Consider the following 72089-nt stretch of genomic DNA (forward strand, 5'->3'; position numbering starts at 1 on the left):
TTTATATGATATTCATCCTTCCCTTCTCTTCTATTTTTGAGCATATGATAATGTGTTTGTTCATTAACATGCAAGGGATCTGGTCAAGGCATAAGTTTTGTGAGTTCATGTGGCATGTCCACAGAAGTTAGTAGCATATGAAAGCCCTGTCATCAATGTCAAAACAAGCTCTACTTTTTCATCTGAAAAAAGGAATATATAGAGTTATGACAAACAATATATTGCACCATCATAATTAATTCATACTTCTTTTTATTGGCAGTAGTTTATTTCTTCTTTTCCCTTACTGCAAACTCTTTAATTATAAATATATGTTTCAAGATATATATCCCATTTTACTGATGCTACTGCCATGATATAGCAAGATGCTTATGAGGTTGTATGAAAAAGGTATTTTAAATTGAAATGAATTTTAAAGTCCAATTCTGAGAAAACCAATATTCATCTCTTGACACATGCTGATAGCCTACATCTTCTCTCTGAAATGTTATGTCTCCAAACAAGATCGCACATGTATAAAAATGAAAAACATCTAATGCTGATTTTTTTAATGAGAGAAGCTATGTAAAAGCAGACAGTACCTTTTAGGGAGAGTCAATAAAAGCTACATCTATTTCCTTTGGCCTCTAAAGGCAAAGGCAGCCCCCCCACACACACACACACACAAAAAGAACTCAAGATCTCTGCTGGATCACAATCCAATGGTCAACTTTCTAACTAATTAACTTGCTCATTGGTTGAAAGAGTGTGAGACTGTGTTAACTCATTTCACTAGTACTTACAGAGTAATTGGTATGTTCTATGTGCTTATCAACTCTAAATCTTCACTTTTATAGTTGAGCTATGAGGTGTTCCCTAAAAGCTTGTGTGTGAGACAATGCAACAAAGTTTAAAGATGAAATGATTGCGTTATGAGAGCTTTTACCTAATCAGTGCATTAACTTGGATATATAGAGATTAACTGAGTGGTAAGTGTAGGCAGGTGAGGTGTGACTGGAAGAGGTGGGTCATTATGGGTGTGCCTTTGGGGTATATATTTTGTCCCAGCTGAGTTGAGCTTAATCTCTCTCTGCTTCCTCATGTCATGTCCTAATCTGTTTTCATCCACCATCTACCATGTTGTTCTGCCTCACTTGGACACTAAGGCATGAGGCTGTCCATCTTATGGACTGAGACTTCTGAAACTATGAATGGCAAATAAACTTTTCCTCCTCTAAAATCTTTGTCAGTTTTTTTGGTCACAGTGGGAAAAATCTGATTAAAACATTCACAAAACCCATTACCCCCACTGTGTGTATATGGAAGCTAAGATACAAAAGTGTCCAAAAGCATGCAAGATGTCATGGAGCTGGTTACAGTGGGGTGGGAAGTAGTTCAAACACCAGGTGTTAACAATGTCACCTGCCATCACTGCCTTTAACAAGTTCCAGTGTTTTTGTGTTGCTTTGGGGTTACCATGTTTATTGTACTGTGCCAGCATTGTGATCATTTCATACACAAGAGTGACCTAGATCTTTTCCAGGATTATAGGTACTCACTGAGGCTTAATTTTGTGGATGAAGATAACTAGTGGTGTTCGTTAGCTTTCTGCCACTGTAACAAATACCTGAGATAAATCTACTTCAAAGCAGTAAAATTTTATTTGCATCATAGTTTCAAAGATTTCAGTCCATGGTTGGTTAGTTCAATTGTTTGGGAGCCTTTGATGATACATTACATCATGGCAGAAAGAACATAGTGGAGCAGATCTATTTTACCTCATGGCAGCTGGGAAGCCAAACAAGAGAGAGAGGAGGAATGGGGCTCCAATATTTCCTTCAAGGTTACATCTAAGTGACTTAACTTCCTTTGACTAGATTCCACCTCTTAATGGTTCCACCACCTACCAAAAAGAAACACAGGCTGAAGACCAAATCTTTAACATATATGCCTTTAAGGGACATTTGAGATCCAAACCATAATACCATCCTTTAGGAAGAAGGAAACCAGGTACCTTGGTCTCATCTGTTACCCATTCAGTTTGGGATTATGAATTTGTATGGGAAGGAGCACCTGGTATTAGAATATTTCCTGTTTCTATAGAAATGTAAAAGGTGGCACAACCAGTTGAAGGACCAGACTTGGAGTCCCTGATTCCCCAGGTAGTGATACAAAATCAGCTCCTTTAGAATCTGAGAGCCAATTCAGCTCCTCTTGGCTGAACTGATGGAAAATGCATTTATATTTGGCAAATGCCAATATAATTGGGCTTTTTAAAATTCCAGAAGACTTTAATTGCAGAAAATCACTTAAGTTTAAATCCTTTATTGTCTTTTTTTGTGCGTGTGTGCTCTTGAAGCTGAGCAATGAAATGAGACCAAACTAGAGTTTAATAAAAACTAATTCCCACTAGAATTTAGAGTACATCTTTAAACTGCCTTAAATCTTCTGTTCATGAAACTTTGCCCAGCTAACTGCAAGAGTCCACAGCCTGTTTCTTATTTACACTTTTTTCTCTCTTCAGGAGAGGGATGGAAAAATAACCAGAAAATAATGCCTCTAGAATTGTCACAGATCCTAGTCATCCTGGACAACTGCCAAACTCCATTCAACTTGTGGGAGAGAAGCAATTTCCCTTAGAAAAGGGGACATTAGAATCCCCAAGGACCTCTGTGAAGAGGGGGAACTGCCCAGTTAGACACCTTCTGCATGCCTAGGCTCATAACATGACCACTTTGAAACTTTATGGTAGCACCAAAAAACACACGTGTGCATCCTCCTGTCACCAAGGAAAACTCTTCCTGAGGTGTGGCCATCACACATGAATAACATGCAAAGGCAATCCCATGTGCAAGTCCAGCCACCTGTGCCTACTTCTCAAAACAAGCCTCCTGCCTTGTAGGATGGCCCGATGGAATAAAGGATGCTGAATTATACTCAAATTTCAGAAAATGAGGAGTATGTTTTTATGTATGTCACAACTCGTGCATGGTTTCTAAATATACTGAAACTTTATTCATTGCTTATCTGACATGTCGAATGAACTGGCCCTCCTATATTTTTGTTTGCTTAATCTGGCACTTTAACACTAGGTAAATTCTCCTAATAAGAACCAAATGTTAACTATCTTGTTCTCTTACTGGTACAGGTCCCAATTCAATTTTTTTTTTTAAATCTAATGCATATTTGGCAGAATGTGTGGAGAGTTGTTGCCTTACATTTCATTGTAGGTCTAAGTGAAAAAAGGGGAAAAGGCTGGGAGGAGGAAGAAGGAAAGTGAACAGGAAAGGAGATTGGGAATGAAGGGAAAAGAAATGACAAACCAAACTAAATGAGGATGAGGAGGAAAAAAATCAAGATTTCTTAAAAATGCTCAATTTTCAAAACTTATCACTGCTACTGTATCATAATTATAAACTGCTACAAGTTATTTTATCCTAGAATTAAAACTATAAACAATCCCTTATAGGAGACATGTATTTAAGAATATAATTTTTGAAATATTACATTGCTACATTTCCTTTTACCTATATATCCCAAGCTATCCGGATATCTATAAGCAATTAAAACTTTAGCAAATCAATTCATAGATAAAATAAGTCACCAATTTAATTTCTAAAAACCTTTATCCAGAGGTTCTATCTCTACATACACACACTCAAGTTTCTTATTAATTTAAGAAGTCTTCTGACCTCCCCTGACCCAGGCTGTTGTCTCCACATAATGAGACCCGGGCCCCAGCATCCAGACAGTTCTGCCCACTCAAAGGTTTAATGATGCCCAGAGCCAGGGTTTAAGTGGGCAAATTCAAGTAGGAGATTTAAACATTACTTTTCTCTGTTGAAAGGTGGTTACACAATACAAATATACACTTACTTTTTTTCTTACTTAAGCTTCCAGGAATATAAGAGGTGGTATTTTATTTCTTGTATACATGACTACCTACCACAAGTAAACATAAGGTGAGAGAATCGAACTGATGTATGGGTGGGGAACATTAAAATTATACCATAATCTTTTCTAGTTGCTTAAAGTTTATTGTGTTTATTTGAAAATACCATGATATATTCCAATGGGAACAGAGACCTGGGAAAATAACATTTCACTCAAGGCTGACCATAATGATTGAGCTGTAAAGTTCTTTGTTATCCTCCTTTAATTCTCAACCTGTGTGGCTCTGCAGTTGGGAGGAATGGCTGTCTGAGGGAGTTCTAGGACTTTCTTACATTCAAAGACATTTGTGTCCTGCAGCCACACATATGAAATGACCTTGTTCCTTCCTTAAATAACTAGGGAAAACACAGCACAATAACTAAACATAACACAATATAATCAACTTTATCATACACATAAAGTGAAAAAAAAAATCTATTGGAAATGAAGAAGTGTGAGTCATAAAATCCAGAAGGAGGTGTGAAGGATGCTCAAAGATGCAGGGAGGGCAGACAGGGTAGCAAAGCTAAGTGATTCTACAGACTGTTGCCTGGGGCCCGTGGGCCTTGCAGCTGTGCTGCTGTGTCCAGAGCAGCAACAGTGTTTAAAACACGGTATATAAATAGAAAGGCTGATGCACAGTGAGGTTTATAGGCAAGGAGACAACTGCAAGTTAAAAGCATTTTTTTTGCAGTTCCCAAGAATAGGGGCTGTGATAGGTCATGAGTCAGGACATACAGGAAGTACCAGGATCCACAGAGGGCAGAGAGAGGAGGAAGTGAGGTTTCTGCAAGAAACGTTTGCTATTCTTTCCAGACTTCTCAATAAAATCTTAGGGCAATGAATGGAAGGTAGAGGGAGGCAGAATGCAAACCTGTTTAAAGTCTGGTCAGAAAACAAGGGACAGAGTATTAATACCTTCCTCAAAAGTTGGTGAATTAACTGCCACATCTTAAAACAAAATCATTTCATGACTCACATTTACCAAAGAAAACCTCCACATCAGTGAAACCAGATTCAGTGATTTCTAGTGTTCCTGACCCAGGAGAACAAATGTTTCTTTCTCAATAATTAGGATATTTTTGCTATCAAACACCAACTTATTCTTTTTATTGCTGAAAATATTACATACGTAGAAGTAACAATATTAGCAAAAATTTTTAATATCCACATGTGTACAATTCTCCAACAAATACTGACTTTAAGAAAGTGAACCTCATTACTGGTAAGATGAAGACACTATTATGGGCTTAATTGTCTCCCTCCCCTGTCAAAAGATTTGTATGTTGAAATCCTAATGCATAGTACCTCATATGTGACTTTAAATAGGGATAGGGTCTTTAAAGAGGTAGTCAAATTAAAATGAGGGTAATCCCTAATCCAATATGGCTGGTATTCTTATAAAAAGGAGAAATTTGTACACAAGAGACATGCATATGAGCATACAGGGAGGAGATGGCCACCTATAAGACAAGGAGCAAGGCCTCAGAAGAACCACCCTGCTGATACCTGGATCTCAGACATGGCCACCAGAACTGTGAAGCTCTAAATCTCAGTTTATGGTTGTTTCTTACAGCAGCCTGAGCATACTAATACAGACACAGATCAAATCTACAGGATTATCTTTTACATTCACATACTCATATATAGGAGATGTCATTCCAAAGTTATAGAATGCGACAAAGGAGCTTTGCAGAGTAAAATTTATAGAAATACTGGCCCATGAGATAAATTTGCCCTCTGAGGAAAAAAAATATTCTAAGTCTATAGTTAGTAAACATGTTAGGTTCCAGAGCCTGTTATTAAAGCATAATAATTGCTAATCAAGTGTGATAGCATTTATACAGTTATATAAAATAAAAATCCAAGTGATTTTTCAGATATTACCAAATACTTAAATATTTGATATTGCACAAATAAGTTTTACCTAACTAGACTAGTTCACATTCTATCACAATTTTAGAGTCATTCACTAAAGAGAAAGAAGTATACAGAAGTGAAGTAACTAAATTCCTGATTGCTTCAAAAAATGTACAGATGGGAAAACTGGTGAACATCCAAGTACACTGACCTATGTGTCTTGGGTTCTTGACAAGGATACGGCTATATTTTAGGTCTTAAATGTCCCCAAAAGGCCCATGTGATAAAGGCTTGGTACCCAGGATGGTGCTTTTGAGAGGTAGTGGAATTTTCAAGAGGCAAAGCCTAGTAGAGGATCTTTAGGGCACTGAGGACATTTGCTGAGGGGGCCGATGTTACACTGGCCCCCTCCTCACTCTTTACTCTCTAGTCCGGGTGTCATGTTCTTGCTCTGATGTGCACTACTACCATGATGCGGTGCCTGTGACAGGCCCAGAGTAACAGGGCCCACCAATCATGGACTGAAAACTCCAAAACTGTGAGCCAAAATACACATTTTCTCCTTAAGATAAGTTGGTTATCTCAGGTATTTTTGCCATTAACAGAAACCTGACTACCACAGAAACAATATTAGAATTACATATTAGTATTTTTTTCATATTACAAAGCTATTTTTTTTAAATATCCCCCTCCCACTGGAAAGGCAAAATACATAAAAACAATGAAGGCCTACATAAAATTGGAACATTGGAATAAAATGCCTGTATCTACTGACTTGTATTCTTAAGTTTTTAGTTTGGAGTGAGAAAAATAACTTTCATAAGTTCTAGGGCAAAAGTTCTCCTGGAGTCTTTTCAGGATGAAGCATTATGAAAGAATCTGCCAACCAAACAGCTGTGAGGTTTGCACAGTAGAGGAATATGGATATTTCTGGAAGGAAACACATGGGAACCATCTCTAAAGTACTTCTGAAGAGTCATTTATTAAAACAATAAAATATGAGCCATGAAGTCCTAAGACAATACAAATCATGGGGAAAAGGATCTCTGTAGTTTGGGCACACACTTAAAGTGAGGATATTACATATATCAAGAGGCACTATAATCCTGCCTAAAATTTAGGACAATGTTTGGGAGAAAAAATATACTGCATATTGGCCAACATAGGTATGTAGCTTTGATCACATAGATGAAAATACTCATAGGATAGCATCTATCATTTCAACTTTATCACAATCCCTGAGTTCTCCGACAGAAAGAGTCTAGAGTTAGGGACTACAAATCAAAATGTTACTTGGCCAAATTATATCAAAGCTCATGGGGCTGGGAATATAGTTCAGTTGGTAGAGTGCCTGCCTCGCATGCACAAGGCCCTGGGTTCAATTCCCAGCACCACAAAAAAAAAAAAAAAAGAAAAAGAAACTCATGAAAATATCTGTTAGAGATTCCACTAGGCATCAGATGCAATGCCATTTGTAACCCAACATGGTGGATAGCTCCTTGGTGAATCAAAGCCAATAAATACAACCAGGAAGAAAAAGAGAGAAGAGAGGGTTATTAATTGTACACAAAATAAAATCATTGGGTATTACTCCTAGATCACTGTGTCTCCCCAAGGAAGCAAGGATCTTTTATTGGGAAAACACACACATTCCTATAGGACAGATTCCTCAACACATGGATAGGTGGACCCATTCCTGAGCATGCTCAGTTAGAAGTCACATCTTCATACCTTACATGTTAAAAGAAAAAAAAAAGCTAATGGGAAAGCCTTCTGGGTGGGGAAATTTCTATTGTAATGATTAAAGTTTGCTCTAGGATATCTAGCGGATATGTTAGGATAACTGGTAATTTGGACTGGATCTTTGTAGGTTTCTCTGGTAGGCCTTATTTGAAACAAAAGAACAACTTGAAGAAGACTTCATAGTAATTTAAAGGATCAGCAACTTCTGATCCCTTCCCCTCCACAAACATAGGTGATTGCCTCCAAAAAGTACCTGCCTAGCTGCTAACACCTTCTTCTCTATCAAAGGATAAATGCCTTTTAAAAAGTAATTTTTATTCTGTGTCTTCATCCAGACTGAAAAGATTCCAAACTGTTGCATTTTTTCTGTTTTCTGTTGGCGAGATTAGGCTCAAACTATAGCATAATGGTTAACAATGAAACCGCCTGTGAAACAATTCACTTATGACTTCGTCTTGACCTTGGGCAACATTTTTAGCCTGGCTGATTAATCCCTTTAATTCTGACCTTGAAAGCCCAGTTCACTTGAAGGAACTGGAAAGTGGGAGAACCTGGGCTGACCTGCTGCTAGTTTTGGATTGTGGAGTTTGTGATGAAAAATCTCAGAAATCAGAGCCAGAAGTCTTAGAAAAGAACTCAATCAAATAAATAAAGGAGTAGGTATGTGAACACATTACTTGAAGCTGTGGAGATAGAGAAGACCTAAAAATAGATAGTTTAAAGAATCTTTCATACTTTCCTCTGCACGGCAGGGCAATGGATTGGAAAATGGAAGCAGGAATTTGGGTTCTGTTGTTAGCCCTTCCTAGCCATTTCTTTAACCATAACGTGTATTACTACTTTTGACAAATTTCCAAAATATGGCACAAAAACCAATCCAAAAATTATTCCCCAAATATTTTAAGAGTAGAATGAAGGGGATAATCTTGGAAAAGAATTTTGTTGTTGCTTTCGTTTTGTTTTTCCAAGACAGATGGAAAATAGAAATATGTTTGAGTAGAGCAGTTAAATTCCTACCATAGCCTTACCTTCTGGTTTTCTTCACAAATAAAAGAAAACTGATGAAAAGCATGCCTTAAAGTTGTAACAATATAACCACTGACCTACACTTCCTAATAGCCAATACTTGTATGAATGCAATTCAACCCTACTTTTAATATAAAAATATTTAATTGGAAGTAGTATCTAAAATAATAACTGAACTTCTTTCACACAAAAGTAGATTTCCCAAGAATCTCTTTGACATAAGTTCTTAAAAGCTTTTATTTGCCCCAAAGACAATTTGGCATATTCAACCAGGATGGAAAATTTTGAGAATAGAAATTTGATAATAAACGTACTGTGTAAAAGTTTTGAAATATCAAGATGTTTATGAGTTTTTCCATAGATGGCAAGTTAGAAAATTCTCTCATTCCTTTTATAGAAGGTGGAGTTTAGAAAATTTCCAAATATGTTCTAAGAACCCTTCTCTCCAAAAATTTTTTATTGATGAGTCTCCTACTAAAGAATGATCATAAGAGAATTGATATCTAAGGGTCTTTGAAAACAAAATTGAGAAACTTTTCCATCTTTAAAAACAAGGCACTATCAAGCAATGAAGTATTCTACTGATGGCATTGAAAGTACTTACTGGTCAGAGTTGCGTCAGATCTCCTCTGACACAGAAATGTTAGGAACTCCCTCTTCTCTGATGTCTACATAGCAATTTAATGAAGTGGGGGAGTTACACATTCATCATAAGAAATGTAAGAAAGTATTTTTTTCTATACTTGACATTTTCCATAGTTTGCTAATTGAAAGAATTATCTGGAAGATATAGAAGACAGAAAGAAATGCAAGATGGAAACTAAATTTAGAAAAGGTGCTGAACTAAATCTCTATAAAAGATCAATCTCCTTGTTTAACATAAAAGAAATCCCATGCAAAGAACAAAGAAAAGTATCTAGATGAAGAGAAATGGCTTCTCCAACAGATTAGGACCTGAAAATCTGTGTGATTCTTCAGTGAGTTCTATATACAACCTTAAATGGTTACCAAAAAAGCTTCAATGGCAGGGAAGTGGTAGATCCCACTTCACAGATTCAGAAACCCAATGATGGGCATTATATCCCAATCCAAAGCTGATGGACCATAAGATCCTTGGTACTTATCCTTGCCTGGGGTTGTTTCATCCTAATCCCTACCACCTACTACCCCAATCCATGCATGAAAACAAGAATAAATATCTTCCTACCTTGTCCTGTGCTACTAGCACATGGACACCTTAGAATAGGTACTGGAGCCTTAGGTCAACCTACAAATTTAGCTCCAGGGTGCACTCAGTGCAAACTCCACCCTGACTTTACCACATTGCTGTATATACTGTGATAGTAGGTTTGAAATATTTTCTGGTTATTTCCAACAAGAATGTCTCCTCGATGTAATGCTTACATTTGCACATTTAGCACCATCTTCCAGCCACAAAATATGGAGCCCCTATGCGTGAGAATCTGAAGTAAGAGAATGGATGGATAGATGGACACATCAAGTCTACATTTAATAAACCACCTCAGTGCTAGGAACTGAGCCAAATTTTCACTTGCATTAACGTATTTAATGTCACAATAGGTTTATTCACTGGATTAGTAGCTTTGCCTGTTTAACAGACAAGAAATGAACACCACAGAGAAACTAAGGGAAATGCCTAGGGTCACAGAGTTGCTTACTTGGAGGATTCAATTTTGACTCCAAATTATTCTAGTCTCAAGTTTCATTCTACCCCATAATGAGGCATCTAAGAAAGAATACCTTGGAAAGCTAATTTCCTCTTCTATATTGCTACAGAAAATCAAATGCTTTTTTTTTTTTTTTTTTTTTTTTTTTTTTTCATTCAAAGAATCGTTTCTCTAGATTCAGAGGTTCCCAATGAGCAATGAGAATTCCCATTTGTATGTATGATTCTATGCCAAAGAAGTGAACTGTCCAAATTCTGAGGCCTGATGATGGGTTTATGCAACACAATGTCTTTATTTTCTGTATGTTTTCCCTCCAAGAAAAAGAAGAAAAGGAACTCCTAAGTTTTCTTTCACTGGCAAAAGCCATGACTTGCAGCAGTTATCTCATTACAATGTTAGACCTTGAAATATAGTCTTGAAAATATGTTTTGTATTCCAATTTATGTTCAAGTCATACAATAGGCCCATTCTCTGGACAAGATAAAATTCAAGACTTCCTATTGGAATATGGTCTATATCCTTGACTTTGTCTCCAGGTCTCAGAGTTAGCAAAAGATTAAGCTGGCATGAGGCATGGAAATGTGTCACTTTCCCTCTCATATCTCCCATGTCTCCATCTTTGTCTTTGATGCCTCTAACTTTGCTACAAGTGGTATTCTGCTCATATCCCAGGAAACACTTCTGCACTGCACCAGGAATATTTTCCCAAGAAACAAACTGGTTCAAGCCATTTCCAAGTCTAAACGAAACCAAGTCCATTCAAAACAAGAAAAACAGAATCTCTTCTATCTCCTGCCTGTTGTTCCTAGCCTGGTACTCAGGACTTTGCCATACAACCCCCATCTTGCCTCTGGGATAAGATGAAACTTGCCAAAGTCTCATAACCCTTAGTTCTAATTTCTTCTTCTTTACCAAACACTGTCTCATCTTTCATGTATCAAGTTTCTAAATACATCTTTTGTCTTTGGATTTTTTCTTCCCTTTCTGTGGTAACAAAGAAAACAACAAATGCATAAAAGAATAATACAGAGTCCAGGGTCTCTACAGTTCTCCCAGGAGGGTTGAATTCAGGCTTCCCACAGATGCTTGTTGGAGGCTGACCACCCATCACTCCGTGGACCACACATTCTTCCCTCCTCCTTCCCCTGGACTTGCTATGTCATCCATCTCTGCTGGGCCACGAAGTACAGAACTTCTGTGATCTTGGATAAAACTCATAAATTAATTTATGACTCTGACTGAGGTAGCTTTGACTTTGATATCGGGCTCTGTCTCTTATCAGCTGGATGAAATTGGGTGACTTGTTAACAATATTGGCTTGCATTTCTCCTCTATAAATTAGGAATAATAGCACACTTCCAAAAGGGATATAGTGAGCATTTATATTTTAAACACTTAGCACTGTATGACATTAAAAAAAAAAAAAAAAAAACTTCCATAGGTAAATGGTAAAGAGTTATGGCTCTAGGGCAAAGGACAGTTGTACAAACTGGAGGCTCTGACGTTTACTGACTCTATGGCCTTAGCAGTTTAAAGTTCCAGTTTTCCCACCTATTAAATGAAGTTGAAATGATTGCACTTCCTTTGGGAAATCAAGCATATTAGATAAGCAACACTAACAAAACACTTGGATTAGAAGCTAACACATGACAATAATTGCAGCTGCAAAATTCACAGTGCTTACAGTACAGATATTCCTCGATGCACAACCTCGCTGCATCTTCACACAATCTGATCTTAGTTACACCAGTTCTCCTCTCATCATCATTGTCATTATCCTCATCTTTTTGGGCACAGCATTGTCACTGTAATCAGCAGTAGCAGTAGCATTACGAAACATCATCAATCACCACCATCATTACCGCGATCATGACCGCCATAGGCCGTCACTGCCCTCATCCTGTCCATCGTCAACCTCATCATCGCCATTGTCCTCACCCTCCTCTTTATCATCCATCACCACTGTTGCTGTCATCATCATTACCATCAGCTTCACATCACTGTCGTCCCACCAACATCATCACCATCCGGCATTCTTCTACTTGGCTCATTTCTATCTCCTCACTTTCCTTCCTCACCTCATTATGATACTTTGGCTGTACCCTTTGATAATGTGCTCCCAGGCTCCGTATTTTCCACCCTTTCCTTCTTCAGGCACAATAAGGATAGTTTGAAGGATCTTTCTCTACTCAACAGCCCAATTCATAACATCGCTCCTTTATATCAGAATATCTAGTTGGGTTTGTCATGTCTAAGTCACTTTCCTCAGTGTCTCTGACAAAATTCTAGTCTTGAGAGATGTTCTGAATACATCTATGCTGTGTTCAAACATTTAAGAAATACCACGTATTATGCCTTTCCCTTCAGGTATAGCAATCATTTTAGCATATTAAAGAACTGGAAAGAATTTAACCAGTTCATCCACCTAACTAAAATCAATATATCAGTCTGTATAATCAACTACTTCCTAAACTGTGACGATGAAACTTTCCCTGTGTCTATGTGTGCACACGTGTACTCTGCAATAGGAAGGGCTGTGTTGTACTCACCCTCCTTTCTGTGTACACACATGCATGTATGCATACATGCAGTGTGCTATAATCCTTTTCCTTTCTATATGTGTATGTATGCATGTATATATGTACTAAACCATAACAAAAGTTTGCCACATGACTTCTTTCTTTATATATATGTGCATGAGAATGTGTGAATATATACTAAGCAATGGAAAGGGTGCATTACCAGATTTTTCTCCATTCTCTGTGTGAATGTGTGGGTGACTCTATGTGTTTGTGTACCTTCTGCTTTAAGAAAAATTTTCCACCTCCACCTTCCCTTCTGAGTTTAGAACCCCTTTCCTTTCCCTAATTTTTAACTACCCTGTCAACATTTCTGTTTTCTCTCTTTCCATCTTTTACTTATGCCCTATAAGAGAAAGAAAAGTACTTCAAAGTGGACAAAAAGAATGAAAACATTGTGTGTCCCATCGTTTTCATTGTTTCTGTTTCTATTCCATGGGCTGATCAGGACACCAGTTGTGTTTTTGCACACACAGATTTACTTGGCCTGCCCGTCTGCCCCTTTTATCTCTTTAATGTTTCATAAAATATTCCCATCCGTGAAAAAGGCACTCGCATGCACACATGTGCATGCGCACGTATGCATGTACATACAAACACACACACACACACACACGCAAGTACACAAGTGTCCTTAGATGTCAGGACCATTAACCACTGGTTAAAATAGGTGTTCCTTAAAGACAGAAGCTGGCATATTGCTCCCTGAATCCTCAATGCTAGCACATGACCTGGCCTATATTAAGTTCCCAATAAATGTTGAAAGAATAAGTGAAATTAATCAGGAGTTCTCAGCAGGGATTAATTTATCTTCAGAACATGCACTATGTTTCTTGGTCAGCAATATATTAGAATGTTTATCAGAAAGAACAAACTTACATCATGGGTCTTGATACCTTAAAGTATATTTTTTCTTAGCTCCTTTAAAAACATATTTATTATTCTCATAAATTTGTCCTGCTTTTATAAATTCAGCACACCACCATATAGGGTCAGTGTATACAATGGTACAGGTTATACACTATTTTTGCATGTGATGTCTGCCAAGGAGAGGATAATAGCTGAAATTTAAGTTTCCATAGTTGGACAGGGATGGTGTGCTTTGATGAAGCTAGTCCCAGGTTGTTTGTTAGAAAGTACACAAAAAAGCAGTGTGAATTAGCTGTAACCCGAATTTGGGGGCTACTCTTCTTCAAAATCTAGGCCAAGATGTGGGGAAAGTGGACATGCACAACCCTTTAGTTATGACTTTTCTCTGTAGCTCACAGTGGGAAAACATTCTGGAAAGAACACAAGCAACAAACATTAGGTTTTTTCTGGACCCACAGAATTTCCTAAAATTCTTTCCAACACTGAGCACAGAGTGGTTGATATGTGGATTTGGATTAAAGACAGAGAGCCTGAGAGAAATGAAGAGGAAATCAGAAGGGGTTGAGGCCAGCCAGAGTTAGCCAGGGCACATCATCATGACAGGCAGCTTTCTGCAAGGCTAGAAGTTGCACTCAGCTGAAGCTGAGGTCTTTACCACCTGTCTACAGCTCTCACCCAGGAACCAGGGGCCCATGAAATCTTATAGTTTTGTTTTGTTTTGTTTTGTTTTGTTTTGTTTCTATAAGTGAAGAATTGTTCTGCCTTCCTGACTGGTAACCTCTTCTTCCCCGGTATGAAAGTTATTTTCCCAAACACTAGATGGGATTCTCCCAACCTCTGCCCTAAGGTGCTGTGGAAAATAGGTATAAACTTGTCCCAAATTCAATGACTCCTACTCGCAAAGAGATGATTTTTTGTGTGTGTGAGAATCCCTGATCAGGATCTGTTGCTGTCCATGCATCTCACACTCTGCAATGGAAAGCTCCCTCTCAGGCATGAAGTATCAGGAATGCTCCCCTTACCTACACCCGTTAACATGTATTGGAACCCTGTGTACGCTGGGTGTCAAAACAGGCGCTTTACCTGCATTATTTTGTTTTCTTCTCACAACTGTCTGGGAAGTTTCCTAACATCTCTCTACTTCATTTCTCTTTTGATAGGGAACAAAACAAAATCCATGTTGTGCTATGAAATTGTTGTGATAGTGAGAAGTACTATACAGAAACACAGTGGGCACCTGGGTTATACTGAGCATACCTGAGCGAGCTCTGGGTTCCCCTAGGTTATTCCAGTGGTCTCCTATAAAGACTACAAACGCAGACTGTATACATCAGGGCCATGTTTAAGCAAGAGGAAAAAATTATTCAACATTGGAAAAGTTGGGTTTAAATTATTTTTTAATATTTGACTCTTATAGCCAAAACATATTTGTCGGGTTAGCTTTAGAAACTTAGAACAAATTGTCATCTAGTAACTTAAAATGATCTCAGCTTAAGTGTGTTTCCTGCTGTCGGTTCACTTGGAATGTTCTGGGCTGTGTGTCAAATGCATTCTCATAGTGTGACGGCCAGAGGGGAAAATGCCCATTGTCTTGGCTATGGCTATTTTTATTTAAATTGAAGTCCAACTTTTAGAACATCTTAAGGGTCATAAATGTAAAATGGTGGGTTAAGGACTTTTGAAAAACTATGTTATTGTTTTTTTAAAGCAATACATGTTTGTAAGAGCAAATTTTGGAGATCAAAACCATAAAAGAGGAAAATCAATTCCACACAGACCTTTTGCTAAACACATACACTATGAACATTTTGGTGAATTTTTTTATCCAGTTGTATATAGAGATACATAGCAATTGACAAACAGATTAGGTTTATATATGTGCATGGATATGCACATATAAATGAATAACTTTATAAAAACTAAAGATACCTTATGTATCTTATATGTTATTAATGTGACATGTGTCTATGTATGCACACTCACAAACACAAAAGACAATGTAACTGAATGCACTGGCTATTTGATGATCAACATATAAATCATCGATACATACTGAATATATGTAAATACAGTTTTAACATCATGAATCTGCTTTTTTAAACCTAAAATGATATCAAAACCTTTATTTCATATCTTATACTCCTTTTTCTGGTTATTGTTTTACTTAGTCTTTTCATTTCTGTGATCCACAAACCCAACAAGAACAATTTTAAGGAGGAAAGTTCATTTTGGATCTCAAGGTGAGGCAGGACATCATGGTGGAAGTGTGTGGTGGAGGAAAGCAGCTCAGAATATGATAATTAGGAAGGAGAGGTGGGGAGGAAGAGGGAGAGAGAGAAGGAGAAACTACACTCACCAGGGATAAAATACGCACCCCAAAGACATGCCTCCAATGACCCACCTTCTCCAGTCACACCCTACCTGCCTCCAGATACCACTAGGTTCACCCCTATTAAGGATTAATTCACCAATTGTGTTAAAACTCTCAGAACCCAATCATTTCAACTCTAAATCTTCTTACATTATCTCATTCATGAGCTTTTGAGGGATGTATCACATCCACACTGTAACAACCATAAATAACTGCAACAACTGAAATTATATTTCATTGGTTGATAAATCACAATTCTAATGACACTTTTCCTTAATTGGAACCTGAGTTCACTTCCCAGTCAATATTTGCATAAAGATTTCAGGAATAACATTCTTTGCTCAAAGTTTTTTAATTGTTTTTCCTCCTTAGGACATATTTCTAAAATGTGAATTTCTAGATCAAAGAGCATGGACACTTTGAGGGTTCCAGATATATCACAATTGTTTAATTGATTTCATTTTTAAATAATATTCTCACAAGTATGTTTATACTTTATTTCCATGTATTCTCCAAGATACAAATAGTATGATTTTCAAAAGGTATTTATGCATAGATACATATTAATAATAGGTATTGGGTAGGGTTTGAAATGCACCAAAAATTTAAAACAAAACATCAAAGATTGATTGTTTGCCTACTTCATGCAAACCATTATTGTTATGTAAGAAAGAATTCTAAGGTATGTCCCAGCCATTTGTTCTTCCCTAGGTGATTGTAGCCCTATAAAATGAAGAAGGATGCTGTGTGGCCACATCCACACAGAAAGGTATTGGGGGCACTTATCAGAGTCAAGGTGTCTTTGAATCTACTAGATCAAATAATATTCCCCAAAAATATCTGGGACTCAAATGGTGGTTTTTCAAAGACTAAAGAGTGTAAATAACCTGCAGAAGAGTTCATGGAAAGCAGGAGCCACCACACAAATGAAGGCACAGGAAGTAGGTATAAAGGGCAGTGGTGGAGGATTGGTGGCTGAGGTACCAGCACATCCAGAGGAGGATATGGACACCTTGTGTGGGTTGCATAGAACACAAAAAGGATGGGTGGTATCCTGCGGAGCTATGGGGGACATGTTGAACCAAGTACGGTGTGGTCAGGAACTATAGAGGGTAGTGACCCAGACTAGGAGTTAACTACAGTGTGCCAGGGGCCAGAGACCACAAATGCCCAGGTAAGAACATGCAGGGAAGAACCTATGAACTTGGTGAGCACACATCTAGGACAGGAGGAATGAGGGGACTGAACATGCAGGGTTTGGAGCCAGGCAGGATTGGTCCCAGCATGTGGAAGAGCCAGCATCAGAAAACAGTGCAGGCTGGTGATTCCAAGGGTTTGCTGAACATATAGGGACATGTGTTTATATCTTAAAGAAACCCTTGCCTTCCTACTGCTTCCCTAAACTCAACCAACATGGTCTACACTCACCAACATGGTCTGAAGGACTTCTTGGTCAGAATCATATCCAGCTCATGAAGAACATTAACTCAGTTCCAGAAAATGAGACCTTAGTTTTGTAGTCACCTCATAGGCACCTGCCCTGTATTGTTGCCAAGCAACAATATCTCAGTGGCTGGTGTGCTCTGAATTCTAAGTTGCTTAGCTCTGGGCTAAGTGACTTCTGTATACCTTCAGGTCCTTCATCTGGGAAAAGGGACTGGGACTTACTCTCCAAGGATGCAGTCAGCATTAGATCAAGAAGGTTTTGGATGACCCAGAGATGACGAATTTCAAAGTCATTCCATTCTTTTCACTTTTTCACAAAAACCTGTGCTATTTTCATCAGAGCAATAAGAAAGTATTTTCCCCCACTACCTCTGGGAAGAAAAAGCATCTGTGCCAGAGAAAAGAGGCCAAACATGGATAACCAAAATCACTATTATGATTTCTTCTTTCCTTTTCTAATATACAAATTTAAATGTAAACCCTGACACCTAAAAATTCTCACTATCTAACATATTTGTAAGAAGGCAGTAAGACTCATGAGTGATGAACAACATGTCTCTACATGTTGAGCACACATTGCAGCCCAGTGACCACCAGTTGGAGTGAATGGAGAGTTCAACTGCCACTCCCTACCAGCAACCAGGGACCTGGAGGGGGGTTATGCTCTGGAGGGCATAGGTACTCTGGTGCAGGAAGTAACAACAGTGTAAAATACTTGCAAATAATCATTTCAACTTATTCCCAGAATAATAGAAGGTTTTTTTGTTTGTTTGTTTGTTTGTTTGTTTGTTTTTTTCCCTATCAAAGTCCTGACAGATTTGCTCTTATTTGTGCTCATGCCCATTAGGACCCAGAGCCCACAGTATCCATGTGACCTATGCACTTCTTTCTGCACTGGGATCCCAAAGGGGAGGATATTGTGTTTGTCCACTGATTTGTCCATCTTCTATGAATCTTTGTGGACAGAATGAAAAAAAACAGATGGCAGGGCAGTCAGTCCTAAGAGCCTTTCCCCAATACATAGAAAAGCTGAGAGGGAATGGTGCACAAGGGCACTTTTAGACTTTGTATAAGAGCAGAGATGGATGCATGGAAGGCAAAAGATCAGCCTCTAGCAAATCAGAGAAGAAACAGCTAAAGAAATAAGAATCAAGACTTTTTGCAGGAAGAAAATTCATCTGTCCATGGAAACCATAGTGTATCTGCCTGGACTGGTTCCTCAGAAGATGTGCAATGATTAAAAAAAAAGAAGATAATAATAATCTAGAGAATTCAGAGATAAACACCAGATATAGCCAATTCTCATAGATGCATGAATACACACATATGCTTATGTTCATTCATATAAACATGCGTGCATACAAATATACATAAAGTGATACATAAAAATACTCATAAAGACAAAAACACAGACGTACACGTACAGACTTACATATATTTGCCCACACACAAACATACATGTCTGCATACACACATACATCAACAGATGTTTGATTCTACAGTTTGCCTTGTTAATTTCAGCTAGTTCTTTTATTGTCTTTTTTAAAAAGCTAAAAATATTTTTTTTTAATTTAATTAACATTTAGAGGTGTAACTAACAAAAGGAACCTGAGTTTGGGACTCCAAGTGACCAGAAGGGAAGTCAGCCATTTCAGAGTGGAGAGCCAGGTGAGTTGACTCACAGCCTGGGTCTGCAATTTTCCTTTGCTATAGAAACAGTCAAGACAATTATTGCTATTTAAAAATAAGCCAGGAAATAAGACTGTAGTGGATCTGCTCTCCCAAGTCTTGTGGGGTACTCTCTGCTTTAATCCCCCTGCAGGGCAGGAGTATCTGTGACTTAACCAGAACATTGAATGCAGAGTATCATGCTGGCCAGTTCCCTTAGTTTTTAGACCACCTACTATGCCATGGTTCTGTGCAGCAAATTTTCACCTGCAAAGTGGGGGCACTTTCCCATTTTTTCACTATTGGCTATTGTGAATACCAAATAAGACATTCAGTAGAATTTCCCAATAAGATGTAATGATTTTGAAAAGTTATTCATTTATTTTATGTATATTCAAAGTGTCAACATATATTGCACATATGTATGAAGGTCTGTATTCACATTATGTTTTTATAAATAATCATAAAAAGAAAACTTCTAGAACAAAACAAGAACAGTCTGAGGTCTGCTTTATCATCAAGCTGCGATTTTCTTGGGAAAATGAGAGAAAGCAAGTCTACAGCCAAGGCAGGATATTTGGTGTATAATTAGTGATAGGGTCTGAGTTCCAAGAGCTTGGCCCCTTGACACAGGGGCCGGGGATCTCTGCAGAAGACTCTGAGAATCCACCCTGGGAGGCAGAGGCAGATACGGAAGGTCACAGAAGAACTTATGAGAAAATAAACACACCATGGTTCCCTGCCAAGACTCTGGCAGCCAGACTTGCAGCCTTCCTGGCTCTGAAAGATTCATTTGAAGGACAGAAAGGAGAAAAGCAGCCTGCCTAAAAAATATCTCTGTCTCTTCTTCTCCCATTTCTAGGAGGAATACATCCAAATCATACTCAATCGGGCATAGTATTAACCAATGATTACAAAGATGCTGTATTTACTAGAGTTTCTGTTTATCCAATTTGTCCCAGGACACACAGCCCTGCTACACAGAAGCCCTTCAAATGCATGTTCATGATTAACAGAGTTGGCAATGGAATCCAGGCAGGACCAGCTCCCAGAATACAACTGTGAATCCAGCTCCACAGTTTGGATCCAGGACTCACCTTTTACTGACCACCAGAGGTTATTTGAACTTCTCAAGTCTGTTTCCCCATTTGCAAGATGAGTATGGTAATCACAGTATTCCAGAGGATTAAATGAGATGATACAGACAAAGGATTTTGAGCCCAATTGTACTCAGGGTAAGAGTTGTCACTTTCATTACCCCATATATTTCACTTGAGAAAGATACACAGTTGATGCAGAAGTATAAGAGATTAAATACACCAAATGGCATCCCTACACATAGAAGGCAGTGAAAGACTGAATTAGTAGAATCAGAGAAAAACACGGAAGCAGAGAATTTTGCATGCATTTGAGAATATGGTGGTATGGTGAATACTTGTTGGATTATGATGGAGCCTAAGGTTTCCAGAGTAGGGTAGAAATGCCCCTACCCTTAACCTATTTTCAGTTACATTTGATCACTGAAATTAATTTCATAATAGAAGAATATTGTTATGATGGTCATAATCATAAAGAAAAATATACACCAAAGCTTGTGGCAGACTGCACTCTGCTCTCTGGTAAAATCTCAGCTAAGTTGGGGAAAGGAAGATACAGTAGCAACTGAATCATCAATGAACTGGAAATGCTTTTGCTGATAAGTCTTCAGTCATTGGATGCAGCACACCAAGTGGGTCAGATGAAGACTTCATCTTTGCTGCATCTACAAATTGCCTACAGGACAATCTTGTCTGACAACTTCTTGCACACTCAAGTGACAAAAGAAATATAAGTCAGAGATGAGTTTGGGGGGTAAGAAGAGGCAAAATAATGAGATATAGATACCTCAAATCCCACACAGAATTCTTTAAAAAATACTAATACACTTCAAAAATATATGTTCAGATTGGTAAGATATTAAGTCCAGATGTGAAAACCAAGTTTGTGCTTGTGAGGGTGGGAAACAACACACTCAAGGAGCCAGGGGCTCAAACCTAGGGAAATCTGCCCCCAGAGTCAGGAATACATAGCTAGCACTCTACCTGAACTTGATGCCTTAGTTTTAAACCTCAATATATTAAATGTTTAATGTTTAACTTTTACAATAATCCTGACAGGGATATGGGTCTCTTGCCCTGGAATAAATGAGGACTCAAGACTCAGAGAGGTCATGTGGCCTTTCTAGAATCTCAGCAAGGGCCAGATCCTCTGAGGACAAGTGAGACAGCCTCCAAAATCCTTGAAAAGCACAAAGAATGAACTTGGTTTAAGAGATTGGGTAGGAAAATGGTCAAGAGTTTGTGGACTTGGCCAAATACTAGGCGATCATGTTAAAGAGACTGAACTGTGGGAGAGCAGCTCTGAGCTCAAGGCCAGCACCAGGAAAGAAGAGCCCACCACAGCTTCCCCCTCTGCTTCATGCCCAGGACAGGAGGTGGCAGCCCAAGAAGAAACACTCAAGTACCCTAACCAAAGTTGTGAGTTGGAGCTAATCTCCCTCAAAGACAATTTGTGAAGGAAACAAGTGTTCTATCATCTTAGCCTGCATGCCTCCCGAAATAGCTGCAGAGTTCTTTGTGTGTGTGTGTGTGGTTGGAGGTGGGTAGCCGGGGATTGAACTCAGGGGCACCCAACCACTGACCTACATGCTCAGCCCTATTTTGTATTGTACTTAGAGACAAGGTCTCACTGAGTTGCCTGACCATTGCTGAAGCTGGTTTTGAACTCACGATCCTCCTGCCTCAGTCTCCTGAGCTGCTGTGATTACAGGCTTGCACCACTGTGTCTGGAAGCCACAGAGTCCTAACTGAGCAAGAACCCAACTTATAGGAGCTCATTGCCAAAATATGAAAAAGACACTTGCACTCATTTCACATGGGACCTCAACGAGGAAGTTTAGGCAGATGATTTATTTGACTTTCTGGACTGAGCCCCAGGAAAGCACATAAAATGCTAATTAGAAGCTAAGAGAACATGAGTTCTTGCCAAATCACAAAAGGTGTCACCCCACTTTGGCAAGACTCAGAGGCAAAAATAACCTTTCTTTCCAAAAGAGATGCAGGGGAAAATAGTGAATCTGCAGAATTCACTTGGTGCCCTGTTACCATGCAAATAGTTTTCTGTCAGGGAAAATTCTTCCTTTCAGATCTACCAGTCTGTGGTATAGATGTAACAGAGTTTAACAGTTTAGCCATTGAAGTATATCCAGGTTGTATCCATTTTGGGGTTAGTAAGAATTAAGGTGCTAAAAAATAAGAATTAAGGTGCTACAAACATTTTATACAAGTTTTTATATGAACATAAGTTTTTCATATAAAAACTTGCTGGGCTGTAAGTAGATAAATATTTGCTCTTTTTAAGAAAGTGTCAAGCTCTTGTCTAGAGTAGGTCGATCATTATTCATTACCACTAGTAATAAATGAGTGATTCAGTCTCCTTAACTTCTCCAGCCTTTGATGCAATTGTTACTTTTTATTTTAATCATTCTCATAGATGCTTAGTGATATCCCAATGTGGTTTTAATTTGCATATTCTTAATAAGGAATTATGTTGAATGCTTCATTTGCTTACATCAAGGGTCATTGTTTTTGCCAGCGAATGTTTATTTGTTCCAGAACCATTTGTTGAAAAGTCTATGCTTCCTCCATTGAATTGGTTTTGCACTTTTTTCAAAAATCTGTTGAGCATAATTGTGCGGGTCTATTTTTGGATCCTGAATTCTGTCCAAGTGATCCTGTTTGTCTGTCCCTCCACCAATGCAAAACCCTCTTCACTACTGTGGTTACACAGCAAGCAGGCTTTCTTATTCCTTCCTTGTTATTCTCTTTGTTAAGATTATTTTAGCTGTTCTGGGGCTTATGTCTTTCCATATGAATTTTAAAATATTGTGTAGGTCTGCAAAAAAACTTGGTTGGAATATTGACAGGAATTGCATTCAGCCTGTAGATCAATTTGGGGAGAAATGACATCTTTACTATGGTGAGTCTTTTGATCCATGAATGTATCTCTCCATTTATTCAGGTTTTTCTCTCATTTCTTTCATCAGCAGTTTGTAATTTTCACCACACATAAACTGTATATTACATGTTTTGTCCAATGTGCAGCTAAGTATTTCATTTTCTTAGGAGAGATTGTAAAAGAGAATGTTTTAATTGTCCTTTCTACTTGTTCATTATTAGTAAATGGAGTTGTCATTGATTTTTTAATGTTTTTATCTTATATCCTATAACTCAGTTAACTCATTTATTACTTCTAGGATTTTTAGTAGACTACTTGGTATTTTCTAGACAACCACGTCATCTAGAAATAAAGACAATTTTATGTTTACTTTTCCACGTGTACTTTTTATCTCTCATCCTTATCTCACTGCTATATTGCCCTGTTGCTTTGTGAGAACAAATATTCTTATCAAGCTCTAGACCTTGAAGAGAAAGCATTGTTTCCACTACTAAATATGATGTTAGCTATTGGTATTATGCAGATATTCTTTATTAAGTTGAGGTAGTTTTTCATGAACAGATGCTGGACTGTTTCAAATGCTTTAACTGAATCAGTTGGTAAGATGCTGATTTTTCATTATCTTGTTGACATGATGGATTATAGTGATTGATTTTTCGAATGTTGAACCTGCCTTGAACACCTAAAATAAATCCAGCACGATCACAGTATATAATTATCTCCACACTTTTAAATCCAGTTTACACATATTTCACTAATGATTTCTGTGCCTAAGTTCAAGAGAAATACTGGTGTAGAGATTCTTGTGCGTGTGTGCACGTGTGTGTATGTGCACGTGTGTGTGTACACACGTGTACATGAGTATGTGTGCTGTGTCTGGTTTTGGTTTCATAAAGTGATTTCAGAGTGTATCTACCTATTCTATTTCTGGAAAAGAATGGGTGAAATTGGTGTTCATTCTTCTTTAAGTGTTAGGCAGAACTCTCAAACTCAACATTCTGGATGAGGAGATTACTTTTTCAAGAGACTTTAAATTGAAAACCTTATTTTTCAGAAGACAATAGGATTATAAGATTGTGTATCTCTTCCTAATTATGTTTTTATGGTTATATTTTTGAGGTATTAGTCAGATTCTTCTAAGTTGTTGATCTGTTGAAGTAGGGTTGTGCCTACTGTTCTGAAGTTACTTTTTGTGGCAAAGATATTATAGCAATAGAAGTTAATTCATTGTAGATGTTGACTATTTTTTCTTCTGTCCATTCTTATATGGTTACTTACCAGTATTAGAGGTTTTCCAATTTTGTTCATTTTTTCCAGAACCAACATTTTGTCATGAAGTCCCTGTTGTCCTATTTTCACATATATTTATTTCTGACTTGATCTTTCTTATTTTCTTTCTTCGGGTTGCTTTCTTTTCATTTTATTCCTCTTTATCCTACATCTTGAACTATAAACTCAGATTACTGTTATTGCTAAAACCTCCAGTACATTTTTCAATAAGAGCTGTGAGAGCTCTTCTTCACTTTTAATATAAGAATTTACTACTGTAGATTTTCCTGCCATTACTGCTTTCACTATATCCCATGCTTTTTAATATGTTGTATTTTCATTGTTAATGCATCTATTTCTTAATTTTTTATTTATTATTTTTTACACACTGCATTTTGATTCATTGTACTCAAATGGGGTACATCATTTCGGCTCTATGATTGTGCACAATGTAGATTAATACCATTCGTGTAATCATACATGTACATGGGGTAATGATGTCTGTCTCATTCCACCATTCTTCATACCCCAACTCCCTCTCATTTCCTTCTACATAATCTGAAGTTCCTCCATTCTTCTCTGACTCCCCCCCCCCCATTATATATCATCATCCTCTTATCAGGGAAAACATTCGGCCTTTGTTTTTTGGGGATTGGCTTATTTCACTTAGCATGATATTCTGCATCCCATATGTTTATTTGCAAATGCCATAATATTATTCTTCTTTATGGCTTAACATTACATCTCAAAGTCTTAGAAAAAGAAGAACAGATCAACACCAAAAATAGTAGAAGACAGGAAATAATTAAATTCAGAGCTGAAATCAATGAAATTGAAACAAGAGAAACAATTCAAAAAAGTGACAAAACAAAAAGTTGGTTCTTTGAAAAAGTAAACAAAATTGATAAACCCTTAGCAACACTAACAAAGAGAAGGAGAGGGAAAACTCAAATTTACTAGAATCCATCTATTTTTTTTAAATTTCCTTTGAAACTTCCTCTTTGATCTATGGATTTTCTATAATTTTGCTATTTCATTTTCACATTTACATATCTTTCTGTTGACTTTTTATTACTGATTTATAATTTTATCTTGGTCAGAAAATACATTTTGTATGATTTTAATTTATCCAAATATGTTGATGTTTACTTTATGGTTCAGGAGATGGTCTAACTTGATCAGTATTCTATGAGCATTTGAAAAAATTATTATTCCTCTATTTTGGTTTGGATTGTACCATACATCCCCTTGGTTGCCAGTAGTTGATTATGAAGTTCTATTAGTTTCTGAGAGAGGGTATTCTCAACTCAACTACAATTGTGGATTTGCCTATTTTGCATTTCAGCTGTTTTTGAAGCTCTGCATTTTGGTACATACACATTTACGGCTAACACATCTTCCTGTTAGATGAATCCCTTTATCATTATATAATGTCCATCTCAATTATTTGTGCATTCTCTTTGTATACAGTCTATTGGCTTCAACATCTTACCATGTCTAAGTGAGATGGGAAAATCTTATTTCTATTTAGGTCTCTTTCCCTTCCCACTTTTAAATGTCACTGTCCTGGGTATCAGCAAGTGTCATGATTTTTTATCTCAATCATCAAATGTGATTTATAAGATGCATAAAGAATGGCACAGTGTGTTACACATGCTTGTCCTTCTGCCCTTTCAGTCCTTCTTAATGAGGAGCATATTTCTTTCTTTATTTTTATTTTCATTTTTTTTCTATCCAAAAATATTATCTTGACCTGTCTTTAAAGGCACACCTACAAGCCACAAGTTACTTTTGGTTTTCTTTATCTGACAATAACTTTCACATTTATTTTTTAAAAATAATATCGCCACATACAACATTCAATGATTTTCTTTCAGCACTTAAAAAAATTCTGTGCTACTTCATTCTAGCCTCCAGGGTTTCAGATGAGAAGTCCACTCTCATTTTAATTGGTGTGCCCAGTGAGGAATGTATTGTTCTTCTCCAAATGCTTTTGAGTTGTTTTCTTTGTATTTATCATGAACAAAATTCTATTTGTAAGATTTCTTGGCAAGGATTATGGAGGTTTATTCTAGCCATGCTTTGCTGGGTCTGTTAATTCTGTAGGATTCTGCATTTCTACAAAATTTGAGGAGTTTTCAGTCATTTTGTCCCTAAATACTCTTTCAGCACAACTGTGCCTCTCCTCTCCTTCTGGGACATACTACCCAAATGTAGGAACTTTTATCATTATCCCAAAGGTCTCTGAAACTCAGTTCATTGTTTCCCTTTTGTTTATATTTTTGCTTAAATTAATGAATCATATTCCTCCATATTCATGTTTTCTTGTTTCATCCTCTGTTGCCTCCATTTTGTGCTTGTGATATTGCATCTTTTTCATTTCTATAATTTCCATTTTGTTCTTTTTCAGAATTCCTATTTTTTTATATATTTCTTATTTTCCACTTTTTAACTTTAATCCAAGGTAGTATTTAATTGATCATTGTAGAATTTTTATGATCACTTCTTTAAAACCTTTGCCAGACACTTTCAACATTTGATTCTTCTAGAACTTGGCTCCAGTTGATTGCCTTTTCTTGTTAAATCATAATTTTCTTGGTTCTTGATGAGATGGGTGATTTTTAATTGAATTGTGAACATGTGTTCATTATGTTTGGGGACTCTGGGCTACTATTAAATATTTTATTTCAGTAGGCAATCTCCCAATTTATGTCTTGTGCACAAGTCCTGGCCAGCTTCCAATGCTGAGATTCCACTGACAATGTAGACATCTAAGATTTTAAGTGCTCTTTTGGTGCTGCTGGGAGTGACTGAGAGGAACAAAAGGTTTCTAGGGTAGTCATTGGAGTCTTTTAAGTGGGGGAAAGGAGGTTTCCTCTGGATGCCAGAACTTCCCCAAAGAGAAACTCCAACTGCCTCCATGTCTTGGGGCAAAGCAGTTTTAGGTGTATGGAAAAAAAAAAAAAAAAAAAAAAAAAAAAAAACTTTCTGCGAAAGTCTCCCTATCCTGGCAGGGCCCTCCTGGATGCTTCTAAGCAAAACTCAGATCCAGAGAACCTCCTTATGAGGAAATACCCTGTGCCTGAACAGAGATAGCATCTTAGGCAGCACATTTTTAAGACTGGGTCCCTCCTATTGGTTCTCACCCCATTGTCCTTTGATGTGAGAAAGGAGTCTTGCTGTCTTGGGGACAGGATGCTCTCACCTCCATCCTTGCCGCAGGCCTGAGTCTCTGAGCAGGGAAGAGGAGTCCCTGACCCACAATATTCACCTGGTGTTGTATCTAGGGCTCCTTCTCAGTAAGGGAGATGAGTAGGCTTCCCTGGGATACCTTATTGCTATGTTTGGGTACAAGGAACATTAGATCTGGGTTTTCTATTAGCTGGAGAGACACAGGACACCTGTCACAATGCCTCTAGTCAGGTCCCCAAATCGGTTTACCTTCTTACCACCTTTCAGAGAATTCTTCTAACTGTCTTTCTCATTATTTCCAGGGCTCATGGTTGTACTTAGAAGGTGGAGGGAGCACCTTGACACAAAGCAGGAGGTTGCCCCGTAGGCCACATGGAAAAGTAAGGTCACAGCAAGGAGAAATTCCAAGGCCAGTGCAGGTTTTGTTACTACAGCTGCACTCCTGGTAAAATGTCTCACCTGTAACACAAGGTGGGAAACAGAAAGACCTAAGCTCAGGTTTGTATCTGCCAGAAGTCAAGAACAGTAGTTTCCCTCACAACACAGCAGAAAAGGAAAAGCAAAACTACCAAGTAACAGTGATTAATATACAGTAAATGCTTAGTACCATAAGAAATGCCATTGTTGACCTTCACATGAGTCTGTGACCCTGGAAATTCACAAAGGTTTACACAATTTGTGATTTTGAAAATGGCTCACTGCAAAGAAATGGCCTTCATCTTAGGTGTGAGATCAGACTCAGATGCCTCTATTTACTTAGGACAAAATTCCCCAAATTCCCCTGCCCTGTACCTGCTACCCAAGTTGGACTCTGCCTACCAATAACCTGATCAGTTTTCTTCAGGACCGCCTTCCTCCAGGTCCCTGAACTTTGAACAGTAGAAGGAGGAGCAAACACTCCGAAACAACTTCTCCCAAGAAATGGCTGATCTCGAGGAAATGTACTCACTGATCAACTGTCCAATCACCCTTTATTCTATACCCTCAAACGAGGTTCTTCATAGCCTATTTTTGCTCCCTGTAAAAGAAGGCCCCTTTCTGTTTGCCTTTGAGACACAGAACTCATGGTTAAAAGCTTCTCTATTGCAATAACCCCCTCCTTCCATTATCCCCCATTGTAATATGTCTCCCCCTTCTTATAACTGCCCCTTCTTCCATTATAAATAGCCCTCTTTCTCTATTGCAATAGCCCCCTCCAAACCTTTTAGGAAAATCCTCACTCCCCTACTGTAATAGTCTTTCATCTGTTTCAATAGTTGCCTCTCTAAGAGCAGAAGTCCCTCCTCTTATTGCAATACCCTCTTCTGCCATTGCAATAGCCCTTTTCCTCTACTGCAATAGTCCCCTCTTTCATTACAATCTTTCCCTCTCCCAATTGCAATAGTACTTTGAATACAGTTTCTCTTTACCTAAAACTACATTTGTTTTCTATTGGAAAAAAAAGTGGGGGGAGAGATAAGATTGCATTTGACCATCGGGGATAGCAAGGTGAAAGGAGACAACAAAATTTGAGTTATAACTGCAGACATTCTACTGAATGAACCAAAGGAAAATGCTTTGGTAGGTCAATGCACCTGGGTGTGGGAATAAGTTTTGAGCTGTTGTAGATGGCTAGTGAGAACTTCCAGGAGGTTTGGTTTTCAGAAGTTCTGACAGGGAGCTGTAAACACTAACATCAGCAGTGACAAGGGAACAGAGCATCTTGGCAGAACCAATTTTAACCTAAAAATTAGAAATGAGTAGTATCATTACCTACTGTGCTGAACTACCCAACAGCACATCTAATGAATACTACATAATAGAAACAAAATGTAATGGAAGCTGCTGGTTCACACACTAGTGAATGTTTTAAGCTACTAATGAACACCTGCAGAGTGAGAGAAGACATCCAAAAAATACAAAATAGCTTCTTTTGAGATAGTGGATAACCAATATATTCTGAGTTGATCATTACACAATGTGTAAATGTACTGAAACATCACCATGGTGATGTGCAATTATTATCAGTTGATTAAAAAATCCACAAATAAGAAGGTCATTTAATACCATAATCACAGCGATGACATTTGTACTTAAATCTAAAATAAATATTTCTATAGTCTAAATGCTTGTATCCCCTGCTACCAAATTCACATGTTAAATCTAAGCCCTCAAGGTGATGGATGAAATTAGGAGGTGGGTCTTTGGGAGGTGATTAGGTTATGAGGGTGGAGCCCTCTTAAAGGGTTAGTGCCCTTTCAAAAGATGCTCCAGCAAGATACCTTACCTCTCCCACTATGTATGTACAGAGAGAAGGCACCATCTATGAAACAGAAAGTGGGACATTGACAGACACCAAAGCTATCTGTGCCTTAACCTGGGACTTCTCTATCACCATCACTATGAAAATATAAATTTTTGTTGTTTCTAAGCCTATAGTATTTCTAAGTCTACAGTATTTTGTTATCTCAACCTAAATAGACTAAAAGAGAAAAGTGGTACCAAGACATAGGGATGCTGCCATAACAAAAGCCTAAAGATGTGAGTAGGTCCCCTGAGATCCTCCTGATCTCTTTCTGTGTCCTGACCAAAAGCCACAGAATGTGTTGACCCCTCTATTCCCATATAGCCACCGGTTTTCCCCAGCAGGTTTGCCCTCAAGCCAAGACCCTGAACATTCTTAGGCACTGATAAAGGTATTCAAGTTGTTGCCCAAAATACTGAAGAAAACTAGCCCTGTCCCTGAGCCAAAATTCTTTAAGCCTTCATGTAAACTGATACCAGACATACCTGGGCATAACATCTCTCTTCTCTCACCATCCATTGCAAGGATACCCTGCTGCACTCTAAGTAAGCTCCCCTAACAAGCACTTCATACTGATAGCCCTGGTGTTTAGTGCCTCTTTCTTTAGAATTCCAACTGGTTCCATCTTGGAACAATTTGGGGCCTTCTTTATGGAATGTTCCCAGTTTGGGGGTGACTCCAGCCACAGTTTTGGCAGGACAAAACAAAGTGGAAGTGGCTTTAGAACTAGTTAATAGTTCCTCCTGGAACTTTGGGCACATAACCTATTATGGTTTGAATATAAGGTGGTCCCCAAAAGTCCATATGTGAAACAATGAAGAAATGTTCAGAGGTGAAATGATTAGATTATGAAATCTGTAACCTGATTAGTGAAGTAATCAATTTGATGTATTGATAATTTGAATGGATTAGTGGGTGGTAATTGTAGGCTGGAGGGGCACAGCTGTAAGAAGTAGGTCTCTGGCGGTATGCCCTTGGGGATTATCATTTTTCCCTGGAGTGTCAGAGTGTCAGTTTCTCTCTCTCTCTCTCTCTCTCTCTCTCTCTCTCTCTCTCTCTCTCTCTCTCTCTCTCTCTCTCTCTCTCTCTCCTTCCTGACTCTGCTATGAGCTGAGCAGATTTCTCCCACCAAGCCCTTCTGCCATGATGTTCTGCCTCATCTCAGGCCCTCAGCAATGGAGTCAGCTGAACATGGACTGAACCCATGCAACTGAATTCAAAATAAACTTTTCCTCCTCTAATTTGTTCTTCTCATGTATTTTTGTCACAGTAACTCAAAGTTGACAAGCACATAATCCAAAGGACAGGATGAGAGTAACACTGTCACTAAGGCAATGTCTAGTGAGCCATGGGGCCAGAATCACCCCCACCATTCCAGACCGGGAGAACCACCAATGTGGGATTATAGTCTGGGAGACTAGAAACTTCTCAGAGCTGTGGCATGGGCTGAATCTAGAGAAGTTGTCAAGGTGAGCCTCTAAGACCATCCCGTACCCTGGTATACCTAGAAGATGGGACATTGAGTAAAAGTAGATTATTCTTGAGCTTTAAAATATTATGTTGTATGCCCTATTGGATTTAGGACTTGGACTCCTCTCTTCTTTCCTGTTTCTCTATCTGGAATGCAAACATCTACCTATTTCTGCCCCTGTATTTCTTTGGAAGCACATAACATGTTTGATCTCACAGGCTTACAGCTGGAAAGCAATTTCATTCAGAGTAAATTGTTCATGAATCTCACTGATAGCTGACTTATATAAGACTTCGTACTTAGACTTTAAAGATGATGCTGAAACAGCTTTTGAAGCTATCTGGATGGAATGAATATATTGCACATGCAGAAAGGACATAAATTTGGGGGAAACTACAGACACAATACTATATTCTTCCAATGACTGTGTCTCCTCCAAAGTTGTATGTTAGAACCTAATCATCAAGGTGATCGTTTTAGAAGATGGAGCATTTGACAGATGATATGGGACAGCATTACTATCCTTATAAAAGAGGTCACAGAGAATTGGCTGGCTTCTTCCACCATGTGAGGACACAGCAAGAAGGCACCATCTATGAGCCAGGAAATTGCCTGTACCTTAATTATGTCTTGATTACTTCCCAGTCTTCAAAAATTGAAAAATAAATTTCCTGTTGTTTGTAAGTCACATAGTTCATGACAGTTTGTTAGAGAAGCCCAAATGGACTTAGGCAGATATATTTGTAAATAAGAGAAGCATTTAAAAACTATACTAAAAGGGAAAAAAAAATCATGATTTTTTGAACAAGAAAATAATAAAATAGCAAGAGCAGAGCAAAGGATGCTCTTTAATGGAAGCAAATTTTATAGGAAAACTAGCTTCTAAAAACAGTTTTATGAAGATGAGGGGAAACTCATTCTGTTTTTCACCCAGACAGTTACTCAGATACTTCTCAGTGTGGACCATCTTTATTTTGTAATAATTTTTTTAAAAGAACTATTTTATCAAAATGTATCTTCTCAATCAATTTTTGTTTCTAAAATCTTCAATGGAATCTGGATATTTTTGTGTTTAACTATTTGTCCTCAGCAAAACAGAGCTTATATTTAAGCCAAAAGTCTTAAAGAAAAATAATAATTATCAAAAAGGCTTAGAGTTTCTCTTAAGTTAGTAGTATCAGTCAAAGATGAATAAATAAGAAAATATATTATTTTTAAAGTGTTTAGAGCTTAAATTTATTGCTCTTAAAAATTTCAGGAGAAAATGAATAGATATACAGATTTGTATGACACTTAAACATTCAAAAAATAATGGGTCCTGAAAATCACACTCAAATGCACTATTTAACTGTCTGTGCTTAAACTCTATTATATGGATATTGTCTTTCCTTCTTTCTTTTTTTCCCCCATTGTGATCCTGGGTATCAAGACAAGAACCTCCCTGCATACTAGGCAAGTGCTCTACAATTGAGCTACATCCCCCAACCACTTGTGGATTTCAGAATTTTATATTTTCACTTTCTTCTAACACTTAAAATAGGTACTAATTAAATGAAATGGAATAAAATATAAGCTAATAGAGGTTGACAAAACAGAATATATTTCATATCTAATATCTTACTGTTCTTTTTATATCTGCCATATCATGTTTGTCTCTGATCATCTTCCTATTTTCAATATGCACATATATATATATATATATTCAGCATTGTGCATCTAAAAATTGCAAAATTTGACATTTCTGTTGGTCTGATTCTGAACTGATGTTTCTTTTGACTCTTGCTCATGGAGTTTCATTTCTTCCTCCAATTCTTCAAAAATAATGTTTTTAACTAAGGGCACTGTTAACACAGACAACTTTAAATTGAATTTTAGTTCAATATCTGGATTCTAAACTCAGACATGATTTGGTGTAGGTAATGGTTGGAATTTCTTGACAGCTTTTTTATGGTTGTTTTTTTTTTTTTTTTTTTTTTTTAACATTTAGGTTGAAATTGAAGACAAAGTTAGGCATGCATCCCCAAGTGTCCCTTTGAAGGGGGCTGTTGCCCATCTGGGGACTGGGCTGCATGATCTATGTGGCTTCTTCTTCTGCTCAAGATAGACTGGATTTCCCTTTCCTCCCCCAGCCCCATGTGAACCCAGAATCAGGATTCTTTCACCAAGTGAACTTCCAGGATGGCTCACCTCTCATCTCTCTAGATTATATTTCTCCTGAAATCTTTAGCCTCTGAGGATTTACTTAACATTCCCACCTATTATGGTATGATTTTAAAATACATAGATATGCTTCACCAGTTATTTAGTTATTCTTCAGTAGGAGCATTTTCACACATTTGGTTTATTATTTGTCACATGATATTCATCCTTTTAACTTTTGTGATCCAGTTTTTGTGTTTACTGTCCTACAGAATGTATCCTTGTTAAGGCTAACAAAGACTTCCATGCTACTAAATGCACCAAAGTTTTCTTGCCCTCTTGGCAGAATTCAACACAGTCATTCACATCTCCTTTCTCTGAGCATCTCTTGAATATCATGGCACAAACATTCCACTGTCTTCATCCTGTATTTTTTGTGGTCCCTCTTTTTTCCTGTGAATCGAGAGCTCCCTCCTTTACCCAAAGGGAAAGATCTTACTCTTCCTCCTCTCCCCCTTATTATTATTACATTTTTATTATTATTATTATCATCATCATCATCATCATCCTTCTTCCTCTCTCACTCTCTCTCTCTCTTTCTCTCTCTCTCTCTCTTTCTCTCGTCCTCTTACTCTTCTTCCCTTGCTTCCTCCCTCTCTCTCTACAAGACTGTATCCTTTCTCGCAGCTTTGGAGACAGACCCTCTAATGAGGTAAATAAGTTTAAATGAGATCCTTAGGATAGGCCTTATCCAATCTGGTATCTTTATAACAAGAGGAAATTTGGACACACAGAAATGCCAGGGATGGGCATGCTCAGAGGGAAGACCATGTGAACACACAGGGAGAAGATGTCATCTTGCATCCAGAAATTAAACCAGCTTACACCTGGGTCTCAGATACCCAGATTCCAGAATTCTGAAAGAATAAATTTAAGTTATTTATGCCATACCACTCTGTGCTGTTTTTCTTTTCTGTCTGTGATATTTGGTTATTACCCTGAGGTGACTAATACAATGGTCTACTGCCTGTTTGATATCGGCCTTGAAGATCTCACCTACTGTGGCCTGAAGTTTAGTTCCCAATGTGATTAAGAAGTGGTGTAACCTTTAAGAAGGGGGTCTAGCGGGAGGTAGCTGGGTCACTAGGGGCACACTGTCCTGAGTTAGTTCTTATGAGACAGCTGTTATAAAAGATCAAGACTAATCCCCAACATTGGCTTCCTGACTCATCATGTGATCTCTCCTTTCACACAGGCTCATATCATGATGTCATTGGCCAAGAGAACAGTTACCAGAGGCTGAATAACTGGGGTCTTCTGATTTGGGGCTTTCATCCTCAAAAGTATGATCTAAATAAGACTATTTTCTTTTTAAAGTGTCCAGTTTCAAGTATTTCATTATAGTAATGGAGAACTGATAGTTGTACCATCCCATAAAAATTTTGAAATAAACTTTCCTGAAACTGAAATTTCTTCAACTCTGTTCTCTCTCAGATTTGGTGGATGAAGGAGAAAAGAAAAAATGAGATGTATATGATGATTAAAGGTATGAGATGAATTATTATTAATTTAAGGCCAAATGTTATTTGGTGTAAAAAAAGATCCTTTCATGTAAAACAGCATGAACAAACCTGAAGGATATTATGCTAGGTGGAATAAGTCAGATAAAGAAAATAAGAACACTGCACAATGTCAGTTATATATGGAATCTAAATAAGTTAAATATATAAAAACAAAACATAATGATGGTTACCAGGGACACCTGGTGGGATGGAAGGAGAATTGTAGGTCCAAGTGTACAAAGTTTCAGATTTAAGATAAAAGTCTAGAATTCTACCACACAGCAAGATGACTATAGTTAATATTATTGTTTTGTATACTGGAAACTTACTCAAGAGAGCAGTTTTCTGGTGCGTTTATCCCACTCATGTGTTATAAAGAGGTGATATATTAATTTGACCATAGTAATCCTTGCACTATGTCTATCTATTTCAAACCACCATATTGTAAACAAAAACATATTCTAGCTGGGTGTGGGGTGCACACCTGTAATCCCAGTAGCTAAGGAGGCTGAGGCAGGAGGATAGCAAATTCAAAGCTAGTCTTAGCAATTTAGTGAGGTCCTAAACAACTAAGCAAGAAACCCCCTCAAAAAAATAAAAAGGGTTGGGAATGTGGCTCAGCAGTTAAGCACTCCTGGATTCAACTCCTGGTACCAAAAAAAAAAAAAAAGTATACAATGAAAAATTTTTCCTCCCTATTAAAAGTCCCCACCATCACTTAACCTTTTGAACAAAATTTAAAGCTAGGAGTAATTTTTTAAAACTCTCTATTCTAATATCAGCAAGTCCTGCCAATTATTCCTCAAATACTTGTTTTTCATTGTTACCATTATGATTTATGTCACTATTATTCCTCACTCAGCCAAAACATAAGCTTACACATTGTCTCCTTTCTTCAATTCCTATTTTGCTCTAGAACATTCTCCACTGTCCAATATTTCATGTAGACTCTCTGTCATCAGAGGGAAGGTTGGTTTATACTTCCTCTCCTGTCACCAGTTCCAAATCCAGAGTAGGATGACATTTTAATCTCTTCTTCCTGTCTTTTACCTGGGGCTATTTTCGTCTTCTCCTTTTCTCTTTTCAATGATACTTTTAAAAATGAAATTCAGTTTCCCTATTAACCCCAAATCCCAGTCTGAGGATGTTTTTCATCAGCACTTTTGAGGACAGGATGGATTCATCTTGGGTCATACATCCGTGGATCTCAAAAGTGAGCATGGGCTCCTGCACTTCCAGATGCACAGTGACTGTCATCCCTGACACATTCTTACCCAGGAATCCGAGTCCTAGGGGACTTTGGAGGCTGACACATGGAGCTCTTTAGGTACTCATTAGGCACACATGTCCCATAAGTAAAGGGAAAGGTAATGGAGGGTTGCTTTTCAACACCTGTGTCCTGCCTCTTTCATTGTCCTATTCATTGCTCTTTCCCACTTTACTCTCTGACTGCTACATCTTTCTAGAACATTTTTACATAAGAGCAAAATTTACCATGTCTGTCTTTCCATTACACTGGAAGGTAAGGGAGGATTAGAAATATAAGAAATGGAGGGTTAGAAAGGTAAGAGAGGGTTATCAGTTGTCCTCAGGCATCAGTGCTTGATGATAAGCACCACAATAGGTGCTTAATAATTCTTTCTTTGTGTGAAAATAATATTCTGACAATATTTAGGAATTCTTTCGAAACAAAACTAAAAATATTGTCAGGCACAAGTCCAAGTTCAGGACAATGTGCTGGACCAGAAGCAAGGTCTTCTGAGTGTACAAACCACAGAGAGCCTGACTCACCTTTCTTTAGTTGAGCAGGCACATGGGAGGGGTTCATTACCTGCCTGTGTGTGGGATGGCTTTAGGAAACAGTGGTTGTGGCATATAACATTCATAGAACACTTATTATTCAAAGATGCCTTAGATAGATTAACTCCTGGAAACTGCACAGCATCCCCATGACCCTCTTGCACAGATGAAGAATTCAAGAAAGAATGAGTAACATGTCCAAACCACACAGCTTGTGAGGGCTGATCACATAGGCTCCAATGGCTCTGCTGTTAGCCACTGTTCCAGAGGGTTATAAACAAGACAATTTGGAGCCCCAAAAGCAGAGGTGAAATTGCGCCTGAACTCACTCCCCTATGCACTGCCAAGTGAAGAAACCGAGACCCTAATCAATTTAGTCGCTTAATTAACTCTTCTGTTGCTTGCATATAAAAACAGATTAACAGATAAAGAAATTCTGTTATTATTGCTAGCTGACATATTCTACCAGGGCAACCTGAAGGCATTTCCCACCTCATAACACTTTCTGTAGAGAAGTTTATCAGAATAGATCAGAGGAGGATCAACAAACAGCAAATTGACAAGTTAATGAAATATTTGTAAAATATCAGGATGCTCACCTAGAAGCAATACTACTTTTGATTCTTGTTATATTTTAACATAAAATAAATTTATATGGAAGAAAGAATTGAGAAAAAGCCTGTCTATAGAAAATTTTATTTATATATATATATTTTTATATATATCACATATATATATACATTTATGTACATGTATAAATATTTGTTTTTTCTAGGTCATCTGTGGAACGAGGAGGTGGAATTACAAATAATTTTTTCAGACATGATTGAAATCAGCTCAAACTCCCTGTAAATGATTGGGAAAAAAGAACCCTTGGGCCCTTCACCACCATTTCAGTATATGAGTTTCTATGTGGAAATAAAGCCCTGACAGCACTCATATCAGTCTCTGGTCAGTCAACAACTAACTGAAGTGTACAATTGAGTTTACACTCCACATGCAAACTGTATCCAGGACGCGAGTAACAAAAGAACAAGAAGCAAACCATAAAGCTCCTGAAATGTTTAAGAATCACAGGAACTTCCTAGGAAAGAAACAGAAACATTATGCTTTGTAAAACATTACTAAAGGTTGCACTTGGACTTATTTAGTTTGGTGAGAAAATGTGGCAAGTTTTTTTTTGTTGTTTTTTTTTTGTTTTGTTTTGTTTTGTTTTTTTAATTCTGAAGACATTGCCTCAAATCCCCAGTGTGATGGATTGCAAATGTTTAAGGATGATGTTCTGATGCACCTCACCTTCCACCTGTCAAAAACCTCTGGGACAATGGGGAAAGAAGTGTTTGTGGCTCTTTTGTGCTGGGGCTTGCTGTGGGAGAGCCACCAAAAGTAGCCCTCACGAGGGAGTCAGAAGAATGTTGTTAAAGAACTCAAAAAGCTCTCTTGGTTTTTTTCTGCCACCTGAGAGCATAGCAAGAAGGCATCCTTCTGCAACCATAAAAGAGCCCTTAGCAGAACCCAGGCACTCTGACTTCCTGGTCTTGAAGTTCCCACCGCTAGAGCGTTCTTTATTACCAGGACATGTCAAGGACGAAAATATCAATTTTAACCAAGTGGTGATATGTTTGAAATCGTTGACTGTGATACTTGGACAAGTTGCAGGAGAGCTGTGAAAGATAGAACCCCCAGGAATTGCTCTTGTTTCAGTACACTGGGGCGCCCTGACATCAGAATTGAATCATGCATGTGCTGAGCGCACACACACACACACACACACACACACACACACGCACATATTTCTCACAGCCTAGATCCATCATAAGCAATAGTGAGATGTGAGAAAACAATACCCATGCCTCCTTAAGTCTTGACCGCAACCAGTTGGAAGTGTTATGAAAAACTGTTTAACCACAAGGGTTCTCTATGGCAATTAACAACTGGAACACTGTGAGAAATGCCAATGAGAAGTAATACAGAAAAATATGTGGTCAGAACTTCAGACTTTGGGGGTGGAGGTAACGCCGAGAAGAGAGTTGCCAACCACATATCTGGGAAATGGGCCACCTGGTTTTGAAGCCTCAGACACAACAACTGCTTGGGAGGATGCAGACCAACCAAAACGAAAATGGACCAGACCGTTCACAGGAAGGAGTCAGTGGCCAGGGCCACCAGGAGCTGCACTCACTTGTGGAAAAATTAGGAAAACATTTGTGGAGACGAGAGACGGCTTGGAAGGAAACTTCACTGCAATCAAGAATGTTCTGTTCTTTGAGCTATTTCCTTATCAGTTTGGAAGGAAAAATAATTAACATAAACAGTAGCCACCAGACTTGGCTGAAGGTAGGAGCAACGAGAGCACAAGAGTCACAGTCAAGAGTTTCAAGTTCGAGCCCTAGTTTTCCTCCACTATTCTCTGTGAATAGGATAAATCAATTAAAACTTTCTGACCCTTAGAGTCCTCACCCATAACACCAGCAGATATCTGCATTGCAGGGCTATCAACAGACCCTAGAGCTCTATGGGTATACAAATAATGCCTGAGTTTCCTTAGTATTCTTAATTGTTTGATATTTGGCAATTAGGTTATTCTCAAAGACTCAGAGGAAATAACAACCAAAACTGACATGGTGTTCCAAGAAGAAATTTCTACGTTCCAACATGATTTTAACCACAAAGAGTTCAAGACATTAAATTCTTCATTCGTACTGCTAAAAAAAAAAAAAAAATACAAAAACCTCCCAGACTTCATGAAAATATGAAAAAATACCACATTTATTTTATCAAGCAAACTTAACTTTGATAGCAAAATATAATCATTGTAGACTAGAAAAGGAAAACTGTAGAAGCAGTCTCACAAAAGAGTGACTGAGATACTAAATGAATGCCTAAATAAACAGAATTCATATGTCAAGACTAGGGGGAAGATGGCTTTGTCTTTGTTTTAAAGGAGTTACTCTTAAGTTATACACATTGAATTATTCTAACTAATACTAAGATTATGTGAGACAGCCAGAAAATCCAATTTCACATAATAATTCAATATAGTTGAGGAAATTGTCATTAATAATGACATTAAATATAAATATTATCCTGGAAATTTTAAAATTAATCTGTATATTTGATTATATAGTGTGAAATTTAATGATACCAAAATTAAATCATTCTTTTCAGACCCAGACAAAATTGGCCAAAAATTTAGGCAGGGGGAGGGCTCATGTCTGTGGGCATGAGATAAGTACTTTCTCAAGGACTTCCTCCAGACCAGGAAGGGATTCCTTTTCATTCTACACGCCTGCATGCCTTGTGAGTCTTGCACGTGTGCAGACTTCTCTAACAAAAGATTATCTTTGACATTCTGTGAGACTGCAACAATGCAGACAAGAGGGCCTGAATGGAACACTTGCCCAGCAGTAGTAGGAACTTGCACCAAAGAGATGACTCTACCAACCCAGGCCTTGAGCATCCAAGAACCAATGAGCTCTGCCTCCAAGTAATTACACAAATTTCTCTATTTGCTGTAAAATTTTTCCCTTGTTTCAACCTTCCTGAATACAGTTACTATAGCACCTGTGTTTCCATTGCAATGCTATTCTATCTAAATGATTATTGTTATTCCTTGGAGAATCTTTCTCTGATTGTTATTTAGATTGACAATAGATAAAAATCCAAAGACAAGAAGTAAAAGCATTTTTGTGAGGCAGATCAGAATCAAAGGAGATAGTGGCAATAGTAGATAGGTAGTTCCTGCATCTCCCACAATCCCCCATAAAACACATCTAGAAAGATTAAGCAAAACTAAAAACCCACAAACTATGTCCCCTTATCTCTTCCACAATGTTCTAACTTCTCATCTTTGGATTTTTATCTGTTAAAATCTAAATTACAATCAGAGAAAGAGTCTCCAAACAACCACATTCCCTGAGCTCTGATGTGGGAGCAGGAAAGGACAAGTCACAGCAGCAGAGGTCTGACCAAGGAAACAGAGGACAGAAAACAGCTTCTGTAGGGCCTGAGGAAGAGAGACCCTATACAACAGAACCCTATCTGTAGAGGCTGGAAACACAAGCCCTTCAAAAGCAAGGGAAAGGATGGGGGTTCCCACACACCATACCAAATCTGGGGTGAGGCAGCTACGGTCCCCACCCATAAGTCTTTCAAAATCACCAGAGACCTTCTTCAGGACAATGGCACGAGCACTAAGGAGGGGACTCAGGGAAGGAACTGAATGGAACTCAGTAAGGAAAATGCAGGACAAGAAAGTCTAGATTAAACAGAAAAAGTCTGTCACTGAAGATAGTGAGAATGGAAATAAGGGTATGACAGTGGTGGTTAAGTTCCAGGCAAGTCTCACTAAATGGGAACTCATGGGAGAGTACAGAGGGCAGAACTGACTCTCTGATGGCCTTGTGGAATTCACTGAGAATAAGAGCAGGAAGATGGGAAGGTATAGTCACTGGCTAGTTTTAATATTACACATAGAAGATGTTAGTGTTCGAATCTGGAATGTTCCCCAAAAGCTTTGTGTTGAACACATGGTCCCAATGCAGCAAGGTTCAAAGTGGGGCTTTTGGCAGTGATTAGATCATGAGGGCTCTGATCTCATCAATGGATTAATTCACAAGTCGATGAATGGACTACTGGGAGATATAACCTAGTTAGAGGAAGTAGGTCACTGGGGATGTGCCCTGGAAGGATTAAGATGGTCCTCAGTCCCTTTCCTCTCTCTCTTTGCTTCCTGGCTACCATGAGCTGAACAGCATTCTTCTGCCAATCGCTTATACCATGATGTTCTGCCTCACCTCAGGCCAGAACAACAGAGATGGCCTACTATGGGCCGAATCCTCTGAAACTGCAAATCAGAATAAATCTTTCCTTGCCACGTATTTTGGTCACAGTGATGAAAAGCTGGCTAACACGATAGAAAGTCAAATTGTCATCCCTAGATAAAATAAGATTGACAGAACTCAGAACTAGAATACAGGGAACACTAGGAAATACCTTCTGGGCGGAAAGAAATGACACCAGAAAAAAGGCAGTCTGAATCCCCAGGAAGAGACAAAGGTACCAGAAAACTCACAGAGCTGCCCAACAGACCATGCCCATGGCACACTGCTTTTCTTTTCATAAGGCGGTTTAAAATAATTACCATTATACAATATTGTTAGGTTTATGTCAAACATAGGCATTTTATGTATTTATGGATTGCAATAGCAGAAAAGCAGAGGGGCAAGAATTGGATGCATGGTGAATTATGACCCCTCAGCCTGGAGCCATCAGATGGGGACACACCCAAGAGGCAGAGGTAAAGCTGGTCCCTGCTGTGGTATCAGCACAATGCTAAGAACAGCAGCAAGAACAGAAGCCATGCCAGAGCCTCTGAGCCCCAGGGACAGCCACACTTCCTGTGATTGGAAAGTTCAGAACAGAAAGGTCCTCTCTTCCCCCAACTTAGCTTTCTTATGGGTTCTTTGGCTGGATCTAGGAACCCAATTAACACAAAAGCAGATTAACAAGAGAAAAACAGAATCTTTATTAAATGTACATGTACAAGGGGATTATCACAAGAGAATGAAATCCAAAGAAATGATCAAAGCATGATACATTTGTACTTTCCAGACAAAGAATGATAAATGGATGGCAGGACGCATGGGTCTCTGGTGTTGTGGGGGTGGGGTGGGGTTAGAAACTCATGAAAGATAAGGGAAACTTCAGAGTTCACTTATTTCAGATGAGTGCAGCTCCAGTTACAAGTCTCTGATGATTAAGGCTATTTTATAGTATTGGTATGTGAAGGGCACCTTCATGGCTTGCTGTGTGTAGGAAAAGACGGGCCGAATGACCCTTTCCGATGTTACAGTTCCTCAAATGATTTCAGCTTGAAATAATCATCGTATCAATTTGGCACGTTTTGCAATAGCATATCCTTAACCCTTTCTAATGCATTCGCTTGCAATCAGAAATATATGGCAGGTATTAAATAAGGCATGGCTTAGAGAGAATACCACACTCAAATTTATTGATAATTATGCTACATTTGAATTTCAATAGGTCTGCATATTTTAATTTTCCAAATTTTAAACTATTCTGGATTTTCTCAAATAGTGGACTTAACTGTTCTTTACAAGAAAGACATTTCCTGGAATACATTTTTAGTTTCTTTATGATGCCACACATCATAAAGTGCATGAAGCATACATATTTTCATTGAAAGACAGATTTGATAATTTTTGGTTTTGTTCTTTTAGTTCTGATTCACATAAAATCCAATAAAAATAATATTCAAATCCTATTTTAATACTTCAATGCTTAACCAATTCTTTTCAATTTTTAAGCCCATGGGATAGGTATTTTTCAGGACAGTACAAGCCATTCCCAGCATTCAGCTATGGGTAGGGGCTGCCATGAATCTATAGCATACACAGATCTATAAGCAGGTGTTGCAACCTTGAGGTGTTTTCTCTCAGCTGAGCACTTACTTATCTTCTCACATTTAAACTGAACATTTGATTTGAGAAGTCGCAAGCTTAAAAATGGGCAAAGACTCATATTTTCTAACTTTTAATTAGAAAATTTAAAATCCCAAATTTTCTTTTCTGTTCTAGGATTGTATGAACATGGAGATAAAGGTCACCTTCCCTGAGACTGATGACTAACTCACTGATAAGGGAACCCTTGCAGTGGGTCAGTATCAAAGAAGGAGTTGGCTCCAATCCCATCATGGTACTACCTACTGGAAGTAAATGCTAGAAACAATGACTTCCAGCCTGACAGGACCTTGAAACCTTGACTCCAGTCTCCTCAGGGCATCTAAGTTCCTGATTCCTCATCTGCCAGGTGGACCTAAGTAGCTTCTGTGAAAATACTAGAGGACTTGTGCTCTGAAGAATTAGAGCACAAACGGTTTGTGTGGTTTGCTCTCTCCTGATTGGAAAAATAAAAAAAGAATCAGATGAGATGGATTCACCCAAAGGTGGCTTATTTACAAGTCTGCTAGAAAAGAGAAATATTTGACTTTGTGAAAACTAGTCTTTAATTAAAAAACAATTGTCTGGTTTGATTCATTTTAATGGTAACATAGATTTGATTATGTGGGCAGAGCAATAATCAGCATAATAGTGCAAGAAAGTAAAGAGGTGTCGTTCAAGTTCATTTCCAAACATGAAAAACTCAGTTAATTTTTCAAGAGCATAATCCTCAGTCACTTGTAAGGAGACCCAGATTGCAGCTCATGCCTTGTGCTCACCTGACTCATTCTGGGTCACTGACTACTGATATAACTGCAGTCTGTCTCATCATCTGCAAATGAGTGTGCCATTAGGAACTAGCTCATAAGATCATTCTAAGAATTAATTTGAAGAACTATTTCAAGAAGGTAAGCACAGGGCTTGCACATTACAGGTAGTCTCCAAATTATAGTCCTTTCCTTATCATTCCACCATTCCTAAGGCTTACAGACACAAAGAAATCAGATGTACCCTCCTTATCCTGGCATGGAGGGTAAGGGGTTTGCTAATAGCTACATGAAGACCACAGTTTTTTCTAAGCTCAAAGATCAGGACTCTTGCAAAACACTACCACTGCAACTTCAGAAAAAGTTGAGAAAAGACCAAGGCAAATTTGTGTGACTAATCATTATTCAACTTAAAAATCCCTGCTAGGACCCATGTGTTAAGATAAACTCTCTGGGAAGTCGTAGGAAGGAAAAGCAAATATTTTGATCATAAAAAGACCCTGTAAATAACACATGTCAAAGGCCTGGTTTGTGTTAGGCAATTTCACTTATCTCAGACTCACAGGCTACTTTTTTTCACTTCTCCTGTTCATTTATAAGTGATTGTATCATAGGAACCTTGATAACAAGATAATGATCTGCAAAGAGAATAGCCATAAGATGCAAAATAGTTTCCCTGAGGTAACAATGACTACTGGTTTAAAATTAATTACAATTCTAATTTTATTTCATTTCTTATTTTTGGTGTTGTGGATTGAACCCAGGGGCACTTATTCACTAAACCACATCCCCAGCCCTTTTTATTTTATTATTTTGAGATAGGATCTCACCAATTTGCTCAGGTCCTTGCTAAGTTGCTGAGGCTGGCTTTGAACCTATGATTCCTCCTGCCTCAGTCTCTCAAATATCTGGAACTACAGGCATGTGCCACCCACCACACCCAGCTAATTGCAAAACTTCCAATGAGTTCTTCCTCATTTGAAGTAGCAGATAGGTTGTACGAGGGTTGGGGACACTTCCATATAGAAGATGCCTATTTTAAGGGCAATATTTTTCAGGTAACTTGAAGTCATCTTGAGCATTCTTTCTCATCTTTCAGGTCTATATTTTCAGAAGTGTTTGGCTAGTTCATGTAACTGGATTTGGGAATTTAAAACATGTTTATAGTGCTTAGTTTAATTATTTGATCAGTCATTCAATAATTATCTTGAGGATTTGATGTGTCAGAAATTGCCCTCATTAATTCATTCAAACTTTCTCTGCACATTTCCTACTGTCTGCTATGTTCCAGGTACTCCTCTGTGAGCTGGAAGATGTCCAATAAAAAAACTAATGTTCCTGAGAATTAAATCTAATTTTAATACAAGAAATATCAGGAGCGAGCATATAGATATGAGGCACTGTACTATTTTATTTCTCGACACACTTTTTTATTTGTTCTAATTAGTTATACATGACAGTAGAATGCATTTATGTACTTTGATATATCATACATAAATGGGGTATAATTTCTCATTTTTCTGATTGTACATGTTGTAGAATCACATCTCTCTTTCAGTCATCTATGTACACAAGGCAATAATGTCTGTTTCATTCTACTATCCTTCCTATATCCATATCCCCTCCCCTCCCTTCACTCTCCTTTACTTAAAGTAACTCTATTCTTCCTGAGTGCCCCTCACCTTATTGTGAATTAGCATCTGCATATCAGAGAAAACATTCAGTCTTTGGTTCTTTGGGATTAGCTTATTTCACTTAGCATGATATTTTCTAGTTCCATCCATTTACAGCAAATGCCATAATATCACTCTTCTTTAAAGCTGAGTAATATTCCATTGGGTATATATATATACCATATTTTCTTCATCCATTCATCTATTGAAAGGCACCTAGGTTGTTTCCATAGTTTAGCTATTGTGCATTGAGCTGCTATAAACACTGAGGTGGTCTTGTCATTGTACTATGCTAATTTTAAGTCCTTCAGGTATAAACAAAGGCGTGGGATCGCCGGGTAAAATGGTGGTTCTATTCTAAGTTTTCTGAGGAATCTCCATACTGCTTTCCAGAATGGGTTGCACCAATTTGCAGTACCACTAGCAATGTACATTCCCACATCCTTGCCAACATTTATTGTTGCCTGTATTCTTGATGATTGCCATTCTGACTGAAGTGAGATGAAATCTTCAGAGTAGTTTTGATTTGCATTTCGCTAATTGCTAGAGATGTTGAACATTTTTTCATATATTTGTTGAACAATCGTATTTCTTCTTCTGTGAAGTGTCTGTTCAGTTCTTTAGCCCATTTATTGATTGGGTTATTTGGTTTTTGGTGTTTTTAGAGTTCTTTATATATCCTAGTGATTAATGCTTTATCTGAGATGCATGTGGTAAAGATTTCCTCCCAATCTCTAGGCTCTCTCTTCACATTATTGATTGTTTCCTTTGCTGAGAAGAAACATTTTAGTTTGAATCCATCCCATTTAAATTCTTGGTTTAACTTCTTGAGCTTCAGGGGTCTTGTTAAGGAAATCAGATCCTAGGTCAATACAGTAAAGATTTGGTCCAACTTTTTCTTCTAGTAGGCACAGGGTCTCTGTTCTAGTGCCTAAGTCTTTGATCCACTTTGAATTAAGTGATAGGGTGAGAGATAGAGGATAAATTTCATTTTGTTACATATGGCTTTCCGTTTTTGCCAGCACCATTTGTTGAATAGGCTATCTTTTCTCCAGTGGATATTTTTGGTACCTTTGTCTAATTAATATGAGATAACTATATTTGCATGAGTTTGTCTGTGTCTTCTATTCTGTACCATTGATCTATGTGTCTGTTTTGGTGCCAATACCATGCTGGTTTGGTTACTATAGCTCTGTGGTATAGTTTAAGGTCTAATATTGTGATGCCTCCTGCTTCCCTTTTCTTGCTAAGGATTGCTTTAGCTATTCTGGGTCTCTTATTTTTTCCAAATGAATTTCATGATTGCTTTTTCTAGTTCTATGAAGAATGTTGTTGAGCTTTAATAGTAACTGTTTTAAATCTGTAAAACACATTTGGTAGTATGGCCATTTTGACAATATTAATTCTGCCTATCCAGAACATGGGAGGCCTTTCCATTCACTAAGGTTTTCTTCAATTTCTTTCTTTAGTGTTCTGTAGTTTTCATTGTAGAGAATTTTCACCTCATTTGTTAGACTGATTCCCAAGTTGTTTTTTTGGTTTTTGTTTTTTGGTTTTTGGTTTTTTTTTGTTTTGTTTTGTTTTGTTTTGTTTTGTTTTGTTTTGTTTTTTGAGGCTATTGTGAATTTCTTTTTCTTTTTCAGTGGATTCATTATTGATGTATGGGAATGTATTCGACTTATGGATATTGATTTTATATCCTGCTTCTCTGCTGAATTTATTTATTAGTTCTAGAAGTTTTCTGTTGGAATTTTTTTAATCTTCTGAATATAGAATCATGTCATCAGCAAATAGGGATAGTTTGTGTTCTACTTTACTTATTTGTATCAATGCAATTTCTTTCTTCTGTCTAAATGCTCTGACTAGAGTTTCAAGGACAATGTTCAATAAAAGTGGTGAAAGAGGGCATCCCTGCCTTATTCCAGTTATTAGAGGGAATGCTTTCAATTTGTCTTCATTTAGAATTATGCTGGTCTTAGGTTTAGCATATATAACCTTTATGATGTTGTGGTATTCTCCTACTATCCCAAGTTTTTCTAGTGTTTTGAACATGATGGAGTGCTGTATTTTACCAAATACCTTTTCTGCATTATTGGGATGATCATATGATTCTTGTTTTTAAGTCTACTGATATGATGAATTACATTTATTGTTTTCCATATGATGAATTTCATTTGATCATGTTGCACTAACTTTATAATACATTTTTGTAGGTGAATTGCCAGAATTTTATTGAGAATTTTTAAATCCATGTTCATTAAGGATATTGGTCTGAAGTTTTCTTTCCTTGAAGTGTCTTTGTCTGGTTTTGGTATCAGGGTGATATTAGTTTCATAGAATGAGTTTGGAAGGGTTCCCTCCTTTTATATTTCAGGGAATACTTTGAGGAGTATGGGTGTTAATTCTTCTTTGTAGGTATTATAGAACTCGATTGAAATTCTGTCTAGTCCTGGGCTTTTCTTGATTTGTAGGTTTTTGATGGTATTGTCTATTTCATTACTTGAAGATAATCTGTTTAAATCATGTATGACCTCTTAATTCAGTTTAGGTAGTTCATATGTCTCTAGAAGTTTATTGATGTTTGATATTTTCTATTATATTGCAGAATAAGTTTTCAAAATAGTTTCTAATTATGTTCTGTATTTGAGAAGTGTCTCTTGTGATATTTCCTTTTTCATCACATATTTTAGTAATTCATGTTTTCTCTCTTTTTCTGTGTGTTAGCATGGCTAGGGGTTTATCAGTTTTATTTATTTTTTCAAAAAAACAACTTTTTGTTTTGTCAATTTTTTCTTTTGTTTCCATTTCATTGATTTCAGCTCTAATTTTAATTATTTCCTGTCTTCTACTGATTTTGGTGCTGATTTGTTCTTCCTTTTCTAGGCCTTCAACAAGTAATGTTATGTCATTTATTTGTTCACTTTTTATTCTTTTAATAAATGAGCTCAATGCAATAAACTTTCTTCTTAGTACTGACTTCATAGTGTCCCAGAGATTTTGATATGCTGTATCAGTATTCTCATTTACCTCTAAGTACTTTTTTTTATTTCATTCTTGATTTCTTCTACTACATATTCATCATTCAGTAGTGTATTATTTAGTCACCAGGTGTTAAAATAGCTTCTATTTTTTATTTTATCATTGATTTCTAATTTTATTCCTTTATGATCTGGTAGAATGAAGGGTATTATCTCCATTTTTTTGTATTTTAAGAGTTGCTTTGTCATATAAAGTATGGTCTATTTTAGAGAAGGATCCATGTGCTGTCAAGCAGAAAGTGTATTCCTTCTGGATGGATGAAATATCCTATATATGTCTGTTAAGTATAAATTATTGATTGTTTTATTTAGTTCTACAGTTTTTTTTTTTTAATTTAGTTTTTGTTTCAAAGATTTGTCCAGTAGTGAGAGAGATGTGTTAAAGTCACCCAGTATTATTGTGTTGTGGTCTATTTGAATCTCGAAATTGAGAAGTGTTTGTCTGATGCACATAGATGCTCCATTGTTTGGAGCATAAATATGTACAATTGTTATGTCTAGCTGATATGCAATTTTCTTAAGCAGTATGAAATGTCCTTCTTTGTCCCTCTTGACTAACTTTGGCTTGAAGTCCACTTTATCTGAAATGAGGATGGTAACCCCTGCTTTTTTATACAATCCATATGAGTGATACGTTTTTTTCCTATTCTTTCACCTTGAGTCTGTGGATATCTTTGTCTATGAGGTGAGTATCTTAGAGACAGCATATTGTTGGGTATTGTTTTTTAATCCAATCTGCCAGTCTATGTCTTTTGATAGATGAGTTTAGGCCATTAACATTCAAGGTTATTATTGAGATATGATTTGTATTCCCTGTCATTTAGATTTATTTCTGGTTTTTAATTTGACTTAGTTTCTCCTTTGATTGACCATTCCTTTAGTGCAGTTCTTCCCTTTGCTGGTTTTCACTTTTATTTTCACTTCATCTTCATGGAATATTTTCTTGAGAATGTTCTGTAGTACAGGCTTCCTAGATGTGAATTATTTTAATTTTCGTTTATCATGGAAGGTTTTTATTTCATCTTCAAATCTGAAACTTAATTTTTATGGACATTAAATTCTTGATTGGAATACACTTTCTTTCAGAGCTTGGAATATATTATTCCAAGCTTTGAGGGTCTGTGTGGAGAAATTCATTGAGATCTGAATTGGTTTCCCCCATACATAATTTTTGTTTTCCTCATGGTCTTTAAGATTTTATTCTTATTCTGTATTCTAGTCATTCTCATTTTTTTTTTTTTTTTGGTATCTCTGTTCCTTTATCTATCCCAATAACTCTTAAATTTGATCTTCTCATGTTATCCCATAATTCTTGGAAGTTCTGTTCATGGATTCTTATCATCTTCTCTGCATGGTCAAATTTATTTCCAAGATTATATATTTTGTCTTCATTGCCTGAGGCTCTGTCTCCAAGTGATGTAGTCTTTGATAATGCTTTCCATTGAATTTATAATTTGGTTTATTGATTCCTTCATTTCAAGGATTCTTTTTAAGAATCACTGATCTTTTTTTAAACTGATCTTTCACTTCCTTTATTTTCTCTTTGATTTCCCTCTATACCATCCTTTAACTCTCAGATCAATTTAACTGTGTACATTCTAAAACCCTTCTCAGACATTTCTTCCACTGTGTTGTCAGTGGATTCTGTTATTGAAACATCTTGGTTTGTTTGGGATACTTTGTTCCCTTGTTTTTTCATGTTGCTTGTGTGTTTTCCCATCTAGCAGTATGGATCTGAGGCAGTATAGATTCTACCCTGTAGACATATATTTTGCCTGAAGGTGTCCAGTACCTCACCTTTAAGGGGGAGACCAAAATCACCAGTACCCAAGGTAAACAAAATATAGCCTTAAACCTAATAGCTCCCACTAAGGCATCTATTGCTTTTTGCAATAAACAGAAAGGATGAGTTCAACCACTGTCTACAAAATAAACAGAAAACTTGTTTAAAAGGTTTATAATTTCAAATGGTGGACAATGAGAGAACAGAAGTAGTGTAGCACATGATGTTCATGAGGGAGGAAGAGAGTGACTAGAAGTAGAAAACCACAGGAAGAGTGGAAGAAGAACAAACAGATATTAGCTGTTGGTTGAAAAAAAAAAAAGGTAGAAAGAGAATCCAGGAAAATAGACAAGTGAGAGGAAGAATACATACAAAGAAAAAAATTAAAAATATAAAAATACAACACAGGTCTGGGGAGATAGTTCAGTTGGTAGAGTGCTTGCCTCGCAAGCACAAGGCCCTGGGTTCAATCCCCAGCACTGCAAATAATAAAGCAATCTCTTCCCCTTCTAAAAAAAAAAAAAAAAAAATATAACACAACAGCAAAACACCATTCATGTATCACCTCCACAATCTGATACATAACAAATACCTTGCTTCAAATGCAGTAGAGATGTTAGAGATTAAAAAATAAAATAAAATCAATCTCAATGGAAAATTGAATTGTCTCTGTCAGGGTTCAAATGTTTCTCAGCCCTGTCTCTGATTTCTTGCAGGATTTCCAGGCCCAGACTGGCCTTCACAGACCCAGTCACTATCCCTTGGGTCTGAGCTTCAGATACTCCAAGCTCAGCCACTTTGCAGTCCCAAGATCTCAATCCTGCTCCAATTTTCAGAGAAACCACCAGGGATACACTCACATAAAGGAGCAACCCTGAGAAACAGCAGCAAGATGGCAGCCACCAGTACTACCAGCAGGAAGATCCCAGGCACAGCCAAACTTGTAAACACCCCAACACTGGACCTCCAGGTCTTAACTGGAGTTCCCAGACAGATGTGGCTGCACCCCAAGATGGCAGTGGTGACAAACCTACTGGCTCCCCAGCACCCAGACCCTGGTCAGTGTCCCAAGATGGATGTGACCATGTGCAACCAAACCTGGAATCTCCCTGGCAATGGACCTCTGGGAGGTGGTGGCAGTGAGGGGCAGGTCAATGGAAGCTGTGGTGGGACAATGACAGTAGCAGTGGTGGGGTCGGCAGCTGTGGGGGTAGCGTCACCCAGAGAGAAGACCTCCAGGCCACCTCAGGGAAGCAGCAGTTGTGTCAGCGGCAGCAGCCTTGGAGGTAGCAGTATAGTCAGGCAGCTGTGTCCTGAGAAAAGACCTCCAGGTGTTGAGAGGCAGGTGTTGTTGCTGCAGCCGCTGCTGTCATCTGGCCACCATCACCCAGTTCAGGACTGGCACATGCTCTCAGACTGCCATGACTGTCAACATGAGAACACACCATGCCACAGGTGAACATTTCCATCCACATTTCTCATGTGTTTCTTACAAAACAGATGCTGATTTACACCACCTCATCTGCCCTGGGAGATTTACATTAAGTCAGGTTGAATTTCCTGCCTTAATAAGAGTTTATCACTTCCTGATTACTTATACTGCTTAGTTTCAATTTCCATTCTTAAACTGGAATTTTATCTTACTTTCAATTCAAAAGATTTTTCTTCTCTTGCCCACCAGGCATGGAGTCTGGATCCATTTTTGTGATCCCGTCTAACCCTCCAGTTATCCCATCTCTACTATCCATCTATCTAGAGTATATGGGCATTCCAGATTCTAATGGAAGTTTACAGTGATGGACAACAAGACAGTATTAATCAGAACAAAAATAAGACAGACATAGAAAAAGAGAGAGAGAGAGAGAGAGAGAGAGAGAGAGAGAGAGAGAGAGAGAGAGAGAGGAGAGAGAGATGTAGCTCTATTCTATAGTCCTGACCCCAGAACTGGGTTTTCCATGGGCAACTATGTTGTGTAGACCTCTCCTATCATGTCATTGCTGCCTATCTCTAAATTTATACTTTTAAAAAAATTTATACTTATTTCTTAATATAGGTAGGTGACTTTGTTTGATTTTCTCCTTTTAAACCACATTCCATGGGCTTTACATTTCATATCCAAAATGGTTCATCAAAGAATTTTGATGAACATGTGAGTATCTATTCCAAAGTAGAAATCTACTAAAGACAGATACACCAACAATAATTGGTATATGACATATAGCTTGATTTTCTCTCACTCTAGTGATGTAGGTACTAGTTACTTGAAGATCCAGTGTCTTCCCCAGGATCCAGAGTCAAGAAGAGGCAAAAGTAGAGACTGAACCACATTTTTCCTCCTCTGCACTAGGATGCCCTTGCCAGAGTATATGATAAACAGAATGAATGGCACAAATGCACTAAATACATAGCAACTGAAATGAAAATGCAATGGTAATAGTTCAGAACAATGAAACAACTAGGTGTAAATTTAACAAACGTATACAAGACTTGTAGACTGAAAACCACAAAATGCTGATCAAATTAATCAAAGAAAACCAGAATGAGTGGATACACATACCTTCTTACAGGATTAGAAGATTGAACATAGTACAAAGGACAATGCTCCCTAAGTCAATCTATAATCTAAATGTAATGTCTATCAAAATCTCTGCAAATTTTTATAGACATAGAAAAAGTTTATTTTAAAATATGTGTGAAAAGGCACCGAATCCATAACTAAAGCAATCTTAACAAAAACTTATAACATAGAGGAATCTTTCTTCCCAAGAAGTTACATAATTATAACAGTATGGTATTTGTTGGAGGGTACACACATCAATCAATAGAAATGTTCAACATCATTAGCATATTGGAATGTGCAAATCAAAATCATAATGATACATAGTCTACAGCCCTTAGGATGGTTATAAGTTATAATTTAAAATATAGTCAATAATTAGTATTGATTAGGATGTAGAGAACCTGGAGCTCACAAACATCACTGGTAGAAATGCAAAATAGTGCAGCCGCTTCAGAAAAGTTTGAAAGTTTCTTAAAATGTTAACTAAGTTACCATACAGCCTAGCAATTCTCAACACTCAAGAGGAATTAAAACATGTATGCACATAAAATGTGTATGCAAAAGAATATAGCAGCATTAGTCATAACAGCTAAAAAGTCCAAGCTATCCAAGTTTCCATTTACTAGCAAGTGGATAAACAAAGTGATGCATTCCAAACAATGAAACATAAAAACAGACCACTGTCAGAATGTGGATGAAGCTCACATAAATTTTACTAGATGTCAGTCATACACTGCATGATTTTGTCATTTCAAAGAAATGACAAAAGGCAAGTGGGGATTTACTACCAATAAGACAGGGTGGAGTATTTTTCAGGTATTGGAAGCATTCTGAAATACAAGTGTTCACATTGTACTCAGGGTTGCACAACTCTATCACAAAAATCATCACGTTGTACACTTAAAATTGATGAATTGTCTAAATAAAGCTTTTTCTTAGAAACCAGTGTACTGCTCAAAAGTAGTAAGGTGACTTGAGGAAGGAGCACCATTTCTAATGCTCAGAAGGGCTAGATGAATCACCAGAGAGTGAGGTTGAAGAGTTGGTTAAGTACCAGATCATAGAAGGCACTGTGGAGCAGGGTGTGCCATGGAGATTTGGGAAGATGATCTATGATTTCTACCCCAGGAATAGGCCTGATCATAGCTCCGAATTTAAAACCTTATTTGTGCATAAACATAAAGGATGGATTCAAAGAGATTTTAAGTGCAAACCCTGTGGAAATGATTTTTCTTATCAATAGGGCATAAAATACACACAGGTGCATGTGTACACACTCAACTACCTTGAGTAGTCAGCTGGACAGGGTTTTCCTGTCCTTTCCCCTGCCCTCACCAGGATACCACTTGTAATTCTTTATTAAAAAAACACATTGTCTGGGCAGCAGGGGGAATCCAATAACAACAACCACCAAAAAAACTTTGGATGCCAGAATAAAATCGAATCATATCATCAAACAGAAGGAAAAATTATATTGCAACTAAAACTAAATACCTTCAGGCCTATTCTCCTTGGTTTGTGAAAATATAGTAGATTGGAAGGCAAAGGACATACAACTGACTCTCCCACTTCTATCATCACTAGCTGTTCTCTAACCTCATTATACAATGAAGACAAGTTATGTATTTATGAAGAGATGATCCTAAAATGTTATGGCCTGCTTCTTCAAAGTCTACAATTTATACAACTAGACTCCCACTATTATTCTCAGAATAAACTTAATTCTCTCTTTGGCATGACAGACAATGGTTAAAAAGTCATTGAAGTCACCTTCAAACACACCCAGTGCTCCTTGAATACCTGGTGCTAGACCTTCCCTACATATGTCCTGTTCTTTCTGTCTTAAGCTCCTGTGCCTTTGAGCAAGTCCTTTCCTCTACTGAACTCACCCCCTCCTCTTCTCCTGCTTATCTAATTCCCGCTCATCAAAATTCAGCCCACCTCTCCTATTTGGGAGCCTCCCAGACACTAGACCACTGGTTATCTTTCTCTGTGGAGTAAATATATCTATCTCTCTAAAGTGTAACTTCAGTCCTGTGCACTGTGATAAGTGCTTGCCAAGGGGAGAGACATGAGTCTCCAGCTTGCAGTCTTGTCCAACACCTAGGAAATGCATAGGAAAGACATGCTGAACAAGTGAACCAATCATTCATATGGAAAAGATTTTTAAAATCTACATCTTGATTGTTTTCACTTAATTCGTCACTATCTGAGGACAGTTTTGACTTATTGGTTCCTCTAGTACAAGTTACATATTTCAACCAGAGGAATGCTATTTCATCAGATGTGTGTCAAGAGTGACCATTGTTACAGAAAGAACAAATTGTGTATTAAACATTATGTGACCAGAAAAAAAAAAATCATGAATGTATGGAAAAGTGACTTTATTTATTTAGGTACCAGGGATTGAACCCAGGGGTGCTAAGCCACATCCTCAGCCCTTTTTTATATTTTATTTAGAGACAGGGTCTCACTGAAATGCTTAGGACCTTGCTAAGTTGCTGAGACTGACTTTGAACTCCCAATCCTCCTGCCTCAGACTCCTGAGAAGCTGGGATTACAGGCATGTGCCAGGGCACCTGGTAGAAAAGTGACTTTATGATGAGTTTATGTTGTTCACATAATTAAGAAGTTTTAAGAATGTATTTAATTTTAGTTGCAATATAATTTTTCCTTCTGTTTGATGATATGATTCGATTTTATTCTGGCATCCAAAGTTTTTTTGGTGGTTGTTGTTATTGGATTCCCCCTGCTGCCCAGAAAATGTGTTTTTTTAATAAAGAATTACAAGTGGTATCCTGGTGAGGGCAGGGGAAAGGACAGGAAAACCCTGTCCAGCTGACGCCTCTCTTGGTCCCTCATTGAGCACCGCCAATGTTGTAAAACTAAATAAACACTGCAGGAGTCGGACATTTGTCTGAGGAGGTTTGACCCATCCTGACCTCAGTGGAGCACCCTGCCATCTTGCTTATGTTTGTGATAATCTGTTTGGTCTGGGGCTCAAACTGGATGGCTCCTGACTCCAGAGGATTGTGAGATTCATGAGCTGAGGCACTTCCAGGGTAGATGAGATGGCTCCCGTGTGGCTAGGCTTGGAGCCATCTTCATTGTGATCCTACTTGACTCTGGAAACCCAAACTCAAATTAGTCACTGGTAAAGCTCCTGAAAAGGAAAACATTCCCATACAAAGTTCAGCACTTATGTGTTGGTCCATTACAATGTAAGACCAAGTACCCAACTATGTCTCTGTCTGGAGCAGCATTCCCCAGTGGACAAATGTCCTATCTGTGGGCAAGAACACCTCAGATGATATCCCCCAGGAAAACGGTATGTTGCTACACAGTCCAGGTGGCCAGGTGCTTTGCTATTCTGCTGCCTGGTGAACCAATGGGGGCAATTCTTTAAATTCTATATAAGCAGAGTGCCAGACCCTGAGTTTTCGCCTGCCTAATTCATTTGATACCCATGGATTATAGCCACTATTTCATTCAGGAAGAATAATAGAAGTCTCAGGATATGGAAATGACTCACAATCACTGACTAAGGGGGGCAGAGCACCCTGTCACTGGGATCTTCCCTTCCATCACTGTTTCATGTACCACTACAAACAAAACTGACCCTAGGTTGGCAAACAGCAGAAGTCTTGCTTGAATTCTCAGAAAAATGAAACTACTCCTCACCCTAACCCTTTCCTATCCACACACGGTTCAGGCTGAGATTAGAGGGAATGAGCAGAGTGGAGAGGGGAGATACTGAGAGGGAGAACAGTCTAAAACATGACAGGAGGGCTCAGGAGTCCTCACTCCTGAGCATAGTCAAGGAGTGAGGAAGGTATAGGAAAGAGCAAGAGACTTTGCAGACCTTAAACAACCCTGTTATGTGCTGTGCATTTCCTTCCTTTCAAGGAAGGCAGAAAGAATAAAAGTTTAAAATGTTATGCAATGTAAATGCCTTAAGTTAAAAAAAAAAGTGAAGTTGAGGGATGGGGATATAACTTCGTGGCAGAATGCATGCCTAGTATGTGCAAGGCCCTGGGTTCAATCCCCAGTACCATACAAATTTTTTTCAATGAAACTGAGTTTTAGTTGACCCCATTTGTCTTTAAAAAGCTTGCACTGATCTTGCTGTTCTCAACCCCTACTCTTCCCTGTGTCTCAGCCTCTCTCCTCTACACAGGCTTACCATTGAAATAAATGTTTCAGAAATTGAGTTCCTGCAATCATACCAGATGTAGCTCTCAGCCCAGATTAATATTTCCTACCTCATCATAAGTATTGTGTTCTACAGCTCACCTCAGTTAATATCAACTAGCCACAAGCTCAGAGTTGGGTCCTCTAAATCCTGAAGACAGGAAAGGCAATTCAATCTCTTCATTTTAAAAAATCTGCATTAAAGAGGGGGAAAAAATTCCAGCCTCTTTTTCAAATTCACTAACTCATAGAGGGAGAAAGAAGTTCTCAACTGATATTCAAACTTGGACTTTGGGACAGGTAGAAAAATGGATGCCAATTTGAGGAAACAGGGAATGTGAAAGTTGCAAAGATAAGAGAACAGAGAGGGAAGAAATGAAGAGCAAAACTTCCTGGGGGCCACCAGGCTGAGTTGCTTGCCTTAGAAGGCCATCTTCCCTCAATCAGGGGTAGCTGTAATCTCATAAATCTATTGTCCATCTCCATCCAGCAGAACTGGATCATCAGTGAGTTGTGAATTCAAGAAAATGAGTCGAAGCCAACATTTTGTAATCAGGTGGAATAAACCAAAGAGAAGAAATGAGGAGAGAGAAGAGAAAAGAACATGGAGGGCAGCATGAGGAGAGGAAGTGAAGGGGAAACTTCAGAGTGCATTTCACGTAACAGTCCTCTTTCAGGATGCTTTTATTTCCATTGCATGTGTGGCAACAGGAGTATAAGTTTGTGGATTAAAATCTATTCCTCATAAAAACATATGTAGTATTTTAAGGTTAAAAAATGTTTCTGGTTTATCCTACATTACAAACAATAATCTCATGAAATGCAATATGTCTTTTTTTTGTGGTGTGATACTGGGGACAAAACTCAGGGACACCCTACTACTGAGTGAGCCCTTTTTCAGTTTTATTTGGAGACGGGTTCACTAAATTCAATCTCAAGAAGATTGATCCTATGGCATTCTGAAAATGTGTAGCCACTACTATGGTTTGAATGCCTGTGCCCTCCAAAACTCCTATTGAAACTGGACCTCCAATGCAGCAGTGTTGGAAGGTGGTGCTCAGGGGAGTGATTAGGCAAGATCCAATGACTGGACTAATACTGTCACAGGAAAGGCTCGCCAGAATTGGCTAGCTCTCTTCTGCAGTGTGAGGACAAGTATTGGTCCTCTCTGGCTGTTCTCTCTGGCCAAGGCACCTTCTTAGCAGCAGAAACTGGGTCATCTCCAGACATCACACCTGCCAGCATCCTGATCTTGTACAACTAGCCTGTGGAATTGCAATAAATTATCTTCCAAATAAATTGACTGGTCTGAAGTACACTCTTTTAAAAACAGAAAACAAACTAAGACAACCATTTTGTTCCCCACCTAAAATATCATTATGACAGAAAAGTATTTTTTAAACTTTTTACTCGTACTAGGAAAATTAAAAATACTCTTTGCCAAAGCAGAACATTTATACACTCCTGGAAGTCAGTCAACACACAGATCTAAGAGAAACAAACATAGGACAAACACAGACCAAGAGTCAATCAGGGAAATGGCGATGAGTATTCTGCACATAAAGATTCAGACATGAGATCCTGGGAGTGGGAGGACTATGGAGCAGTTTTAATAGTTATGCATTTGGGAGCTTGCAGGCACCCCTTTGTCACTTAAGCCAAGAACATTCATTCCCACACCACATTAGTCGGGTGAGCATATAAGCCAGGTAGGCACAGTGGTGCCCTGTGTAATTTGCCTACCCAAACAGGACCCCAGCCACAACCCCAGTTGACATATTGTAATAGAAAACACTGTCAGGCTTACAAACACAGAAATTAAAGTGTTCTTACAATGAAAATATTTCCTGGAAAACATAACAAAGAGGTAAATTCTGGAAAAGTCATATCTTTCATGAAGTCAATGACGCTTAAGCCCAGGACCACCTAACTTGTATGAATTCATTCCAAGGTCAGGGGCAAAGGCCTAGAGATGAATAGCAACATTCTTATTTAACTTCACATTATTTTTGTTATATATGATTCCTCAAGTTTTCTAAACTTCAGGAACCACAAAACCTAAATTTATCCTAAATTTCCAGACTAAAAATAAGCTTTAAATCAAAAAGAAAAAATGCAGAGTACAATAGAATAATGACTCAAGGATACTAATAAATTATTTATTGAAAAAGAAATAAGGAAATAAGAAATAAAGAAATAGGAAATAAGCACTAAATATAGGCTCCATCTTATTTGTAATTAGGAATATTAAATTAAAGTAAATTAAAGTTAAAATATTTCCTCCCAGATAAGCAAAAATTTAAGTGTTCAATAACATTTATCCATGGCATGAATGCATATCAGTTTACAGGTTCAATTAGGGTAGAAATTATCAATGTCTTTTAGAAGAACGAATTGGCAAGATCTATCAAAATACAAATTACCTTCTACTCCATAAATTAGCTCCAAGAATTTGTCCAACATATAAGTATTCCTTATTGAGGTATTCACAAAGATGTTTGTTATGACATTGTGGAAGTCACATCAGCAGCAATCTAAATGTCCATACATGCTCTCTTTAAAAGGATTGCAAAGATTTAGATGCCTTATTAAGAAAAATATTTCAAGTTAAAAACACATTTTACATGAAAAATTAAAAGTCAAAAAACATAAAACTAACCATTGCTATCTTCCATATTGGATCCCTCTGGGAGGCAAGCAGAGAGGACAAAATTACTAGGTTTATAGAAGATTAAAATTTTTCATAGACCTTAGGCTGAATGTCATCTGCAGTGAAATTTCAGTTTCTTATGGACTTTTGTTCAAAGTTAGCTTCCTCAACTGATTTTTATACAGTCTTGCCATTTTGGCCTACAGCCCCTTTGGCTGGTATGTTCTTATTGTCCCCTTCCCTCCTGAAACTTCCCCACAACCTGAACACTGGCACTAAGCAAGACCAATGGTCCACTATTTATCATGCAATATGATTTCACTTTTCAATGTTTTTCTTTATGAGGGATCCTCTGACTGTTTGACTTACAGTCTATCTATATGCAATTCCATGAATCCCTTTATTTTCGTGGGCACCTCTGCTCCTTGAGGTGGGTTTGTATCTTCACAGATAGATTTCCACATACACTCCATAACTACTTTTATGAATATAAAAACATTCCAATTACCCTATCAGACAGAAGCATTGTAAGTTCAAACCCCACCTTTCTCATTTACTGTCATCTATCTCCTGGGGTTATAGTAAGTTAATGAATAGAAAGTGCTGAGCACAGACCTTGAAGTGGTTTCTGCACAAAGCTGTGGTTGTTTTCATTGATATTTTTGCTATAATTTCCCACTTAGTACAGATAACCAACTGGTGCTGAGTGGTGATGCATGCAGTGGGGTTGGGGTAAGGCTTGATCTCAAACCCTGATCCCAAATCCTTCCACTCTTTGTTGGGTACCATCCTTGTCATGCCTGCCCCATTGTGCATTGCCCCTGTGCATTATGTTTGCCTGCTGAGATGTCTTTTAGGTTTCATTCAATAATTCTTTGACTCATTCACACAAACTGTGCAGAGCACAAGGTAACAGTTATTTTCACTTGGTCTATTAAAATATATAAATGTATTTATAATAAATATAAGTATACAGTGGAGACTAAAAACCTGGGCATGATTAAGGATTTCTCCATCTCAGGGGAGAGGGTGGAATGAAGGGATTAGATATTAACAGTGCATGCAGAAACCCCAGCACCTGTGCTTGCAAGACCAGCTGCATATTTTCAGAAACTGAGAAGGAAGACAATGGGAAACTGCTGCCTGAATTTTCTTTAATGAGAAATATTGTTCTTTGCCCTTTGGGATCCATAAATGGATGAGGGGGAAATGAATACATCTGTAATTCAAATAAGCAAGGAAATGTGGACTGGGATTCCCCCAAGGTATTGCAATTTCTCCTCTTGAGAAATATTTCAGAGCAATGTACTGGGATGGTCTTCTGGGAGTCCCTCAAAGAACTCATCCATTGACTTCAGGTGAGACTCTCTATGTTCTTCAGTCCACCATAGAGCAATGCCTATTCTGGGGGATCCACACTCTTCTGACATTAGGAGACTGCCACTTTTGGACGGGAAGCTGGGGAAGTGAGCACAAAATTTGGGTGCAACCTCACATTCCGTTTGGTAGGTGACATGATCCATATGGTTTTTTCTTCCCAAAATTGATACATTGAAATCCTAACTACCAAACTGACAGCATTGACCATATGACCTTTGGAAGGTAAACAGGTCATGGAGGCTCCAACCTCACAAACGAAATTAGTGCCTATAACAAATAGACCCCTGGGGAGCTCCCTCACCCCTCCACCATGTGAGGACGCAGCTCCCAGAAGCACTCTCCATGAGCCAGGAGTAGACCCTCAGTAGACACTGGATCTGCAGCTACCTTGATCTTGAAGTTTCAACTTCCCAAACTGTGAGAGATAAATTTTGTTGTTCATAAGTCACTCAGTCTGTGGTATTTTATAGCATTTTGAATGGACTAAGATGGAAGTGAAGACAAGAATAAAGTAAAACTTGACCAAGTATTAGCATGACCTTTGCCATTGGAGTCCTGCAGACTGCTCCAAACAATTGGTACAAGGTCAAATGGTCAAACCAGGATATATAGGAATGTGGAGACCCCATAACAGCCTCACATCTACCAGACATCTAACAAAGCACTTTAATCAATGACTATTCAATTTCCTTGTCATCCAACCATTTTTAAACTTCTAAATTCAAGAGTACAAGTGAATATGAATTTCCTTTGAAATCATTTATTTCACAAAATACAATGAATTATCTATAAAACTCACCAAAGAAACACATTCATTAAGAAAAGTTCAGGCAAATGGCCATATTTGATTATAAGATCTTGGCTTCCCAGCCCCAGTAGGAAACTAATGGCTTCCCCAGCTCAGGATTGAACCTTTTTTTTTCTAACTCAAAGACCTAAAGCTTAGAACCAAATGGTTACATGACCCAATGCCTTCCAAACCCACAACTAGGTCTTGGATGACCCAGATGGGGAACTAGAGCTAGATCCTGGCTTATCCACATGAGACCAAGACCAGTGAGGGGAGGCACTCTGACATCTGCTTCTTCCAACTTCTGCCCCTTCTCCCTGTCCTGGATGGGGCAGTGCTCCCTCCCTCTGTGTCATCCCCACCCCACCTCACAGGTATATGCAATCCAATGCTTATGTCCAGGCTGGAATCTCTCTATGGCTCCATCTACCTCACTGGTTTGTTTCTGGAAGACACGAATCAGACCTTATTCACATGGCATCACCAGGATGTGGTACAGTGTCTAGAACTAGGAGCAGCTGAGTGATTGAGTATTGGAAGCATCAATGGATCAGTGAATATTGCAGTGAACTCTGCTGACCTCAGTGCCTCTGGGCATGTACTTTGAATGCCACCCAGAGACCACATGAGCTCAGGGGACATTCCCCAAAGCAGAAAGAGCAGAGATAAACCCTCCAGTAGAACCGAATGCTGTTTTCCACTGGGAGAAAGGAAGCATGGGTGAGCTATGTCTGGTGGTGGTCAGGAAAGGTGAAAACATGGAAAACAGCAAGCAAGGAATGAATTGGGTAGGATGAAGGAAGCCAGGGACTCTGGATGGTAGGGATGGCTTGTACCATTAGACCTAATGTGGCAGTTTCCCCATACCAGGCCACTGTTCTGCTCTATGTATACCACAGGGCACACAGACTGTCAATAAATCAGGATTGAATCCAAATGAGGGGGCAACAGGTAACATTATTAGCCTCTTAGCAGGAGAGAGACCCTGCTAATTTTTTAAGCAGTAGAGGGGTATGAGTAGCACTGCACTTGAGAGATGTATAAATTGAAAAGAAGCTTTGACCTCCTTGATTTATTTTAGGATTCGGGAACCAGTTGCCTCTCTGACTGGCTGGAGGACTTGCTGAGGCCTTCCAAAGCACCATCACAAGGCCCATGTTGAATCCAAGTACCCTCAGCGCCCAGCTGGGACTCCACGCTCAGATGTCGCCATCTAGTGGCAAGAGGATGCAAATTTCTCCCACTTTCCTAAGGCTTTAAGGATGATAATCTTAAAAGAATTATTTATTAATAAAAAGCATTTTAAAAAATATTTTCCCTTTTAAATAAGACACAATAAAATTGACTTTGCTTTTGACTTCTTTATCCTACTAAATATATACAAATAGGGAAAATTACATCAAGCCCTTAATCAACGAGAAATCAAGGATTTGCCCTAGTGTAACTTGCCTTGAGATTGCTGTATCTCCCCACACAGTAACTCTCAGCACTCAATTAAACACTTTGCTTAACTTAAAGTGACTTTATGTAGTGAAAAGATATATTTTTTGGATAAAGGAATGAAGTCGAAAATTCCTATGCATCTCAAAACTGCAGCAAGAGGGAGTCACCTTATAAGACCTAGGAAGCTCATACTCCTGAGTCTCAAAATGGGAATGATATCACTCATCCATAGAAGTGATGTGAAAACACAAACTGCACCACAGCCTAGGTGCATTCTAAATTCACCTGGACAACCTCTTATGTCATCACCAAGGTATCTTCCCTCCAATGTGAGGTCTGCAGCCACTTACTTTACCCAAGAGTATACCTGCCCATCAAGAGTCTGACATTCATGTCCTGTGCAGTGTCTAAGATATTTCAAACACATACATGGCAAAAAATGGAATATGCCTGATGAAAATACTCCTAGGTCTTAGGATATCCTGATATACTTCTTTGTCTTTGTTCTGTGGAGGTGGTCAAAGACCCACACCCTGAGAAATGATGCAGTTCTGAAGATTCAGTGAACTTAGGGTTCTCTGATTACAAAGTGCTAATTGTCAAAGGTCCTGAAGCTTCCCAGGCATCTTCCTCCATGAAGAATCTTGCTCTTTATGAGTGAATGGCCAGCTCCCCTAAGATCTCTCAGAGGTTTTTATGTAGACTTACCTGCTGCTTCTAATGTGCAGTCTCTCCTTTCTCTCCTTCCCTGCTGTGTGCAAAGCTCCTCTTGGCCCTTAACTAAAGCTGATTTTTTAATGACTGTGAGGCCCCTTTGGCCTGCAGTGCTACTTTCAGTGGACCCATAACAAATACTACTGCTTCCTCATGGGCATCAAGTGAGGGGGACAGAAGATAATGGGGCTGAGTCTCACTCACAGGCACACACAAGGGTGGGGTGGGTTGTGGAGAAACTTCCCACAGAATAACAGGAGGCGATGTGCTGGTCTCCTCAGGAGAGTAAGGCACTCCTGGACCCCAGAAAAAGGCAGAGCAGAGGAGTCTTCACTACCATCTTCACAGCACCTCCCGGTCTGTGTCTCCTTACCTCCATGGCTTCCACACCTATTCCTACAAGGTGCTCCCTGGGCTCCCTGACACACAATGGTCACACTGCCCACTTCCCTTTGCTTATTTTCGTTCTCCTGACCCAAACCATGGTAGTTCCCCAGGGCTTCGTCATCTTCACTCTCCAACCATTTTTGTACCCAGAAACCCTCTAGCCGGCCCTCCTGGGTGGTCAGATGTGATCCTCTCATGTTCTATAAGGGCTCCCCTTGAGTTCTTTTGCTGTGGCCATCGAGGCTCACGCTGCCCCATTATGTTCCCTCAGCAGTGAGTCACAGCTCTGGGAGCCTCTCCCTTGGAAATGATCTTGGAAAGCCTCCCAATCACGGTTGCTCTGGGCTTTCCCCATGCTGCTACCCACCACCCACCTCCTCTTCCTCAGAGAACATAGCAGGAAGGAATCCCAGCTCTGTCACGCTTCTCTGAATCTGTAGAGACACAATCGCACAAAGCAATGGCTCAGCCAGGTGCGGTGGCACATGCCTGTAATCCCAGCAGCTTGGGAAACTGAGGCAGGAGGATCGTGAGTTCAAAGCCGGCCTCAGCAAAAGCGAGAAGATAAGCAACTCAGTGAGACTCTGTCACTAAATAAAATACAAAATAGGGCTGGGGATGTGGCTCAGCAGTCAAGTGCCTCTGAATTCAATCTCTTGAAAAAAAAAAAAAAAAAAAAAAAAGTGCATTTGACACAGGGGAAGAAATGAACCCACAGTGTGGATTTGATCAAAGACATTCACAAAACCCATGTTTGGGCATCATCTGAACTTCAGGCATTTTTTGTATCAGCAGATCAAAGACTTAAACCTTCAGGTCTCCGTTTCCTCATCTGTAAAATGGGAAGAACAATGTCTGCTTCATCAGGGGATGTTGAGGATCACATCTAATCCCACATGTGGAGGTCTACACATTGTGCCTGGGATGGACCATGCAGAACATTTGCCTTCTCTTACTCCAAATTCTTTGTACATCAGAACTCATCTTCCCAGCACTAAAGATTTAATTAAGTTTTCCAGCACTCCCTGATTTTGTCTTTTGGCACAACAAGCATTTCAACACCCATTCTTTCATGCTTTGCCTCCCTCTGCCTACATGGCCTGGTGCTCAGAGGCACAGGGTACTGTGAGGAGAGACTTCTGCTTGGGGCCTTGTGATGGGAATGGGCTGGCCATAACAAGCTGGTGTCCTAACCCTAAGTGAGGGTCTTTTCCAGTACCTAGGTGAGAGGCAGCTGCAGCCCCTCTCTCCCCCTTGATGTACCCAACAGGAGACTTCAGCGTTTTTTTCACATGAGTGTTTGCTACTGATGTTTATAGTGAAACAGAGGCTTATAAAAGCTTGACAGTTCTTCACTCCCACTACGACCCTGGGGCTTCAGATCGGATCTTCTCAGGGGGCACCTAGAACTCCCTAGGTTTCAACCACCTCCCCTATTCTGTGTTATTAGGAGTGGATGCCAGAACTCCTAATGTGCCTCCTGCTCTGGGCTCACTTTGAGCCACCTGCTTCTGTGACCAGTTTGCTGACCCCTGAATGCCTGTATTCCTGTCAGAGGACAATGGTGAACTGCATGAGTACCATGGCTGAGTCACAGTACTTAGCATGCCAGGATGCTAGCTACTGTTCTGCTTAGTGTCTCTGTGATTGTCAACAATGAGCCCTTCCATACACACTCACATACAGCAGGTGGTTTTTGCAACCTGTAAAAGGAGACCAAGGGCAGGTTCATCTCCCTCCCAGCATCACCTCAGAAGGGAAATAGCAGGCACCTTTCATATCTATGGCACCCAACAAATGCCCACCAAGATGACTGGGAAGGAACAGTCTCCCCATGTTATTACAACTGAGGTCACGGAGTGCTGAAATTGGTGCTTTAACTCCATGAACAGCTGCCTTTGTCGTGAGGTTCCAATTCTTATCTTTATCCATCAGCCGTGCAGTGGCAAACAGGGCTGCCTGCTCCTCTGTGACTCATTTCTTGCTGGTGAAGATGTTTCCAGGCTCCTGAGCTCTGTCTGAGCACTGTGATTCAAACAGTATGTTCTCTCCAGAAAAATAAATGCGTGTCCTCACTTCACCTACAGGGAGTCCAGTCCACTGGCCTTCTGTCAGCTGAGTGCAGATCCTCCTGGAGAGGACGTTTCTCATCCATCAGTTCCTATTGTGCTGTGGAGGGAGAGTCAAGTAGGGACAGCAGGTCAAGTGTGTGAGCAGACGCTCACTGGGAACTCTGCAGTCATATAAGTGGGTCACACGTGGGAGCGGACTCTTGCTGGAGAATTCAGGGTATCAGCTTTACAGTAAGAACATCTAAGGCTTCACGGGGAATAACAGTGATCATTTGTTTCATTTGAAGTTTTTAAAGATACAAATTCATTACCTAAGTTGATAAACTAAATGGTGAGAGACTTCACTAGTTTAATGGCAACCACCAAGTTTTGCCCTTGAAATAATAATTCCTGCTGAAGTTCTTCGCCCCCTTCACTCTGCACTGCAGCATCACTGCTAGGGACAGGTCTAGGCAATTGCATTGTGAGGCGGGCACCTACAACATTCCCAAAAGCAATGCTGGAAGTGCCAGGAACCTGTGTCCCAAAGGAGTCAGTGGGTTCTGTCATTCTCCTCAGTTCGTCTCTGTCTTTAAGACCTCCTGCCCATCCTAGGTCAGGGATGTGATAGTACCTTGAACTTGGGATCATTTTGAATTTTTCATGCTCTCTTTCTTCCCATGAAATCCTTTTTCTGTCTTATTAGATAGACATGCCAGGAAGCTCCTTGGAAAGATCCATGGTTTCAAATGGAAACATCTGATAAGAACTGTTATTTGAATTGCTTCTCAAAATGCTGAGTTGACAGAATACAAAAAGCACATGTAGTTGGAAAATCCCACAATGAGAGCAATAGAAAATCTAGTCACAGCCTGACATTTGAGAGTGACTGCATGTCATGTGTGCAAATACATGAATGTGTATATTTTTATGTGTGAGTATGTGGAAGGCTATGTGTTGAACGGTGCAAATGTGCATATAAGTGTGTGAATATAGGGTGTGTATGAGTGTGCATGAATATACGAGTGTAAGCATTATGTGAGTGCATTATGTGCACTTGTGAGCACACATGTGAATGTGTATATGTATGTGTATGTGCCTGGGTTTGATGACAGTGTGTGAGTACATATATATGCGTGTGTGAGAAGGTGAATACATGTATGTGTGTTGACATCTGTGTAAATGAGTCCTGTAAGTGAATTATGAATGTGAATGCATGTGTGTGAATAAGTATACATGTGTGAGTGTAGGTATGGCTGGGTATAGTGCATATATATTTGTGTGATTGTCTCTGTATTTTTGCTTGAGTTATTCGTTAGTATGCACACACATTTGCACACCTGGGTAGCTCCCAGGAAATTAGACATAATCAGGGGTATTTCCATCATTTATCAGACATGTCAACTACTGTTGCTTGAGCACTTTTCTGAATACTATTTCATGTATCCTCTGCCATGTAAATCTATGAGACAAGATGTCATTCGACCTGAGATACCACAAAGTATCAAACTCTAACGAAAGTCTAAAATATTCTCAGACAGATATGGAAAACTACCTACAGCAGTTTCATTCCAAAGCATCACTAATTAACTCACTAGCTAATTAACTAATTACCCAAATTAGCAAAAGTTATTCATCCTTTTATTTCCAAAAATGCACACACAAGGCTTGCTAGTCATGTCCTAGACCTAAGTATCCATAACCACTTCTTAACTTGACTCATCTCAATTTCCCCTCCCCTCTCCTCCTGCTACCAGCGCTTTCCTTGCAAGGTAAGTGGGTCCTATTTTTCAGGGAAAAAATGGTTATTTCTTTTAAACTATCATAGGCCTGCCCCTTTCATTTCAAGAGAATCCAAAGGGTAACTATGGAATCCAGACACCAGAAGAGGTCTGAGCAAAGAGGAACAAGGTTATAAGGCAGAAATGTTAGTGAGGGCACCAGACCCTACTCCACCCCACTGAGTGACCAGCCTCTACCATCCCCTCCAGCAGGCTTAAAGTGAAACCACCAGGGGAAAGAATTCAGTGGCCAAAATGTTGGGTGTTCTTTAGAGCAAACTGCTTCATAGAACATCCAGAACATGGATGACTTCTCATTTCTTTACCCTCAATTTAAACACGGAACTCAATAGAATTATGGAAAGCACCACATTGGGTCAAAGACTCTCTGTCACCTCCTGGACTATAATCACCCAGATGAGCCACAGTTGCTCTGGATCCAGGTCTCTTCATCTTCAAGGTAAAAGAGTCATGAAGTCCCGGCATCTTTTAAGGCTATCCTGTCCAGAATTCTATAGGTATGGGCTCCATGATCAATTTTATAATACACTGTGTTAGAAAGACCACAAAAGAAAGTTAAAGCAATTGCCAAGAGAGGTTCAAATTTTAATGCACAACACATGTGCCTTGAAATCAAGGCAACCAAGTGATGAAGAGGAGTTTGAAGAAGGTAAAATCAAGAGCTCAGTGGAGAGTCACTCTCTAGACGCTTCTCTGGACCCCATTTCGGTAGCCCAGAGCCCTGCAAGATGACTAGGACACCATGCAGGCATGAAACTGGGAGCATGGGGGTTTCGTAGACAGGGGACAAAGGGGATCAATGTAGGAAGCCTCTCAGAAGCCCTGACACTAGAAGGATCATCATTACTGCTACAGTCTCTCTGGAATGTGAGACTCATTTCTGGCACTCTGCGAAATGCTGACTTGTACCAGGAATTATTTATGTTCCCCAGGGGCCTTAATAAGAAAGAAAAGCAGATGCTGGAATGGTTGGTAATTGTATAGATCTTGGCAAGGATCTGGAATTTAATGACTAAATAAAGATGCCAGTTGTTTCAAAAGAGCATGAACCCTCACTGATTGACTCCCATGTTAGTGTCTGTGACATAGACACACAGATGCACCCACCTGTCATAACTCCAAAAGGGGGACTTCAAAGTAGACCCATATAACACATGTCCCAAGAAGCCTTCAGCAGAGACAATTGAATTTCTTTTCTTAAAACCAGCAATGTTTAGTGTTTCTTCTTCTGGGCACTCTTGTGAAGTTGATACATGTGCAAAAAGTTTAATATAGTAGCTATTCAAATGCAAAATACTTAGAGCTGCAAATTTATGCTTTGCACTTCAGTTGGCCAAGTTGTCCCAGCCACGTTCTACAGTCCGATGAGATTATCTCAGAGTCCTTGGACACGACATTTTTAAACAATTCTAGGTCCTACATGGGGAAGAAATGTGCAGAGGGTAAATCATGGTGAGTCAGAAACATCTAATTCTGCCCTTGCCTCAGACTCTTTAGGGAGAGGATTAAGATAACATTTTAAATTTGTATTCTATGTTTCTGAATGTCTGCTCTCCATTTGTCTCCCATCAAAATGAACACTAGAATCCATGCCCTTTTTTTTTCCTGTGGTTATGAAGCCCAAAGACATTCATTGAGCAAAGAGAAGACAAGAAAGACAATGTAATCCCCTCCAACTCACAAGTTAAGACTCTCTAGGTTCATGGGTTTTGAAAACCGTGTAAAGCCCAGATGCTCATGTGGGAGAGCACATGAGCTCCTGTGGGTTGGGAGGACTTGTGGCCTCCTGCTGCATCGACCCACAGCAAAGCAGAGCCAGCAAGAGCAGGCAGGGATGGACCTTTGCTCTGTCTTTTCCCCATCCAGGCTGAGTCACTTCATCTCTTAACCTCCAACCTCAAGATCTATGAGATGGACATGCTAGGATTGTTTATGCCAAACCATCCCTTTGATTCACATTAAATGGTTTGCACAATCTTTTGTGATGTGTGCAAGTATTCAAAAAAAAAAATAAAACTCTCCCCCCACTTCCTTGTTAGAGTTGCTGAGCTCACTGGTCCCAGGTGGGACAGATTCTGATGGTTTTAGCAGCTCAGAAGTTGTCTCCCAGGTTATGCTGCTCTGGGAGGGTTGTACCCATCTCTGCAGACTACAAGCCCCTGTAAACCAACATTCCCAGACACTTCCTTCCAGGCCACACATCTCACAGGAGTTCTCCTCTCCTCACCCCTCAGATTGTCAAGCAACACCTCCTGCAGCTCTTTTAGTCACCTCTTTATTCTGCCTCTCTTTCTGGTACTGACGGTCATCCAGGGATGCAGCCAAAGTTAGAATCCATTCCTGCCTCTCTGCTTCCCCCTGCCTTCATGGAATTCCTCACCAACACTGTCAATGGCTCCTTCTTGGTTTCTATCATTTTTAACTATTTCTGTGGATGTGTTTTTTGCTACTGGCCCTTCTTCACTTTAGTTCCTGTCTTTGTAGATTACAAGGGACCCTGCTAAGATGAACTCTAGAAACAATGTCTAGAAAAATCTCAATGGCTCCTTATTATGTGGTACTAGTTCTCCAATCTCATCCTACACTGGAAATCTGGGGAATTTTTAAAGTACTAATGCCAATACCACTCAGAGATTAGGATGGGTGTGGCTAGCGAACTTCAGGCAACTCTTTCTACCTGGCTTATTCCAACATGCAGGAAAGTGTGAGGACCCCTGTTCTCCTGGATTCACAGGGCTCTTTGGTGTGCTTGCTACTCAGCCACTATTCTAAACTTCCATCCATACTCCAGTTTTTTCAAACTTTCAAGCTTCTGTTTTGGTCCAAACCACTCTCTACCAATAGACATGGATTTAGATATTGCCATAGACATAGGAGTAGACAGAGACATAGAGGTAGATGTATAGATGCAGATATCGATATAAATATTCAGCTATTTATGATGTTTTTAATAGCAAAAATCCTCACATAACCATAATGTAAAAAAAGAGAACAAGTCAACCTATTTTCCTTTCTCCAACTTGGCATTTCTACCCATCCTTCCCGATTCACCTCAGATGCAAATCCTTCAGGGGTGGACGCTCTGAAATGCTTCTGGCAGAATTAGATACTTTTCCTCCCAAAATTTCTAGGACATATTTATGCAATTCTCACAGAACTTACCATGTTCTGCCAAAATTATTGGTTTGGCTCTTTCCCACAAGGGATCATGAGCTCTCTGGAACAAGAACAAAGTGTTAGAAGTTGTGTGCCCATGAACATGACCAGAGTGTCTTTTACAGAACAGAAGCCCAGTAAGTGTTTGAGGCATAAATGAACAAGTTAAAATCATCTATTTTATATGTGTCCATGAAAATCTATAAACACAGTAAAGACAGACCAAAGATTTCAGTAAATAAGAGAGTAATTATGGAAAGTCATAAACAGAATGGGACATTAAAGGTTATTTGATGCAAACCCCATGCTTCCAAACACATACTCAGGGAGTCTGAGAGGAAAAGTGACTCTCTTGATGTCATTGACA

At 38.7% G+C, this 72089-nt stretch overlaps 1 long non-coding RNA gene across 1 annotated transcript; it reads left to right on the forward strand.

Moving 5' to 3' along the window:
- The first annotated feature begins 22994 nt into the window (after positions 1-22994).
- On the forward strand, positions 22995-38288 carry LOC306667130. Its single transcript, XR_013765453.1, has 3 exons — positions 22995-23180; positions 34770-35060; positions 37652-38288. It is a non-coding gene; the product is annotated as an uncharacterized lncRNA (long non-coding RNA).
- The last annotated feature ends 33801 nt before the right edge of the window (positions 38289-72089 follow it).

This window comes from Sciurus vulgaris, assembly GCF_902686455.1.
Source record: "Sciurus vulgaris genome assembly, chromosome: 8".
Lineage (NCBI taxonomy): Eukaryota > Metazoa > Chordata > Mammalia > Rodentia > Sciuridae > Sciurus > Sciurus vulgaris.